The sequence below is a fragment of the Lactuca saligna genome, chromosome 5 (genome assembly GCF_052625555.1).
Source record: "Lactuca saligna cultivar CGN05327 chromosome 5, ASM5262555v1, whole genome shotgun sequence".
Classification (NCBI taxonomy): Eukaryota; Viridiplantae; Streptophyta; class Magnoliopsida; order Asterales; family Asteraceae; genus Lactuca; species Lactuca saligna.
The window spans coordinates 211,733,207-211,805,295 of record NC_136421.1 but is presented as its reverse complement, the minus strand read 5'-3'; the positions used below and the strand labels follow the sequence as shown (position 1 = coordinate 211,805,295).

At 36.4% G+C, this 72,089-nt stretch overlaps 3 protein-coding genes across 3 annotated transcripts in view; all 3 read left to right on the top strand.

Annotated features, from left to right (window-relative positions):
- LOC144998832 (uncharacterized) overlaps window positions 1–1,050 on the top strand; it is a 6,761-nt gene extending 5,711 nt beyond the window's left edge. Inside the window, exons 19-22 of the mRNA XM_078958567.1 lie at window positions 14–200; window positions 269–511; window positions 600–691; window positions 779–1,050. Coding sequence (XP_078814693.1) covers window positions 14–200; window positions 269–511; window positions 600–691; window positions 779–926 — 670 coding nt within the window. The 3' untranslated portion in view covers window positions 927–1,050. The remainder of the gene's footprint in view (window positions 1–13; window positions 201–268; window positions 512–599; window positions 692–778) is intronic.
- A 35,568-nt stretch (window positions 1,051–36,618) lies between these two features.
- Window positions 36,619–41,193, top strand: GGT4 (gamma-glutamyl transpeptidase 4). The gene is made up of 7 exons (XM_078958566.1): window positions 36,619–36,842; window positions 37,161–37,489; window positions 38,930–39,448; window positions 39,655–39,890; window positions 40,087–40,351; window positions 40,423–40,560; window positions 40,669–41,193. Exons 1-7 carry the CDS (start codon window positions 36,713–36,715, stop codon window positions 40,933–40,935), a joined length of 1,884 nt encoding a protein of 627 aa, XP_078814692.1. The 5' UTR covers window positions 36,619–36,712; the 3' UTR covers window positions 40,936–41,193.
- A 10,548-nt stretch (window positions 41,194–51,741) lies between these two features.
- LOC144998829 (mitochondrial-processing peptidase subunit alpha-like) lies at window positions 51,742–56,056 on the top strand. The gene is made up of 13 exons (XM_078958565.1): window positions 51,742–51,961; window positions 52,936–53,175; window positions 53,253–53,549; window positions 53,643–53,810; window positions 53,997–54,164; window positions 54,282–54,362; window positions 54,538–54,604; window positions 54,706–54,803; window positions 54,890–54,962; window positions 55,051–55,121; window positions 55,211–55,260; window positions 55,335–55,447; window positions 55,730–56,056. The coding sequence occupies exons 1-13, from the start codon at window positions 51,923–51,925 to the stop codon at window positions 55,774–55,776; spliced, it is 1,512 nt and encodes a 503-aa protein (XP_078814691.1). The 5' UTR covers window positions 51,742–51,922; the 3' UTR covers window positions 55,777–56,056.
- Window positions 56,057–72,089: the final 16,033 nt, after the last annotated feature.

Here is a 72,089-nt window from a genome sequence, read left to right as displayed (position 1 = left end):
ACATGATGTGCAGCTATTTCGTGAATCATCGTGGTAAGGTTGAAGAACGCGTCCATTTCCAAGAGTCTGAACCCTTGATGACACATAGAAGAGCATCTGGATGGATTCTAGATGATATTAGCTTAAGAACACTTAGAGAGAACATGATGTGGTATCCTCTATCGTTTATCATATGCAACACCAAACCAGTTGGTCATCAGGTAAAACCAAACCAGATGGAGAGTATTACTTACTTTTGTAATATTATAATTATTTGTATTTTTTGCAGGATCTTGTGGGGTTGGTGATATCTATTCTTCTGTTAGGAGATTTTATACTTGTGTTACTGATGTTGCTTCAGCTTTACTCAAATTCCATGGTGGATTTATTTTTGGTGTTATCTCTTCCCCCTCTCGGAATTCTCCTCCCATTTCCAGCTGGAATTAGCGCGTTATTTAGTCATACTCCTAAGCGTTCATCAGGGCTTGCACGTTTTTATGCACTCTGGAACATCACATCCTTGGTCAATGTTGTAAGTCAAAGTCATTCCCTTCACAACACTTAAAAAAAAAATAAAAAATAAATTACATGAGCCTTTGTAACTATAGTTTCTGAAACAGGTTGTTGCTTTCATATGTGGATATTTTCATTACAAGAATCAACTCCCCCCAAACGACAATCATTTAAATTCTTTGTCCTGGAGCTTAAGCTTGTAAGCTGCTATTTTATTCTTACAATTTTCCATTTTATTTCCCTTAAGAAACCTAAATGTGGTGGTGGTGGTGGTGGTGGTGTGCAGGGATGATGGTGGATGGTGGATGCTTCCATCTGGATTGATGGTGTGTAAAATTGTACAGGCACAACTAATTGATTATCATGTGGCTGATCAAGAAATTCAAGATCGAACATTATACTGTAATGATCCCACTGTTTTTTGGCAGTCGTGAAACAAAACATATATCCACATTCCTTTTTTTAATTTATTTATTTTTGTGTGTGTGTGTGTGTGTGTAGTTTTATACGAAAGAAAGTACAAAAAAAATATATATAAAATTTTGATGTTACCCAAAATCATGAATACACGTACGTATATGCAAAACAGATGTAGCTTTAGAGTATGGGATTGGATGTCGGGTTTTGAATGTTTTTTTTTTTTGGATTGGAATCTTGAATTGTTAGATTGGTAGGGTTTTGGTTCATAATCTATGTTATATGTTAATGTTTTTGTCCTTAAGACATAAAAAATGGAATTCAAGAAGCTGTGTTATATGGTATATATACTATATAGTCAAGTTCAAAAGAAAGCTTAAAATTGTGATCCACAAAGAAAACCTGTAAAGGGTTTATTGACTGAGGAGGTGCCCTTTGTTGATGATGAGTCACCATAGAAGTATGTCGACGTGCTGTCCTCTCATCGATCCATTTGGAAGGAGGTTACCTGAAAGTTAAGGAATGGATTGTAAGAAACTCATTTACAGCCATTGGATCAGATTCGTTCTACGGTTGTAATTTGTGGGTGGTTAGAAAAGTGGTTGGATGGTTCAAATGAGAATTTCTATTTTTGTAAGAATATGGGAATCAATACGAGGCGTGATGGCAGTTTCGTAAATATTTAGAACTCAATTGTCATTTCTTATAATGTCTTAATTGTGCCAAATATTTTTTGAGTTATTCACTAACATGACTATGTATTGGGTCACCACCACATTCAAAAGTTCATTTGTGTTGCATTATATTTGTTAATCTCACCACGAAAAAATTAGCGAGTATCATCTTTTTGCCGTTGTGGATTATCTGATGACAATATGGTTGCGTTGCAGATACGTAATCAATAATTATTCGATTTTTAGTATATTTAACCATCATAACTATCTTAAGACCATTCTGGCAAGCAGGGGGTTAGCCATCTAAGCTATTTAGTTATTGTAGTTTTATAAGCATACATTAACATTTTCCTAACTGAAAGTGAAGTAGTGCTAAGAGAACACTCATCAATACGAATGATGAAAACACTCACAAACATAATGCAACACGTGTCACCATGGTGGTGCTTGATATTATTCATGTGGGTGTAGCTGTGTCTCCACGAGTATGTAGCTGTATTTTTTGTGAGTGTTTCAATATCTGGATACATTTTTTAAACTCTCACCAGGTCATATTGACCATCAAGAGCGATATGCAATTTATGGACAAAATAAGAGAGAGGTTGTCTCCTTCTTTAACTCGTATGACCCTAATTAAAACTTCATGTTTTGGATCGTGCTTAGATCTCCGAAATACAAATGCGGACATGCAGCTCATCCATGCAATGCTCCTTTAAGTGATCCATTGTGATTATGGAGATGGTGTGTTATGGTTTCTTGCTGGAGGATACGATGCGCAATTTAGACTTAGACTTGAGGAGTTTTTCCTTATGTTTGGTATATAGTTTGGGAGTGCTACATGAGTAGATGTGGATGTTATCAACGAGTTTAAGACATAGTGCTTCCCAATGCCGACGCCTTCTAATACCTTGTTTATTACTTATTTACTTGGGTTGTTTTAAAGCCTACGTAATATGAAATAATATAGGAAAAATGACTTGTAAGACCAACAAAGTTTCGAAACTATTCAAAAAACCCCAAATCGTGTTTTGTTTGTTCAAAAAAACCCAACGAACTTAACATTTTATCTAAAAAACCCAACAAACTTACACTTTTATTCAATTTTCATTAGAGGCAACCAAATTCATTAGGTATACAACTAGTTGGCAAATAACATGTCATTATATTTAATGACATGAAATAAGCATATAAAAATTGTCCGTTATATATCGATTTTGAGCTTGGAGAAGAGAAAACGAATGACGTCTATGTTCTATCTCTTGTAATGGCTACCACTTCTTCTTCCTCTCAATCATTGATGTCCAACTCAAGATTTACAAAGAAGATATCTAATGATGCAAAACCTTGTGGGTGTGGACGCCCTTCTTGGATTTCGATATCTAGAACGGAGGATCATCCAGAGAAAAAGTTCAGGGCTTGTTTGAATAGATGGATAAGTGTAATTGAAAACTTTATCATGTCCATCTTAGTAAGTTATTGTTTTTGAAGGAACCAAACAAATAGATAAAAGATGGTCATGATAAAGCTTTCGATTCCACTTACCTATCTTTTCGAACAAGCCATGGACTTTTTCTCTAAATGATCCTCTATTCTAGATGTCTAAATCCGAGAAGGGCGTCCACATCCACAAGGGTTTACATCATCATATATCTTCATTGTAGATAATGAGTTGGACATCAACGATTAAGAGGAAGAAGAAGAAGTAAAGAATTACAAGAGATAGAACACGGATGGCACTCATTTTCTCTTTTCCAAACCCTAAATCTATATATCAAGGGCAATTCTAATATGTTTATTCTATGTCATTAAATATAATGCCATATCATCAGCCAACTCATTTTATACCTAATGAATATGGTTGCCTAAAATGGGAATTAAACAAAAGCTTAAGTTTGTTGGGTTTTTTAGACAAAAGGTTAAGTTCGTTGGATTTTTTTGAATAGATAAAACATGATTGAGGTTTTTAAACGGTTTTGAAACTTAGTTGGTCTTACACGTCATTTCCCGATATTTAATTCAACGTCCTAAGCCATGTCATTCGTTGACTTTCATTAGCCGGTTGACCCTAATGAGAATCGAACAAAAATGTAAGTTATTTGGGATTTTTAGATAAAATGTTAAGTTGGTTGGGTTTCTTGAACAAACAAAACAAAATTGGGGTTTTTTAACCGTTTGGAAAACATATGTATGTCTTATTTTCATATTGGAATGTTGATTTATGGAACATAGTAATTTGCTCGTTGCAAAAGATTTAGATGCATGGAACTAGTATATTTTTATAAAACTTTTATTTTGTTTTACATTGTTTTGTTTATTATAATGAAATCTTAATTGTTAAGGTACCATTGGGGATTAGTTATTTGGAAATTTATGTAAAGTAATATACATTAGGATAGTTAGTAGGATTGAGGATACAAAGATAAACAAACATGGTTGGTGGAAGTATTCAAAATTGTTGGACCAAAGGAACTTTCTTTTTCTAGTTTTGGTGAAGTGAGCGGGGTGTGGTCGGGCGGTAGAAGCCGTAGGCAGAAACTCGGTTGTTGCCCCAATTGGAACAGGAGCCGTATCCGTAATAGGATCAGGTATGTATCGGTTTCGATGAGCACAGGTAAAGAGAGGGGTGGCAGCAACAGTCGGTTCCATAAGGATCTTTAATTAGCTAACATAATAAATAAGCAACTAGATTGAATCCAAAATCTTCAAATCAACACATAGGTTCAAGGATTATCTACTCTAAAAAAATCAAGGGTTTTTATACCATGAATACATCACAATAGGGAAAATACCGGCTATAGACATTTTTTTGGGGGGTGTGGGCGGGGGGGGGGGGGGGGTGGGTATTTCAAAATTTAGTCACAAAACAGGTCATTTCGGCTATAGACATGCATTCCGTGGAGAACCCTCTACGGGCTCCGCGGAACGACGAAATCTCCGTGGAGTGGGGGTATTTTCTTAATTTCCCCCTCCCCTCTTCGACAAAACGGGTCTCCCCCCCCCCCCCACACACCCACCCACCCACACACACATTATTCCTATTCCACTTCCATTTTTCGTTCATGTCTACACATTGGTAGAGTTAATCGATTTTCCGTCTACAACGAGTTCAAACTTAGCGACAACAACTTGAACCAGGAATTTTCGGCACTGATGGAGCGTAATTTCCCCAATATTTTCGTCGATGGATATGGCTCTCGGGTATTTTTCACGTTTCCCTCTTTGGATTAATGTCATATTGTTTATATTTAAGATTCAATGCAATTGATAACCTGCAATATGTACATATTTAGATTTAGGATTAACTGGTTTTGAAGTAGTGAAGATCCATTCCACAGAGGGGTAGGTCACTCCGCAGAGGGACCTCCGCGGATTGACGTATTCTCTCTGCGGAATGAATCAAAAAGGGTAAAATGTCTCTCCGAGAAGGTATAGGTCACTCCGCAGAGGGGTCTCTGCGGAATGACCTCTAACCTCCGCTGAATGACCTAAAATTCATTTTTTTTTTTTCCATTTTTCCAATCCTTTTATATCGATTATTAATTAAATAAAAAGTATGTTGCTATTTATTTCATAAACCGAATTAGAAAAGTAATTTTAAAACATTTGTTTTTTATTTTAAATTACTAGCGTTTTATATTAAATTAAATGTATATGTTTTGTAGCATGATGATCTCAATCAAAAAACAGATTTAACTTTAAAAGGTGTGGTCGGTACGATCATTAAAGACTATTTTCCACGCCTAACACAATCGCAACGAGTATTATTTGAAGCTTTACCGTTTGGAAGATTCTTAGGAATGATGTCCCCGATGATGTTGCATGAAGTAAGGTCTCAACAAGTGTTTGAAATTGGGAGGTTTCTTTTTGAGATACAAAGGATGCAGTTGGATTTTGGTGAAACCACTACTAGAAAATCATCCTTTTACGACTCGCAATGCATGTTGTAAAACGCTCAGACGACGCACAAATGCGTGTCAAGGAAGGCCCTATCATAACGAGAGACGACATGCAAGAAGAGAACCATGTATCTTGACATCATGAATTCGGCAACCTCTCTGTATCTTGACATCATGAATTCACCTGTATTTCTGTTTCATGGAAAAAGTTTATTCAAGCAAGTAGCAACTAGGGTTTATTAACTTAATCCATCTTTTTCAATGAACATCAAACAAACCAACCTTAAAAGTTCACAACTGCAAGAAGAGAACCATGTATCCTATGTACAGAAGCATTCTTCCCTAATCCATCTTGTGTAGCCTCAAACATACGATAATACCTGTTAACATCAATATATATAGATCATAAAATACTTACATAGTCACATAGCATTATAGGATTTGAAAAGATTTGAAGTCTTTTTGAATACACTAAGCTACTAACCACTGCACACGCCAACTTGTCTCTCTTTTTTCAATAACACGAAGGCAAGCACGCAATGCCTCAACTGCCCTTTGCCTAACAACTAATGTTGGATCCCTCAATGCTACCCGAATACAAACCCGATGATGGCTACTGCCCATAGGACTACCACATAAACATTGAAAACTGTAGAAGCATTAAGTAATGATTACAAAATACAAACCCGCAAGCAATGCTTTATGAGAAGAGCATGAGCATCTAAACCCTAAAAGAAGTAGAAAGGGTAGAACGAAAATCGAGCAAGAGCATAGGGGTACCTGAAGAGAAGAATGAAATCTTGTTCGAGCAAATGATGTTGGATGGTTTCCGGATTGCAATTATGATGTAGTTTTTAACAGAAAACAATCATGCTTTCCAATTCCATATAGGAGTGTAGTGCTTCGGCCTTTGAGCGTAACATTCGTGTTTGGGCCCATGTTTCCAGAAATAATAGTATCCGCTTTTGGGCTTCTGTAATCTTTCATCAATATGTAAAGATGCTTAGAACAAATGAGAATCAATAATGAATGAGAATCAAGATTTGCATTCCTATTAAGACTTGAGAGTATAATACTAAATTAGGGCTTTTCTGACAATTTCAACATCGAGGGGGAGATATCGCGGTTGCAGTGGGTAGAAGTAAGTAAGCCTTGATTGATGTCCTCCTTTTCTCTTGAATGCCTTTTGTATCCGATAGAGATTCCTTCATAACTTCCACTTATCGATGATGCTGATTATCCAGACTAGCCTTGGAAAACAACATCAACGGAGGTGAAGGGAACTCACAAAGAAACCCCTGTGAAAGAGAAAGAAAGATTCGATTTGAAGCAACCAAAAAATGAAATTGAAAGGTAGACGCACTACACTCCTTTTTTTTGTTCGTGTCACCACACATCAACATAGAGAAATCGAGAACCCCTGCAGGTTTGATCTGTTCAAAAGACGGGATCAGAGATTTAGTGATATTGTGATTTTGTTATGGGAGAAAAGAGGTTTGGTGATGATATTAGGTTTTTTTTAGGTATTAGAGTGAGAGAGATATACAGAGAGAGAGAGAGAGAGAGAGAGAGATAGAAAAGAACGATGTAAATAAGGTAGAGGATAACGATGGCGACCTTTCAAACTTTTGGGATTTTCGTTTCCCCCCAGCTGCAAAAGAAAAGAATGCGCCTTTCATTAAAAAAATATAAAACGACATTTCTAGACGACGCCCATTTTTAAATAAGTGACCTCCGTGTTTTTAATTTTTTTGTTGGACGTTAATTTTAGGGCACACACAAAAGCATGTCCTCTATCCTTCAAATTTTAGAAGAGATGACATTATTTTTAGGGCACACGTTTTTGCGTATCGTAAATCATTGCGTGTCATTGTTTGCGCGTCATTAAAGGGCTGTTTTCTAGTAGTGAACTGAATATATTTTTATTAGTGGTTTAAAAGTTGGTCCTTATGTGGATTTACTCCATGAGGAAAGAGGCTGATCAAATTCAAATCTTCGTGATCGGTTGTTCCCAAACATTACAAATGCATGTTTGCGACTCAAAGATTTAGAAGACTACATTATGTCTCCAAATTATTTGGCACTTCAGGATGAAGATGTTGTAATGCTTATCCAACTTGTTTTTATGTTGAAAGGTCTCCACGGACGGGACGTTAAAACATGCATTCCTGCAGCAATACAAGCTTGCTAATAATACAGATGACTGGAACAAGTATTACATTTAAAAATTGTGTATAAATACAATGATAATTATAATAAATAAATTGAAAATTGCAGGTTTGCATGGGGTACATATTTCTGGACCTATACTTCGCGGTTGATGCGTGGAATGTTTGAGAAAACAGAAAAATTTAGAATATTCAAGCAGGATAATCCCAAATCCAAGAAAGTACACAAGTATACCGTTGCCAGTTTTATGTTTCTGTTTAAGGTTAGTTTCAAATGCATTTAAATAGTTATCATACTTTCGTTTTTTATACGATAATAGCATTGTACTTCTGCTTGTAATAAATAATATCGTTGTATTTTCATTTTTATACTATAATAGCATTATACTTACTTTTTTTTTCCACAGATATGAATTTTGAAGACGTTCCCAGAGACAACCCAATATTATATACGCATGCTGACATAATTGCCATGAATGAGGTCGTGGAGAAGAAAACACCGTTATCTTGGGTTCAATGTTATCGAATAATCAATATGTCTATGGTATGACTTTTATATTATAATTATATATAATTACAAATTCCGATGTTTTTTTCATGTTAAACTAACAATTTGATTTTTGCAGCCTAACAACCATCCTATTGTTGTTGTGACAAACGAGATGGAACTCATGTTGCCGTTTTATATTCTCTATGTCAATTGGACTCTTAACCTTGAAGAGTCTCCCAAACGGCAACATAGTCCACTTATTGTTTCCTCGACTCCTTGAAGAAAGAAGTACAAGTCGGAAACATCTTCGAATGAAACTGCCACAAATGCTTCTACCTCACAACAACTTGAAGTAGAAAGAACTTATATGTCAAGCGACACATCAACAAGGTCAGTAAAGAAGAAGAATACGAGCACAAAGGAATTGGTGAAGCGTCTAATAGGTGCTGTGGTCGAATTAACTTCTAAAGTAGACCGTGTATTACAAAAAAAAGATGAACCAGATATAGGGTTTGGAGAGGAGGAGGGCATGGTAAATGAAGAGGAGGAAGAAAAATATTACCATGGTATAGATTGAATTATGATGATGCGTCTACTCATGGTTTGGAGGGTGAAGTTGGGCGTACACCTATGCATGTTGAGATGTCACCGGACGTGGGTGAACATCACAAAAAAACAGTGACTCCTATTGTTAGGCTGCAACGAAAGAGGGGTGTTGCATGGTATCAACGAACGCCGTTCACAGTGCTACAAAACTCATATTTTAAATTTGGTGTATTTATAAAATATTACATTATTGTGTAACATCCCGAGATTTGGCAGGTATTCTCAAACCCTCTTCTATCATTACCTTGTCATTTATAGTCCTTGGGGTTGGAAGTGAAGAGCCAAGATAAGTTTAAGGGCCAAGTTTGCAAACTTGGGCCAAGAGGGAGTACGGTGCGCGTACATAAGAGTACACTAAGTGTCTAAGGCCCGCCTTAGTACGCTGGGCGTACTAATGTCAGGGTGAAACCCTAATATTTAGGGTTTGAGGCCTATATAAGCAACATTATAAGCATCAAAACCTCCATTACCTCAGCCTCCACAGATTACATTCGCCCCCACCAAACCCTAGCTTTTCCTTTGTGTGTTTAAGCTTATTTGGTGTGTTCTTGAGTGCTTTAAGAGGAAGGTATTGCATCAAAGAGTTGGAGAAGAAGATCAAGCTTGTAGATCGGAAATTATCTTGTGCTCAAGAAGCTCCAAAAGGTATAAAGTGCCAAACTTTATGTATATATGCATGATCCCACCATTTTACTTTAATAGAAGCATTTCTTGTCCCAAAAGCCATAAGGTGGTGCATGATGTGATTTGGATGAAAAAGGTTGTCCTTCTAGACTCTTGAAGGGACCTTGAGTGATAAAAATGAGGTCCCATTAGCTATATGTGTCCCATGCATGGGATAATAAGGTCTTAATTGATTAAGACCAAGCATTAAGAACTTTATGGACGTCCAAAGTGATAAAGTTCATGACTTTATGGATCCTAGGCATGTTAGGTCTTTGGATATGAAGTTTGGGCTTAAGTGCTTAAGCCATTAAGCACTTAATAAGGTTTTGGCAAATTGTTGAGTACGCCAACGTAAATCCAGTACACCCAACATACTGGGTCAACCACCCTGATGGTGGTCAACATCTGGACAAGTACGCCCCACGTACCAGAGGAGTACGCCCCGCGTACGTCCTCTGTTGGGCCTTAGTCAAATGGGCTTCGGATTTTGGGTTGGTTATGGAGTAAATGGAATTGGGCATTTCCTGGACTTTGTAAATAAGATATTTTGGGCCCAGTAGTGATAGTGGATCATAGGGTTAGTCCCAATTAGGAAGTTGGGCCCAATTTAGTAAATTGGGCCGATAATGGGCTTTATATATGGACTTTCAAGTCAAGGACTAATATTTGGGCCTTGACGCAATAAAAAGAATGGACTTAATGAATGGTGTGGACATTTAGTCAAGAAGGTTATTTTGGGTATTAACTTGATATTTATTGTGTAATAGTTTGGGATTCTCGGCGAGACAACAGTAAGAGATTTACAGTACTTCAACACTACTTGCGAGGTGAGTGATCCTCACTATATCAATAGGGTCTAAGGCACTAAGGCCGGCCCTTTATGGATTGTATCCAGTTATGGCATGATATGTTTATTGTTTTGCATCCTGGTAGTTAGGATGAGGTTATGTTTATGCTTAGTGACCTGGTTAGGCTGGTGTCCTGGTTATAGGATGGTATTATGTGATATGCTAGTATGATCTGTTAAATTGGTATCTTGATAGATTGGATGGTATTATGTGTTATGTGGTATGATCTGCTTGATCAGTTCGTTGTCTATAGATTGTTATGTGATTATCTGTTATATGTGCACATGTTTGTTTGGCGGTTAAGGCTTATCTGATTTGTGCGAAAGCCAATAGACCTGGGCATTCCAACCTGTTGGTTATGGGCCGTGAGTATTCCATCCATAGGATGATTGGGCTCATAGTATGTGGGCATTCCAACCTGTTGGTTGTGGGCCTGGGGGTATTCCATCCCGAGGATAATTGGACCCATAGTATGTTGGCATTCCAACCGATTGATTGTGGACCTGGGTTATTCCAACTCAATGGTTGACTGGACCCATAATATGTTGTTTATGATTGTATGTGTATTGTCATGGGTATGGGTATTTTGGGGCAACTCACTAAGATTTCGAGCTTACAGTTTCGATTTGTTGTTTCAGTTACATCAGGGGATCGCGACAAGGCGAAGGCGTGATCGTACAACTCCTCATGTTTTATTTATGTTTCTGGGAAAACTATGATATTAGACTATTTTGAAGACAAATTTATAATAACTACTGGTTATAAATGTTTTGAAAAAGTTTTAATTTGGCTTGAACTTTATAGGAAAAAAAAGTAGTGGAGTGTCCTGAAAAAGCAAATGAAGACATTGTGAATGAAGAAAGTAATGATCTCTCATATCATCTACTGTTAGACAGTCTTTATGCTGCTAGTACATTGGGTTTTTGGAAAGAATGGAATATGATCTCTTCCAACTTCAACACTTCACACAGGCTGCATATACTCCCATTGGATGTCGAGTTTTGGTCAATGTTAGTTGCAGTTGCTGACTCTGGGTGGTTAATTTCTTCGGTAACATTCGTTAAATTTTAACTATTTTTTTAGACGATAATTTATATAAACAATAGTTACATTTTTATCTTAAAATGTACAACATATAGTGATATGGAGTGCCATGCTCATGGAAAGACGGTTGACAAACGCAAGGTGGACGATATACCCTCAAGAACTCAATTTGTAACCCGAAAAACTATTTTTTTAGGAATATAGCAAATGGTGTTGGAGGCTAACCTAAATGGAAGGATGTGATATGGTTAGTTAAGTTTAATACTTATTTATTTATATATGTATAATATTACCAAATTTACGACTATTTATTTTTTTTGTTTACAGGTTCTATTCCCCATAAACGTTGTTGGTGTCCATTGATTTTTGGCAGTGCCACATTTAAATACCTGGAAAGTACATATTTATGATTCAGCACGATCTATGAATTTCTTCTCAAAATAATTTATTGGTGGAGAATTCATAAGTTTTGGGGATAGTATTATCTCAGAGTTAGATGTGATTGACTACTGGAATGATTTCCCTGATGGACATAAAGCCAACGTAATTGTGGTGTTTTTTGAAACTATAGACGCGCCACACCAGGAATATATTGAAGATAGAGGGGATTGTGGAGTATTCGTATGCATGTTTATGTAAATGATTGTTTCGGGGGTATCGGTGAAGATTGATAAGCCACGTAGATGTGCGAGATTTCTCTACCGAAATAGGATGACAAATATTATTTGGGATACTAGATAACTTGATTTTAGGAACTTTTTATATATTAATATGAAATACCTATTTTTAGTAGTTCTGTTTAATACAAATATGTGTTTTATTTTTGTTATTATATTTGTTTCATGGACTGCCAAGTCACTTCCATGGACTGCCAAGTCACTTCCATAGACTGCCATTTCACTATAAAATGACTCAAAAATCTATATCATTTCATCTAATGTATACCACTTCATCTACTTTGTATATTTTACAATGGGTTCAAAACCATGGACCACCGAGGAGTATTTGCTTGTAACTCGTGCATATATTAATTTCTACGAGAATAACAGTTTGGATGATACAATGTTTTGGCTCCTTTTAACCAATACCTTCAACACTTACGCTGAAACCACCTCAGAAAACTATCGCATCACACTTGATATAACAACAAAATGGTATGAATTGAAAATAGAAGTTGTGTTATTCAACGATCTTTATAAGAAGATTGAAGACACACATGTGAATGATACTGAGGAAGACATATTGGAGGCGGCTAAAGAAGAATACAAATCCATTAGCAACAGAGAGTTCGACAATGAAGCCCTTTGGAATCTTTTGAAAGATCTCCCATATTTTTAAATTGTACTATGTTTGTATTGCTTTATTTATATGTACTATGGTTTTTTTTTTTTTTTTTTTTTTTTTTTTTTGAAACATAATGGACCAACAAATATTACGATACATTCAAACAAGAAAAAAAATTACAAATAACATAAAAACATTACAAAAAAAAAACAAAAAAAAAATATTACGAATAAGATGTAAGACTGACAAACATTACACAAAACAGTACAAATAAAAGAGTTGTCTACATGAAAAAGGTTTATTTTTTAACGATATTCCAAACGTTCGTATACTCGAACTCATTTCCATCAAACTTGCACAGGTAATATCCGTTCATGTCTTCAAAAAGTTCTCCATCGTCTGCATGAGAGTGTCACAACTTCTCATAATTGTAGCATCGATTGAACCATGTGACTTTATTATTTAAATCCATCCATTTACTAACAATATTGGGTTTTAGCCGTTCTTATCCTTGTCCCACCTCACGGTTGAACAAAGCTATTAGGCGGGACCATTCATCACCAACAAGGCAATGAGGGGGGGGGGCATTGCTAGTAGACCCTCGTAAACGATAATCCAGTATCGTGTTAGGACCAACTGTTGGATTAGGTGTCTAAGCTCATAACTATTATTGGTATGTACTTGACCCGATTATGAGCATGGTCCTTTTGGGTTGCCTTGACTCATGCAAATTGATATGATGACAAGAGGAGAGAGAGTAGAGTTTATTATAAGAATAACAAATTAGTACTCAAAATGGTTTTATTAATATATTACAGGATTAATATATTATTTGAAAATCATATTATTTAATTGGTATTGATCAGAAACTAATATGGAATTAATTTGGTGATCAAAAGAGACTAATTAAATAAAAGGGACTGATATTGCAATTAACTGTTAGTTGCTAGTTAGGCTATTGATTCCTAATAGAAGAGATTGGACGAAATATGTGGGAAGCCCATAAGGATTTCGTCCAAGGGGCCTTCTAGAGGGGCTCAATGGATTGCTTAAGGCCTAAGCAAGGAAATTAGGGTTTACTCCTTAAAACCATAATAGCCTCAACTATAAATGAACCCCTTGGCATGAGAATTCGGCTCCTATGCTTCTTGGAGTTTCCATAGCCAAATTCTTCTTCTCTCATAAGTCATCTTGTTGCATTGGGTGTTTGTGACTCCATTAGAGGTGCAACACTTGGGGTACTAGGCTTTCAGAATTCAAGATCAAGAAGGATTAAACTTGTTATTGCTACATAACAAGAGAGGTAAAGTTTCTAACCCTAATCATATGTCAATTTAGATATATGTATGCTAGTCATAGGGTTATTACTTTGGTATTCATAGTTCTATGTTCAAATTAGAAAAACCTAGATCCAAAGCAATTAGGGTTGCATGTACACCATAGGAATAATGTTATGCTTAAAACCCAATACCAAAACCTATGTTATTGTCCATGGACGTGTAGCATTTGTTGGAGCTATTGCATTCGACGGATTTGCTGCATTCGAAGAACTTGGTACATTGGACACGATTTTGTGAATAACTGATGTGAATTTCATATAATACAAGCTTTATTATATAAAAATATCGGTCAGGCATACTGAGAATATAGGTTATGCGGACTGAAAAATCAGTTATGTGGATTGTCAAGTCAGTTATGCGGACTGAAAAGTCGGTTACACGGACTGTCAAGTCAGTTGTGCGGACTGACAAATCAGTTACGCGGACTGCCAAGTCAGTTATTGTAGAAACAATAAACAATAAACAAGATCGTTTGATTCTATAAACAATAATGAGAAATAAAAGACAAGAACGGAGATCAAGTTAGTGTCGAATGCTTAGATAAACAAAGCTCTAGATGGGTTCAACATGAACTTCTCTGTAAGAGTTAGGTAGGGCGATACAATCGTTAACCCTAGAAGGATACATGCATGCACATTAAATAGTCTAACCCTAGTAAGCATAAACACGGATGGATAGGCCCAAACTGTTAAAATAAGACTATTCTAATACAATACACTTTGACACAACACTTCTTATAACCCAAAAATCTCCCTTTTGTGTCAAATAAAGAAAAGAGATTCTTCATTGTTTTTTTCTTCTGAACCTTGAACAGCTTGGTCATCAAACTCAGAAGGGTATTTCTGATCACATGTTTGTTTGATTGTTATATATGTATCGGTTTGATTGTTATATTTGTAAGCTAGCATATGATATTTATGTTCATAAGTTTGTTTGATTGGGGGTCAGGTTGAGGTGGTCCTGCTTTGTGTTGTAGGCCAACATACCCAGAGAGCGGTCCAGATAGGCTGTAGGCTATGCGAGGCGATACAATCATGTCGAAGGCTTGGGAGCGGTCTAGATAGGCTGTAGACCCTACGAGGCGGTCCAGTCAGACTGAAGGCGTGACCGTACACTTCCTCGATTGACGATTATGATTTCTAGGAACTCTGATGTATAAACAATTTTGAAAACAAATTGTAATAATTGAATGGTTTCAAATCATTTAAAAAGTTTTAAATTGGCTGGAATTTTATGGGTGCTACACACAACCAGACGCGCTTTATTCTGAATTACATTTCCTTCTTTATCTAACTTGTTGCGAAACACCCACTTCATTCCGACGAAAAAAGCATCCTTCGGAATGGGAACTAGTCTCCAGACTTTATTACGCTCAAATTCATTGAGTTCTTCCTGCATGGATTGAACCCAATCAGCATGATCAGGAGCAGTCTTCACGGTTTTAGGCTCAATCTTGGAGATGAACGAATTAAACATGCAAAATTCTACTTTTGAAAATAATGTTGTTAGTTTCTCTTTTTGTTGTTCCCTTGTCAGAACTCCAGAGGATAAATCTCTAATCACTTGAGTTCTTGGGTGATCTTTAGTCCATTTTGCCAAGGGAGCGTAGTTCAGATCATAGGTTGGATCCAATTCAACATTTACGTCTTCAAATTCCGATTGCACACTAGAGTCATTATTTTCATTCTCATTATTTTCAACATGAACTTCTCTTTGAGAACTAGGTAGGGCGATACCATCGTTAACCCTAGAAGGATACATGCATGCACATTAAATACTCTAAACCTAGCAAGCATAAACAAGGATGGACATGCCCAATCCATAAAAATAAGACTATTCTAATACAATACAGTTTGACACAACACTTCTTATAACCCAACAATCTCCCCCTTTGTTTCAAATAAAGAAAGGATATTCTTCATTATTGTTTCTTCAGAACCTTGAATAACTTTGTTATCAAACTCAGAAGGGTATTTTTGATCACAATATAGCACTTGATCATGTCATGAAAGCATTTCAGATCCCCATCATTGTTTGCTTTGCATGCTACAGTTAATCCCATGATGTTGTTCAGTGCAACAGTGGAGTATAAATGTTTGTCAAACAGAAGGAAAAAACTTTTCTGAACTTTTCACCCTCTTTTCTTTGATACATAACGCTTCAATCTTCTTTCCTAATCTTACCCAAATTCCTCTTTTGAAAGTTTTTCGGTTCTTCTTCATGTTTAACAACTGGCCTTTTCTTTAACATAGAAGCTATTTGCACATCCATTTTTGCAACTTCATGAATGTAGCAAATCAACATTCTTTTCAGATGAACAACTATTGGCTCATACTTCTTTTCATCCTTCGTCATATTCAGAAATAAGGAAATCCAATCATTCAGATTCATACATGGTATTTCAGCAAGTGTGAAGTCATCTTCATTGAGACTTGTTCCTTGGAATCCCCAGGAAGTTTGCATGGGACTCTATAGTTGGAATTGGATTCCCCCCTATAATGGAACGTCACCATTGGAAGTTGATGAGGAACTCTCCCCCTGGAATGGAGAATCGGAAGATCCTGGTGTAGATGGAAATTCATAAGCACTCAGAATTGGTGGCTCGGTTTCAATCTTGCCAGTTGCTTCATCAATAATCTTTTTAAATTTATCTATTTGATTGTCTTTAGCCTTTGATTCTAAGGAGATGGATTTATAAGGTTCATCAAATAAATTTATAAATTCCTCATATAGATTAGAAAGAGGAATTGTCATTGGATTCTTTGAAGGAAATATTTCTTCAGATTGACAATCGGTTTTTTGATACTTCTTTAGATAACTATCATCAAAGGTGACATAATAGGTTTCATCAATTGTTCTTGATTTCTTGTTTAGAACCCCATATTCCTTAGAAGTTAATGAATATCCTAAAAAATTTTCTCACCAACTTTCGCATCAAATTTGCTTCTATGCTCTTTGGAATTGAATATGAAACACCTGGAGCCAAACACATGAAATAATTATACGTTAGGTTTCCTTTTGTTTAGAATCTCATAAGGTGTGATTAATAAATGTTTATTGATCAGAGAGTGGTTCTGAGTGAAACAAGCAGTTCCAATGACATCAACCCAGAAGTAAAGTGGAAGATTCGCAAATGAAAGCATCGTCCTTGCAGCTTCACATAGAGACCGGTTTCGTCGTTCAACGATACCATTATGCCGTGGAGTCTAAGGAGTAGAGAAGTTGTGAGATATCCCTTTTTCAGTTAAGAATTATTCAAACGATTGGTTTTTGAATTTTGAACCATTATCGCTGCAAACTTTCCGAATGGGCTTTCGCAATTGAAGCTCTATCTACTTGATGAAATCTTTCAGCCTAGGAGTAGCATCTGATTTCTATCTAAGAAAGAAAACCTAGGTAAATCTTGAAAAGTCATTAATGATAACCAGAATATATTTGTTACCACCAATGCTTTCGATGGCAGATGGACCAAAAAGATCTATATGTAATAGTTCTAGGGGGTCAACTATTTTGGTGTTGAGCATGGTTGAGTGACTCTTCCTACTTTGCTTTCCTAGCTCACATGCCGCACACAGATGTTCCTTCTCAAACTTTAGAAGAGGGAGTCCTCGTACAAGATCTCCAAGTACAAGTTTGTTGATGTCCTTGAGATACAAATGCGAGAGCCCTCGGTGCCATAACCAACTATCATCCGAAGACGCTTTTGTAAGAAAGAAAATGGAAGGCTTCCCTTTGACCGGTTTTAAGTTCAAAGGATACATATCTCCCTTTCTTTTGGATTTCAGAAGCACTAATTTTGATTTATTCTCTATTATCTCTGAACCCTCATCACCGAATGACACTTTCAGCCCGATACCTACAACCAATTGCAAAACACTGATTAGGTTATGTTGTAGGCCTTCTACATACACTACCTTTCGAATGGATAATTTTCCATTCATAATCATGGTGTAGCCTTTAACTTCTCTTGTGGCGTTGTTTCCAGACTTTACTATGCCACCTTCCTTCAATGTTCAAAATTCCCTCAGTTATTCTCTTATTCTTGCAATGTGACGCGGACAACCACTATCGATGTATCATTCAGAGTCGTAGTGTTTGTCATGCATTACCTATAAAATTCAGAGAGATTTAGGAACCCAAACCATCTTGGGTCATCGTGAGCCCTTTTTAAGAACAAGAAAAATTTTATTCGTATAAAACTAAAAAGATCTTTTTACCAAAACACTACTTTCCCCTTTAAAGATTTTAAAAACCTTCATTTTATTCTCGCCAAGATTAATTTCAACTGCATTTGCTTTTTGTTGAATATATTCCTTGTGTTTCTTAGCCATCTTTTTCACAAATGCCTTTTTTTTATTTTTTAATTTAGTTACGTATTCCTCGAGAGAAATCTCTGGTTTCGAAACCACTTTACTTTTGCTCTTAACATCTTTTGATGTGTTGACAGTTTTTGAAAAAATTGTTTTTGGAGAAAAAAAATGAAATTTGGCTTTTCAATAGGTTTTGAAACTTGAGGTTTTAAAACTCATGGTTTTGAAAAAGATTTTTTTTTTTTGGTTTCTGAACTAGAGAAGATTTCGTATTTTGAATTGAAGATCTTTCTGAATTAACATAATTTTGATTGGAATTCTTGTTTTTCCAAAAACACTTTCTTTCTTTTAAGTTTTTCCTATATCTAGCATTCATGTGCCTTTTCTTAGAAACGATTTCTTCAGTAGACAAATGAACGTTAAACCTAGGTTTCTCTTTTCAGATTTGCGTAAGGTTGGTTCAGAGGAAGTTTCACTTGGGACATATTTAGTACCACTAGGACCAGCTTGACCATAACGAAGATTAACACGATTTAGTGGTTCCGAAATGTATTTTTTTTTCTTTTGTTTTCCATGAGGTCATGTGTAACATCCATAAAATTCATGAAAATTTAAAACTTTTTCAAGCTTTCAAAAACCATTATTTATTACAAAATGTTTTCAAAATAGTATCATATCAGAGTATCCAAGAAAGTCAAAATCATAAAATCTAAGGAGGTGCACGATCAAGCCCTCGCCTTCCCGCGATCAACCAAAGTACCTGAAACAAAATCCAAAACTATCAGCCCGAAACTTAGTGAATTTCCCCAAAATATCAACACCATACAAATCATAACCATATCATAGCAAGTAAACATCATGCATATAGAGTCTATAGTAAGAATGGATTGCCCCTGCCAGGATTGCAGCCTAACTAGATCACTCTCAGAACCTTCAGTATGTCTGGACCGTTCTCCGGGCCTTCGACCTAACTGATTTGCCCTAATGGGTTTGCAGACTATTCAGTCCGCCATGGGTCTGTTGGCCTTCAACACAAAGCAGGTCCTGCCTCAACCCCCCCCCCCCCCCCCCCGCCCGTATGCAATCAACACATAAATATCATAAGCTAGCTAGCATGTACAAACAGTCAGACCGATCTAATAGATCACTAATCATAGCATCATCTTATATACCAGGATACCGATCTAACAGGTCACTAACATATGATTGTATATACCAGGATATCGACCTAATAGGTCAATAAGCATATCATCATGAAATAACAAGGATATCAATCCAATAAGGGCTGGCATTGGTACCTATAACCCTGTTAGTATAGTGAGGACCACTCACCTCACAATGTCGGCCAGAACCGAATTATCAAACTCCTGAAATACAACTCCAAACACCAACACCTACAACCACTAATGATCCACTTCCATCAATACCCAAATTACCAAAATATCCTTAGAAGTCAAACCGGTCAACCACTAAGCAGGTCCATAACCACCACCATGAGGTGGTGGTTGCCGCCTCCTGCCGCCGTGTTGGGTGGCGGTGTGCTTCGTTTGTGTTTTGACTCGTTTGAGGATGTTTGGACAAAATGGGCCCAATGAAGCCCTAATTAACCTAAAATCCCAACCATTGGATTAATATGCTAGTATTTTGGTTGGAAAACCCTAATGCCTTGAAACCCTAATTTTGGGATTGATCGGGACCGCACAAGAATTAATTATCAAACCTAAAATAATAATTAATAATCATTGGAAAATTAACCTAAGGAAATATTGGACTTAATAGATTAAGTCCTTAATGGGTTAAGTAAGAAACACTTAACTCTAATCGTCATTTCATGTGGAAACACTAATTTCACTTGGGTCTTGAGTTGGGCCTTTTTATTAGGCTTTGGAGATTGGACTATTAATGGGTTTCCAAGAATAAATAAATAGACTAAATAACTGTATGGGTTTTAGGATAAGGCCCATGTGAGAGTCTTGGGCCTAATTTGGAAAATTAGGCCATAGATGGGCCATAATTTCGCCTTTATGATTATGAGATATCGGACCATTGGAATGCCAAGTATTTAGACCAGAATACATGGTTGGGACGTAAGGTAAGGCCCATGAGAAGGGTTGGGCCCAATTTGGAAAATTAGGCCATATGTTGGGCTTTAGCCACTGCTTGACTATTGGACCTTTGGAATGTGAGTTGGACCATGGGCTTGGAACCCAATTATTAATTGGGTATTGTTTGATGTTGTTAGTTCGGGAATCTGTCAACCAGCAGCTGGAGTTTCATCCGCAGGACTTCAACAGTGCCAGGTGAGTTGTCCTCACTATATCAACAGGGTCTAAGGCACCAATGCCGACCCTTATCGGATTTTCATCCGGGTTTATTGCATGATATGTTTATTGATTTACATCCTGGTAGTTAGGATGGTTACAATGTTAGAGATCGTTTAGATCAGTATCCTGGTTATAGGATGGTTGCTATGTTGTATGATTGGTTAGATCGATATCCTAGGCATAGATTCGTTACCATGGATAGTGATATGTTAGATCTTCATGCTTAATTGTTTATATGTATGTGTACATGTTTGTTGGTTTGGGGGAAAGGGTTGAGGCAGGTCTTGCTGTGTGAAGTAGGCCAATACACCCTGTGTGGACCGGGTAGACTGCAGGCCTGGGCCGGAAAAATCTACTCTGGCTAAAGGCCCATCGAGCGGTCCGGATAGGCTGAAGGCCCCGAGGAGGGCGGTCCAGACATGCTGAGGCTCGAAAAGCGGTCCAAATAGACTAGGGACCGGAATTCGGTCCAATCAGACTGATGGCTCATTATGCATGCTATTCTGTGTTTGTTTATATGATATGATTATGGTTATATGAGGTTGGTATTTTGGGGGTAACTCACTAAGCCTTCTAGCTTACATCTATCGATTATTGTTTCAGGTACTTCTGAGGATTGAAGGAAGGCAAAGCCGTGATCGTGCACCTCCTCATATATTCATGATTTGATTATGGGGATACTCTGATGCTTAAACTATTTTGAAAACAAATTGTAATAACTTAATGGTTTTAAATGTTTTAAAAAGTTTTAATTGGCTTGAATTTTATGGGTGTTACACCATGCATGTAATAGAATATCTTAATGCATTAAGATGTTGAGATTTTATGTTTTAAGCACTTAATGGACATGCAAAGTCATAAATTTGGAAACTTTATGACTCTTGAGGGTATTTTAGCTTTGGATTTGACTTTGGACGTGAAGATTTGGAGTATTAAGCTCTTAATGGGGACTGGTATGAATAGGGCGTGTATGCTGAGCATACCAAGTGGTACGCTATGCGTATGCGGTCAATGTCCCGTAAACTAGTCAAACACCAAGTACGTCGTACATACAGAAGAGTACACCCATCGTACTCAGTTGGGTCGACTCGGTCGGGTTGGCTCGACTAGGTTGACTCGGCTAGGTGTTGACTTGACTTTTGACCATTGACCAGGTTTGACCAAGGGTATTTTGGGGAAAATATTGTTAATGGATAATGTTTTGACATTTAGGATTTAGTTTGAGCCGGTATTTAGGAGCAGAGTATTGATAAGTTATTAGTCAGATTGTGAGGTGAGTTTTCCTCAAGTACTTACGGGTCGAAGGCACCAAGGCCGACCCATTTGATTGATATCATGTTATACATTGATTTATGATATGCTGAGGATGGGATAGTGATATGCTGAGGATGGGATAGATATGTATGATTATGTGATAGTTGCTGATATGCATAGACTAGTAGATCTGTAGGACTACCTGTGATTTCTGGCTGCATGATTATCTGTTTGTTGATTATGTTTGTTATCTATTATATGTCGACATATTGTGTTGGGTTGAGACTTTAGTATTATGTGTGTGAGTCAATAGACCGGGGGTATTCCAGTCCGATGACTGAGTGGATCCACGGGTATTCCAGTCCGATGATTGAATGGTCCCGTTGTATATTGGTATTCCAATCCGATGACTGAGTGGACTTGTTGTATATTGGCATTCTAGTCCAATGACTGATTGGGTCAGGGGGTAATCCAACCCGATGGTTGTGGACTCGTGGGTATTCCAGTCTGATGACTGATTGGACCCAACATGCTTGTTTGTTTATGATACGTGTTTTGTGTGGTGGTACTTTGGGGGAAACTCACTAAGAGTTGGCTTATATTTTTTGGTTATGGTTTCAGGTACTTCCGAGGATCATCGGAAGGCGAATGCGTGACCATACACCTCCTGATTTTTATGTTGTTGGTCATGGGAGACTCTGTTTTGAACAATTTTTTTGAAAATCATGGTTTTGTAAACACTTTTATTAGTAAATGGGTTGATTTGAACATTTGAAATTGGTTGTGATTTTTGAGAGGTTACAATTTGATTTCTGATTCAATTACACATAGTCTATAATCTGATTTCAACATTTAATTTATGATAAATGATAATCTATAATCTATTAATCTGATTCAAGTTCAACATTTAGAAAACTAGAAAACTATAATCTGACAACATTCCGATTTCTAATAATCTATAATACGATTCATTGATTCACATTTAGAATTTTAGATTTCTAATTTAACTCATACACGTATAATAGTATTCAACATGCATTTTCTGATAATTGATAACAAATTAACAATGAACAATCTTGTAACTTTCTAAAACCATAGTATTTTTTTTTCAATTTTTAAAGGAAATAAAAACCATTTTCATAAAAGTCAAACATCATCAAAATAACTGTTTTTCCAACATGAAACCAAAATTAGAGTATTATAACATAACATCTGTAACATCCCAAAAATTATGGACAAAAAGTTTCATTTTTAATTAAGTGATTTGCAAAAACGTTAGTAACAAAATATCATTCAACCATATCATTTAATAAAACATGTCTCGTGTTTGTAAACCATAAGTAAATCATAATAATATCAGAGTACAAATCCCAGAATGTCTCATAGTGCGGAAAAACAAGAGTGTGTGTGTGATATGCCGCTACCGCGCCAATTTCTTCCCCTTGGCTGAAGAGGTACCTGAAACAACAACTAAAAACCGTAAGCACGAAGCTTAGTGAGTTCCCCCAACGTACCGCATACCAAATAACCACATAACATACAAATATTGTCAGACATATCTGGGTGCCCGACCTACCCCTTCGGCCCTCTCGACCGGATACTGACTAGCATATCTGGGTGCTGGTCTCGCCTTCGGACCTCTCGACCGGATACTGACTAGCATATCTGGGTGCTGGTCTCCCCTTCGGTCCTTTCGACCGGATACTGACTAGCATATCTGGGTACTGGTCTCCCCTTCGGTCCTTTCGATCATATACTGACTAGCATATCTGGGTGCTGGTCTCCCTTTTGGTCCTTTCGGTCCTCTCGACCGGATACTGACAAGCATATCTGGGTGCTGGTCTCCCCTTCGGTCCTTTCGACCGGATACTGACTAGCATATCTGGGTGTTGGTCTCCCCTTCAGTCCTTTCGATCGGATACTGACTAGCATATCTGGGTGCTGGTCTCCCCTTCGGTCCTTTCGACCTGATACTGGGGACTATTTCACCCCTACCACTACCACATAACACGTATCCCATAATCTATTTAGCATGGCTGGACATGACTGCCCCTTCGGCCCTATCGACCGGTAACCTAGGGACTATCTCCCCTACTACCGCTAGCACATAGCATCATATCGTACAAACACATAAACATAACACAGGTAGTGACAGTCCTAGATGAATATCACAGAGACAATCATCTAATCATACAATTCCTACTAGTGGGCCGACATTGTGGCTGTAGACCCACTACCGCTAGAAGGTAAGTCACCTCGAAGTAGCTGCTGAAAGTCTGCTTGCTGAGCGCCTGACTGCTAAACCGGAACTCCCCGGCTACAATTTCCATAAACACTAAGTCAGATACTGATAACTAATCTTAGGGTAAAATGACTATTTTCTTCCCCAGTCAAAGTCACCCTCCTGGTCAAAGTCAACTTCCTGGTTGACCGGACTCGCCAACTCGCCGAGTCCCTTCCATCTGTTTTAGTTTTATACCCGTTCTACTCGTTGAGCTTAGAGAAGACTCGACGCATTCTTCTTCGATACACACATACTAAGTCCAAGTTCATCCGACTCGCCGAGTTGAAGAACAACTCGTCGAGTCTAAGGCAATCTTCATCGGACTCGCCGAGTTGCTCATCCAACTCGCCGAGTTGCTCATCCAACTCGCCGAGTCCACGACTATCTTCATAGGACTCGCTGAGTCCATCGTTCTAATCGTCGAGTTCATTCAGTCATTTTTCCATACAGACCTGATTTGAGCCATGCAACGGCTCCAAACCACAGATCTAGGCTTCTAGGGCATGCTTATCACGTAAAGTTGCAAACTTTACGTGCATGCATAGCTTTAGGAGCTTCAAATGTCCAAACCAAGCTCTTAATGGGGTTTTAAGCTCAAGAGGGATCTTAATCACAAATATGACTGAAACTTAACACTTCTAGAAGGTAATGAGAGTCCAGATCTGAAGTATAACCAAACCATAAGGTTTCTTTACAAGGATTTGGGGTTTTAGGGCTTAAAGGCAACAATTTAGGGACAAATAAGATCTAATAGATCAATAATCAAGATGGAAACTTTATTACCAGAATGGATGGCCACAAACGAATGTGTTCTGGATCTAAGTCCCCTTCCTTGACCTCTTCAACCTCTCCCTTTTTCCACTTGCTCCAAAGTGCACCAAAAGTCCCTTCACAAGGCAACAATCACTCAAACTTATCAATGCAGGCTAGGGTTTCAATAAAGAATGCTCTGAGGGTGATGGAGGCTGAGATGGGGCTATAAGGATGTTTAAATAGGGTGCAAACCCTAAGGATTAGGGTCTCCTCCTGATTGGCCTACTCGCCGAGTCCAGGTGTGGACTCGCCGAGTAGATCACTTAAAGCCCGCATCCACTCGACATCTACTCGGCGAGTCAGGGCTACAACTCGCCGAGTAGCTCTTCCCAAAGAAAGAACATTTAATCAAAATAAATACGTACCAGGAACGGGGCGTTACAACATCTCTAAAATCATGAAGACCACTGGGGTAGTGTGTACAGTCACACATTTGCCTTCCCACGATCATTTGAAGTACCAAAAATAGTTAATCCACAACTATAAACTAAAGCTTAGTGAGTTCCCTAAAGTATCACATACAACACATCATAGCTATACATATAAAACAACTATGAGTTACCAACAACCCTATGGGTTATCAACAACCCTAAGTTATTAACAACTCACATCCAATAAATTGGATTATCGAAAAACCATGAGCTATCAACAACTCACATATAACAGTGTGGGATCAACAACCCTGAGCTATTAGCAGCTCTCAAACAATACATGATATAAGTAACACAATGAGAAAACTCACCCCACACACACAACAAAAAACCCCTACAACTCATAAAATATGAAGGAACGTACAACAACAACCTAAACATATAATACAAGGTTAAATATTAGCCTATAATACAAGGTTAAATATTAGCCTATGACCTAGACCCTAAAGTTTGACCTAAAGTCAAACTTGGTTAAAAAGTTAACGGTCAAAGTCAACCCTCCAACCATCATGTTGTGGCCAACCATTGGCAAAGCTACTGTTCGAGTGGGAAACTCAATCCTTCATAAAGTTCTTAATCCGGTAAGACCAAATCTCAAACCCTGTAGAAGGCCTTAGCACACAAAAATGAGTCATAAAAATCATAACTTTATGGACTTACACACCCCATGCATGCTCTACACCATTTTAAGTAAAAAATGAGGTAAAATTTGACCTTGATTCTTTGAATGGCCCCAACTCACACTTTAATTCTAGATCTATAAGACAGAACACTCCAGGGACACTCAAGATTAATAAAGTTGCAAGATTTATCTGGAGTTCTTCCATCAAATCGAACCTTATAATGCTATATCTTTGAAGTTTAAAACATCAATAAAGGAACTTGAACACTTACAAAGGTCCAAAAGATGCACAAGATGCTAGATCTCCACAAGAAACTGAAGGGTTTTGAGCATTCTAACACTCCTAAGGTGTACATGCAACCCTAGAAACCTTGGATCTATGTTTTACTAAGATACATGCAAATTTGATTTTCCAAGGTTCTTAAACTAACTAGCTTGGCATGGGGAACTTTGAAACATAATAGCTAGTAGAAGAACATACCTTTTTGTTGCTTGGATTCCCTGAGATCCCTGTGAGCCTAACACCTTAAGTGTGATGCCTCAAATGTCTCACACAACACCACAACACTTGGAATAACCTTGAGCGAAGTTCACTAACACCTCAAAATCGGCTATCCCTCTTGTTCTATTCTTAGTGGCCGATTTTGCTAGCTATGACATTTCTTATATAGTGTGCCACATGTAGGGTTACTCCATGTAAACCCTAATGTGCATGGCTTTTCATATTCCATGATCCATGGGTTTAAAACCCCCATGGACTATCCATGGAGCACCTTATGGGTTTTAGCCCAATTCAATAAATCATGGATCATTAGCCCACTATAAAAGAATGGATGATTTACACAATCAACCTTATATATTTAATTAGTCTCTTTTTGATCACTTAATTAATTCCAAGTTAATTATTTTATTAATACTAATTAAATAATATTATAAATATATTAGAACTTATAATATATTAATAATCCTTAAGTGTCCTTTCTCTCATTTAGTCTATCCAAGTGTTGCAATGCCATGCAACCCAAATGGACCATGCCAATTGGGTCAAGTACATTCCAGAAATAGTTATGACTTAGACACCTAATCCAACAGAAACACTCTTAAACTTCAAAAAGGTGATGATCTTCCTTTAAAAATAGCAACAACACACACAAAAAGGCTTAGAACATTAACAGGAGGCTATAGTGTAACATCCCAACAATTAGTTATTTCCAAAATTAACTCTTAAGTATGAAGGTTTATGATATTATCCCTTGTGTATGAGAAATCTTGCAAATGGCCTGTAATGGCATTTTCGTAAAGTCGAGGAAATACTTAGTACGTTGGGCGTATGTTGTGTATGCTGGGCATACATGCGTGTGCATTAGTACATTGGGCATACACTGCGTATGCTGGGCGTACGTGAAGGATCCTTAAACCCTGGTTTTTAGGGTTTAGTCCATATATAAGCATCATTAACTCCTCATTTCTCATTTCCTCTTCAGTCTCCACTTACCATTTCATCCATCTAGAACCCTAATCCATCTTGAAAGTTTTCTTGAGATTTTGTGGGTACTTTCGGTGACTAAGAAGGAAGGAGAAGAAGGGAGGGCCACCTTCGAAGAGTGAAGCACCTTAGATCCAAAACCTCATCACCATTTGGCATCATTTTAAGGTAAAAAGCTTTAAACTTGATGATGATTTGTTTAAGATCTTGTTAGACTTGAAGTTGTGAACGTTTTGGTCCCATTAGCTTAGCATGTTGAGTATGGGTTACTCTAAGTCTTTTGAGCCATCCTTTTAGACATTTTAGAGTGTTATTATGCATAAAAATATGATATTGAGTGTTGTATGTAACCCATGCATGTGTTAGATGGTCTTATTAGGTTAAGAACATAGGGTTTTAGACGTTAAGCACTTTATATCTATGTAAAGTCATAAAGTTGGAAACTTTATGACTTAGGACATCATTTTGGGCATGGATTTGAGTTTTGGACGAAGGGGATTAATTGAATAAGATCTTAATGAAGTTTTGGGACTAGGCAACGTACGTTGGGCGTGCTTGGTGGTACGTTGTGCGTACGCGGTCAACGCCCTGCTTTTGGTCAACATCAGAGTATGTTGGGCGTACTCTCGTGGTACATAGGGCGTACTCCGTTGGGAAGGAATGTTGACTTTTGGACCTTAACCGTTGACTGTGACTTTGACCAGGGTTGATTAAGTTTGACTTAATGGTACTTTGGGTATTTTGAGCTATAGTTAAGCCTTGGTCTCTATCTGATGAATAGGTGACCTGTAAAGCCGATATTTAGAGCAGTGTATTGTTCAACTATTTGTTAGAATGTAAGGTGAGTTTCTTCTCATTGTACCGTGGGTCGAAGGCACCAACGTAGGCCCATTAGATTATTTATCTTGGTTAGGATAGTATCATGCTATTTTATGGATGATTACTTGATCAATATGATTATCTGTATCTGCTGGTTCTGTGTTTATGCTTATTTGTTACATATGTCGACATATTGTGTTGGGTTGAGATTGTACTGCGTTGTGCGGTAGCCAACAAACCCGAGAGCATTCCAGATATGAACTGAGGGCCTGATTGGCATGCCAGATTCATACTGAGGGCTCAGGGGTAATCCAGTTTATCTAGCTATGGACCCGATATGTGTGTATGTGTATGTGTGCTGGTACTTTGGGGGAACTCACTAAGGTTTGGCTTATAGTTTTTACTTTATCGTTTCAGGTACTTCAAAGGATCGTAGAAAGGTAAAGACAACTTTATGTTGTATGTTTTTGGGTCTTGGGAAAACTCTGATTTGAAATAATGCTTTTGAAACAATTACTATTTTTTATAAACAATGTTGATTTTGAAAATTCCAAATTTATTGTGATATTGAGTGTTACATACGGTTTTGGGAGGTTCTTTCTAGAAGAAATGGAAGTTGGGGTTAGGGGAAACCCTAGCCCCATCATTCTTTAAATATGGCTCAAGATCCAAGGTCTAAGGTTTGGAGCCCATAATGGTACCATGTCGTGGTCATAATGGACACCATGTCGTGGTGACAGGGTATTACCAAATCGTAGATTGGGCTAATACACCAAGCCAAACTCTTTAATATTAACATACAAAACATAAATTCATACCTAGATTGGGTGTTACAAATCTAACATAATCTGGAAAGTGGAACAAAAAGAAAACACAAAAACTTTTACCTTATGTAGTTGTCCAATGTCCAACGCCGCCGCTGCCTTCTGATTTCTAAATGGTCGACTGAAAAATCAAAAATTATACCGTAGCTGGCTCGTTGCACATTGCTGCCTTCTGTCTTTACGTGGTGGGTTGAACACTCGATTAGCTAGAGTGTACGAGTGGGTCTGGATGTCTGGACTATTGCTTAGCATTTGGCATCCAACATTTGATTACATAATATAGTAAAAAAAAACTGGGCCCAAAAAAATTAGGCTATGTGCAGATGCCCTTCTTGTCCCCCCTAACTAACCATGATTTTTAACATTTATTTATTCTTTTTATTTATTTATTTCACTTACAATTCTAATTGTATAATCACCATGTATTGCTAAACCCTTTTTAAAAAAGTTAATAACACGAAAAACAAGGCCTTACATCCATTTTTTTCTTCTCAGTTTTGAGTGTAGAAAATGTTAGTCAAAACTTTGAGAGTGAATGTACAGTTTTTATTTAGGGAGACTTGAGAGATTAGTCTATGCGATTATAATAATTTATCATGTATCGGATGTTTTCTCTCCGAAATCTCATTGTTTTTCTTTGATTTTAAAATTTTTACGTATTTTATTGTTTGATTTTTTTTTTATATATATTTTTCATTGGGAGGGTTGTTTAGGTCTTTGTGACCATTTTCCCAACTAAGTGACATCATAACTTTAGGTTTGGCGGAGGTCTTAGTTTTATAGGTTTGTAGTATGCTAGGTGGTTGCAGTTTTGTCTAATCTTCCATATTATAAACAAAATTTTGTTGTCATATTAGAGGATATCTAGTATTTTGAAGGTTTATAGTATGCTTTTAGTTGTAGTTTGATCTGATCTTTCACGTAAAAAATGAGGATTCAATTAACTCTTTTATGTATAGTAGATTTATATACAACCATTTAGCATAGCTCTATTAACATACATTGGGACCTCCAATGCAAGATTTAGAAACCACATGGACTAGCCATATCCATTTTTCAAAAATTGGACAAAAATGCACATTGAAGCAAAACAGAGTGCCCAAATCTGTAATTTATTCTATTGGTTATCTCTCTAAAAAGAAATAAGTGACAATTGACAAAATAAAGATTATATAATGGACCCCATGAATATAAGTATGCCTACCTTTTCCTAAAGTTGAAATTTCAACTTCTACTCTAATACGCTACTCAACATAAAATAATTGGTTTGTGGCCGGTTTCGTTTTATTGGATTTTACCATTTTATTTTATAGATTACAGACTAAATTACAGAAATGGTCCTCATGTTTATCCCATTTTTGAATTTCCACTAAAACAAATTTTTTTCTAACTATATTGTCAATATAAGAACCAAAATTGTCAATATTGATATCATAAGATCAGGACCGAGAACCTAAGATCCCGAAAAATAACATGAAAAGGTAATTGTTCATATATAAAACACTTTTTCATATATCATGGTTAAATAGCTTAAAAAAGTAAGTGATAAATATTCAACTTTCGAAGCTCAATTAAAAACCGTAATTTCTCAAGCTCTCAAGGAAAAAGGCTTGAACACTAAAATAAGAACAAATAGGGAAAAAGGTCACCTTTATTTTTGAGCTTGAATTGTTAAAGGAATAAATTAATATAATAACAAATCTCAAATTATAGGGTAAAACGTCCAAGGAGAAAAACAATTTTAAGATTGTTGATCATTTACGGCTCATAAATAGTAAAAAAAATAAAACTATTCTCGATTGACCATTGAGTAAGGCGACCACGTCAACCCATAAATGGGTAAATATAATTACAATTGGATTAAAAGTTGGCAAATTTCATTGATTGGTAGGATCGGATCGGATGAAAACCGTTCCAAATGTTTTCCCTTCCGGATGTTTGCCAAAACTTGAAGGTATTTTCTGCAACGGTAAACCCCCTGATCACATGATGAACAATAAAAAGAGACATAACAATAACCATACCACTGAAACACAATGAACCACTAGCTATATGCAACTAGGGGTGAGCATTTGGACCGGTGACCCGGACCGGACCGTTTTTTTGGACCTCCGGGCCGGTTCTCGGTTCTAAGTTTTGTATCCGGTCTGGTCCGGTTTTTATCGGGTCCGGGACCGGTTGGACATGGTAAAAAAAAAAAAAAAAAAAAAACTATCGGCCTTATTATACCATAGCAAAAGCGACGTTCCCTTTCCCATAACACGTAATACGGTAATAGCCGATAATTTCCAAACCAAAAAAAAACTGATTCGATGTCGATCATCTCAAATCCCAAATCGGCCCTTGTCTTTTTAGAAATCTGAATCGCATCGCAAGCAGCAAGCAATAGTCGTCTAGTCGATGCCAAGCAGCCAAGTAGGGGTTACGAAATCTGAAATCTGAAATCTGTATCCTCAATTCGCAAGTAGCCAAGTAGCAATTCGCCAATTCGTTTCTCTCAAGTCTCAACTCTCAAGTGTCGTTTCTCTCAAGTCTCGATTCACTCAAGTCTCGATTCACAATTAATGGAATCAAAAACCGGGATCGCTAATTGGATTGCACTTGATGATGATGAAATTCAAGTAAGGGTTACGATTTATGGTTCTTTTTTTGTTAAATTTTGTTGAAATAACAAACAATATTGTTATATTTAGTTGAATACTTGTCAAAACAAAATTATTGTTATTATATGTAAACTAAGCTTATGTTTTTTGGTTGAATTTTGTTAATATTTGTTGAAAATTATAAAGAATGTTGCTACATTTTGTTGATTAATTGTGAAAAAGTTTGTGTTTTGATTGCATGTAAACTAGGGTTATGAATTTTTGTTAATTTTTATTGAATGTCATAAAGTATGTTGTTATATTTAGGTTATTTGTTGGTAAAAAAAAACTTATTGTGATTGTATGTAAAGTAAGGGTATGTTTTTTGGTTGAATTTTGTCAATATTTGTTGAAAGTTATAAAGTATGTTGCTATATTTTGTTGATTAATTGTGAAAAAGTTTGTGTTTTGATTGCATGTAAACTAGGGTTATGATTTTTTTGTTGATTTTTGTTAAATTTTATTGAATGTCATAAAGTATGTTGTTATATTTAGGTTATTTGTTGGTAAAAAAAACTTATTGTGATTGTATGTAAAGTAAGGGTATGTTTTTTGGTTGAATTTTGTTAATATTTGTTGAAAGTTATAAAGTATATCGTTATATTTTGTTGATTAATTGTGAAAACATTTTTGTTTTGATTGCATGTAAACTAGGGTTATGAATTTTTGTTGATTTTTGTTAATTTTTATTGAATGTCATAAAGTATGTTGTTATATTTAGGTTATTTGTTGGTAAAAAAAACTTATTGTGATTGTATGTAAAGTAAGGGTATGTTTTTTGGTTGAATTTTGTTAATATTTGTTGAAAGTTATAAAGTATGTTGCTATATTTTGTTGATTAATTGTGAAAAGTTTGTGTTTTGATTGCATGTAAACTAGGGTTATGATTTTTTTGTTGATTTTTGTTAAATTTTATTGAATGTCATAAAGTATGTTGTTATATTTAGGTTATTTGTTGGTAAAAAAAAACTTATTGTGATTGTATGTAAAGTAAGGGTATGTTTTTTGGTTGAATTTTGTTAATATTTGTTGAAAGTTATAAAGTATGTTGCTATATTTTGTTGATTAATTGTGAAAAGTTTGTGTTTTGATTGCATGTAAACTAGGGTTATGATTTTTTTGTTGATTTTTGTTAAATTTTATTGAATGTCATAAAGTATGTTGTTATATTTAGGTTATTTGTTGGTAAAAAAAACTTATTGTGATTGTATGTAAAGTAAGGGTATGTTTTTTGGTTGAATTTTGTTAATATTTGTTGAAAGTTATAAAGTATGTCGTTATATTTTGTTGATTAATTATGAAAACATTTTTGTTTTGATTGCATGTAAACTAGGGTTATGATTTTTTGTTGATTTTTGTTAAATTTTATTGAATGTCATAAAGTATGTTGTTATATTTAGGTTATTTGTTGGTAAAAAAAAATTATTGTGATTGTATGTAAAGTAAGGGTATGTTTTTTGGTTGAATTTTGTTAATATTTGTTGAAAGTTATAAAGTATGTTGCTATATTTTGTTGATTAATTGTGAAAACATTTTTGTTGCGACTATATGTAATGTAGGATACGAATGTTGATGAAGAGGAATTTATTGAGGATACACCACAAATCAATTTAGTTGATGATTCGGCAAAAGATGATCAATCAAATGTTAACAAACGAAAAAGAACAAATAGCAAAACGAAAACAAGTCACAAAAAAAAAACAAACAAGTGGCAAAGAAACATCCTCTTGTTGGGACTCATTTGATAAAGTTATGATAAAAGAAGATGATGGTATGGAAAGAAGATATGGAAAATGTCAATGGTGTGAAAGGCTACTAAAGGCGGATGTGGAAAGGAATGGGACTTCTAGTTTACTCAAACACGTAGATCGGTGTCAAAAAAACCCGAATAAGCTACAAGATCCAACTCAAACCAAATTGAATCTAAAAAAGGAGTCAAATGGAGATACTAGTGTTAAAACATGGAAACACGATGATGCAAGGATCAAAAAAGCATTACTTAACCTTTTTGTGGTAGGCGAATTACCTTTCAAGTTCGTTGAAAACGAGGCTTTTGTGGAATACACCAATGCACTTAATGCTAAGGTTATGTTGCCATCTAGACATACAATATCCCGAAATGTTTCCAAATTTTACATAGAAGAAAGAACCAAAATGCTTCAATTTTTAAGTAACCCAAAGACCGCTATACATTTGACAACGGACACTTGGACGTCTTCTTGTCAAAGGACTACTTACATGGTGGTCACGACTCACTTCATAGATGAGAATTGGATGATGCACAAGAGAATTATAAACTTTAGGGAGATAGATAGCCATAAGGGAGAGGATATGGGCCGAGAATTACTCGATTGTATTCGTGGATGGGGAATGAAAAATGTCATGACCATTACCTTGGACAACGCCGCTACAAACGACAAGGCAATGGACTTTTTGGTCAAAAAGTTGCCCAATCTTTACGAGGGTGGAAAGCATTTCCAAGTTAGGTGTATGACTCACATTTTAAACCTTATCGTAAATGATGGACTAAAATACCAAAACTATCATGTTGAGTGTATCCAAAAGGCGGTACGGTACATTAGATTGTCACCACAAAGAATAAACAAGTTCAAGAAGGCGATGAAAGATTGTGGCTTACAAACGAAGAAGTTTCTATGTGGTGACACTCCTACCCGATGGAACTCGACTTTCAAGTTATTGAAGTCCGCATATGAGTTACGAGAGGCATTTACGGAATTTGGCATAAGAGGTAATATTTATTTTTAAGTTATATATCATCTGTTCAGCAAAATTATTAAGATTTTGTTTAGACTATAATTTTGTTTGTTTATGTATCTTTGACAAATAAATCATATGAAAGGGATCTCGGTAGAGTACCGGAAAATTATGACTTTGAAGTTGTAACCGAAATGGTGAAATTCTTTGAAAAATTCAAAACAAAAACAGAGCTTGTTTCGGCTACATCAAAACCTTTGGTAAATCTTTTTATCAGGGAAGTCTTAGATGTGGACATACATCTAAGAAAGTGGTCAACCAAACCAATGTTTCTCGATATGGTAAAAGATATGAGGACGAAATACGAAAAGTATTGGGGTGCATACAACAAGATGAATGATTTTATGTACTTTGCAGTTTTACTTGATCCTACCACCAAATCACCTTTTTTGTTACATGCTTTTAAAAAAATGATCGGGTACATGGAACCATCATTGACCCCCGCGAGCATAGACATAAAAGCACGTCAAATGGTCCGAGAGGTTGAGAATAGGATGGAAAATTTATTTATGACCTACTTGGAACGATTTGACAGCGGTGGATCATCTCAACAAGAAGCGAGTCAAATAGCCATTGATGTTGATGATGATAATGATTTTTTCGGTGATTTTCTTTGTACGGGAGGTAGCAACTCGGATCCAACGGATAACGAGTTACGAACTTATTTGAAAGAGAATATAGTTAATTATAAAAAAGATTTCTCAATTCTCGGGTGGTGGAGAGTAAACGCAATTAGGTTCCCAACAATTGCTCGGATGGCGAAAGGTGATTACTTTTTTTTATACTTTCATAATTTATTTATAAATTAATGTTATTACAATTTAATTCTTTGTTGTTAGATATATTGGCGATACAAATCTCAAGTGTAGTGTCCGAGTCCGCGTTTAGCACATGTGGTAGAGTTGTAAGTGAGTATCGGACTAGTTTATCGACGTTGATAGTTGAAGTTTTGTTATGCACCCAAGATTGGGTGAGAAAGTCTACAAATCCGATAATTGACAACGTTGATGACATCTTGAACGATGATGATATAGCTTTGGGTAAAAAAAAATTACAAGCTTTGTTCTTTTTTTATACAATATTACTTTTTATTAAATACTAACAACATTTTCATTTGTGTTTATGTAGAGATTGCACAAGCTTTAAATATATTACATATTGATGACAATGATAAGGGGAAGAAGCCAATGGAAGATTAGATTACGAGTTTATGAAGTTTGTTGTTTTGATTGCTTTTAAAGTTTAAACTTTAAACTATGTTTTTTGTTGCTATGGTATTATTTTTGTATGCTTGTGTTTAAATTGTTAACTTTTGTTGGTGAACTTGAAATATATGTTAGTTGTTTTTATTTGGAAAATTAAGTTTGCAAGTTATAATATTTTACATCAATGTAGATTACTTATACTTTATGCAACTAAAGTGGTACCGGTCCAAACGTGTTCAAAAACCGAAAAACCCGGACCCGGACCCGGACACGGACATGGACACGGACACGATGCATCCGATCCGGTCCATGGTCCACGATTTTCTCCCTAACCGGTCCGGTCCAAGAGCCGATCCGATCCGGTCCGGTCCAAATGCTCACCCCTATATGCAACTATAGAAATCAATTACAAAGACAATTCTTGTCTCTATAACAAAGGACCACATGTTATTCTAAATTAGAAGTTTATTAACATATGGTATTTGAGTTCACAGTAGGTAGGTAAAGATAAATATTTAATAAACAATTTCTTTTAATGAATTAATAATTAATAAATAAATCAAAAATTAAATAAATAAGGGCAAAACGTTTTTTTTTATGTCAAGAGCAGATGAAATGTACCAAAAAACGGTCCGAATTAATTTTCTAAAATAAGGACGGAATATATATTTTGACACCTACACTAACAAAATACTATTCGTGTAATTTACTCTAAATATTATCAATGTCAATTATAGACTCGTTAGGTTAAAAAAAAACAAAAAACAACAGCTTAATTATTTGAAGGAAACTCGTTTAAGGAAAGTCAATCCTAAAAGGTCGTTTTTGGGTAACTTAGTAGATAAGTAGAAGAGTACATATAAAATTCCCAAGGTTTATGGAGCTCCAATTTCCCAAAACATATTTTATATCTAAATTGCTTTTCTATAAAATAAATAAGGCAGGCACCACTCGTCAGTCCTGGCCCATAGTCTTGCCGTCTTGTGTGCGAGTCAGAGATGATTGCCGAACAGAGCACGAAAGCTCCATTTTTGTCTCAAGAAGAAGAAGAATATTACAATAATAACAGAAAAAAATGGAGAACGCCTCTTCGGTATATCATTATCATGTCAATCATCGCTGTAATATGTAAGTCATTCCTTTTCCTTGATTTCAAACCTTCATCTTGTTGCAACTCGAATCGTCATATGTTTCGATTCTGTTTCGTTTATTTCTATGAGATCGCCTTAATCGTGAGTATATTGTTACGAATGGTAGCTTTAGTTGTAAATTCAACACATTTGAGTGAAACTTTTCCGTGATTATTAAAGTCAATACAGAAGATTATGTGATCAAATGATTCGATAAATGATAACGGAATTGGTTAGATAACGTTTTACGAAGTTTGAACATATCCAATAGCTGAAGCATCCATGGATTTGCCCCAATTTGTTTGCTGTATTTCAGTTATCATCCTTACATTAGGAGGCAGCTCTAGCTCAAGTTCTAGCTTGTTAGATGGCGGGAAAAGGAGGATACAAAACAGCGATACAGTTGAGTCAATGGGAGCAGTGGTTGCCGCCGACGATGCTCGGTGCTCTGAGATCGGAGCATCCGTCCTTCGAGCCGGCGGCCATGCGGTTGATGCATCGGTGGCTGTTGCTCTGTGTGTTGGTGTTGTGAATCCGATGGCTAGTGGTATCGGAGGTGGTGGCTTCATGGTTGTCCGATCGGCGGAGACATCACAAACGCTGGCATTTGATTTCAGGGAAACTGCCCCTTTGGCTGCTTCAGAGGTTCGTATATTCCTACATATGCATTGCTGGTTGTACTTTGTGCATAAATAATAATCTAAATTACCATAAGTGTATATGCACGATGTACACTCACAAAGTAGTGTGTCCAAAATCCAAATAAAGAATATATTTGTGTTAACCATAAACTAGTAATCACGTGTTTTGCTGGATTTAATATTATTATTGTGCAATTCTAAAAAACAAAGTATCACATGGATATAAGATAGAAAACGTGTTGGGTGTGTAGCTTCATTGCGATTCTAGAAAAAGCATATACAATAATTGTGAAATAGGTGTCCTATATAGATATATGTTCAAAATATATTATTATGACTTTTAAACTAACTAATAATCTATTTTGTAGTGCTTGATATACGAGTTTTGTTTTGTCACGTCATTAGAAGTTGCAACTCATTACTGAAAGAAATTCTTTTAACTTTCCGTTATTTCAAATGAAATGATATCTAATTTTAGAAATTCCAAAATTTTCTTTGAAAACATGTATTTAAACATTTTAGAAAACTATGTCAAAAAAGAAATCTAACTGCTAGGACTATAAATGAATTAAACAAACACGGATATTCATGTTTGTTCGTTTAAGTTAACCAAACAAATATACAAACACGAACAAATAAATGAATGAATTTTCTTGTTTATGTTCGTTCGTTTAAAAAATTACATTATTCATTTTCGTTCGTTTATATTCGTGAACATGCTAAACAAATATAAACAAGCGTATGTAAATAAATACAACTGAACATAAACCGAAAATATAATATAATAATGTAATCAAACATAACTGAACATATATAAATATAAAATAAACATAAATAAATGAACATAAACAAACGTTTACGAACATAATTGAACGAACGAGACTATTGTTCATGTTTAACGAATAAAAATTTGTATTCATGTTCATTCCTTTATTAAATAAACGAATATAAACAAACTTTACGCCGAACGTTTCATAAATAGTTCGGAATGTTCAGTTCGTTTACAACCCTACCAACAACATCGTACAACCTTAACACAAAAAAAGATGATTTCTTTGAAATTCATTTTTTTAAAATATGATGTCATAAAACATATTATTATTATTTTTATTATAAAATTATTCATTTTTTAGTTTACCTTTTTATAAAATTTAACAATTATAATATTTAATTAAACATTAAAAAAAAAATTCTAACGGTACTTTATGTTATGAAAACTTGCTAGAATAAAAGTAACATAAGTGGTCGTATTTATCTTTTCCTTTCAATCCTTATTTTCTTGCAAAATTGCTCTTATGTAATTCTACCCTTCTTTGTTTCCCACGATATATCATTTTCTCAAATATTATTCATCTACTTAAAAGAAAGAAAAATATTTCCTTCAATAAAATATCTTGTCTTTTCGATTCCTTTTAGAAAAACTAATATAGTTGTTATAACACAGAACATGTACGAGAAAGATCTAAACTCCAAATATTTCGGAGCATTATCAATGGGTGTTCCCGGAGAGATAGCCGGTCTTTATACAGCTTGGTCAAAATACGGCCGTTTACCATGGAAGACATTATTTAATCCGGCCATCAAACTCGCAAAAGATGGATTCTTGGTTGCACCTTATCTTGCCAATAGCATTTCAAGCTTTGCTTCTACAATAAAGAAAGACCCCGGCTTGCAACAAGTATATGCACCAAAAGGGAAGGTTCTAGAAGCCGGAGACATTTGCTATAACCCTAAGCTTGGTTTGACTTTAGAAATCATAGCAAATGAAGGACCGGAAGCGTTTTATGGTGGTGTGATAGGGGAGAAGTTGGTTAAGGATGTTCAAGATGTCGGTGGGATTTTGACAATGGAAGATTTGAGGAATTATCAAGTTGAGGTTACAGATGCGCTTGAAGCAGATACTATGGGTTACACTGTTTTAGGGATGCCAGCCCCATCTAGTGGTACGTTGGGGATAACTTTGGTAGGTTGCTTAGTGTTTTCTAAAACACATTATTGATTTAATCACTACATTTTTTTTAAAATCTAGTAACTGAGAAAATTAATTTTTTTAAACGTTCACAAAAATATAATGGATTAATCGCTACAAAAAAAAGACTCTGTAAGTATGTAAATTGATAAATGTTAAAAGTACAGACATTTTCTATAACAACATTGATGAAAATACAGGTTTTAAATATCTTACAAAGCTATGAGAACTCAAATGCTGCGAAAGGGTCGTTGGGTTTACATCGTCTTATTGAATCATTGAAGCACATGTTTGCTATTCGTATGGATTTGGGTGACCCAAATTTTGTCGATATAAGTAAAACTGTAGCCAAAATGCTTTCACCCGCATTCGCGAAAAGCATTCAAAAACGTATTTTCGACAACACCACTTTTCCACCCACATATTACATGCCCAAGTAAGCTCCCTCTTATTTTTATTTAACCTTAAAAGTTAGTACGTTAAATGCAAAAAATAACAAACCACTTTCATTGATTTGTTTCTTACTTTACTACAACATTTCACTTTCATTTCTTCCTAAAATTCTACCACTACCAAAAAAAAAAAAAAACGAAATACAAAACAATCTCATATAATCAGACAACTTTTTCAAGGTGGAGTCAACTACTAGACCATGGAACAAGTCATTTTTGCATAGTGGATGCTGATAGAAACGCAATATCAATGACAACAACTGTGAATTACCCATTTGGAGGTGGGGTTCTCTCTAGTTCCACGGGGATTGTGTTAAACAATGAAATGGGCGACTTTTCAGTTCCTACTGAAATATCGCCAGACTCCCTTCCTCCTTCACCTTTTAATTTTATAGAACCAAATAAACGTCCGTTATCCTCAATGACTCCAATTATCATCCTCAAGGTAAAGTTCACTCACTTCAAGGAAGGGCAATAACGTAATTTGTCATTATCTTAAAAACATTGGTTTTACAGGATGATCAATTAGTCGGGGTGATTGGGGGGAGTGGTGGAATGGAAATAATTCCAGCGGTTGCTCAAGTTTTCATAAACGGTTTTATCTTAGGCATGGACCCGTCCACTGCGGTTCAATCGCCACGTGTCTACCACAAGGTCTTACCCAATTTTCTCTCACGTGTCTTTTAATCATAGTTACACACTATTGTAATTTGTATGTATAATATAAGATTAAAAAGTTAATTTGTTTTGTACGTAATGCAGTTGATACCGAATGTGGTAAAGTATGAGAACTTGACAGTGATTGATGGAGATCATATCGAGCTATCGGATGATCGAAGGAGATTTTTGGAGGAAAGGGGCCATGTGTTGGAGCCAAAAGCTAGTGGAGCTATATGTCAGCTTATCGTTCAAACTTTGACAAAAGTTAAGGATAATAGGAAAGTGAAGTATGAACATCGTAATGTTTTGAGAGGGATGCTTACTGCCGTAAGTGATCCTAGAAAAAATGGACGGCCCGCAGCTTTATAACGATGGCAGCGGTGGTTGTGGTTGTGGTTGTATGCATTTTTGGGTTTATCACTTTATCTCCTTGATAAGGCTTGGGTTGATGGGTCCCACATAGATAATTTTAGAAAATAAGTCTTACATCTGTGCATTTTGAATCTTTATTGGTGTATGATGTGTATACCTATACATTTAAAAACGGTTTAACAGTTAAGGTCTAAACTTTAAATAATTTTGAGCTTGGTTTGAAAAAAATAATCAAAATTGACCGAGGTTCAAATAGTTTGAAAATATTAAATATATATCATTATAGATACAACAAGTTTGATTTGAAAAATAACTCAAGTATTTATCAGAACTATATTTACTTAAGCAAATTTGATTAAAGGTTGACTGGAAAATGTTAACAAATGCATTTTGAAAACTTTGTTCGATCGTCATATGTTTCAGGATATTTTGTGTGGAAGCTTGGTAAGGTTTGATTTTCTTCGGCTTTAACAACTAAATACAAGCACTACTTGCGGTCCTAAAACAACTACATATGGATAAGAGAAATATCACAATAAGTTAACAAGACATGATAACGTGTACATAGTTTTTGGACCTACAACAAGGTGAGCGGTTCCCACCACCCTTCGGCATGGCTGAGATGGTTCCGAGCCACTGCACTTAGGGCTGTTCACTATTTGGATAAAACTGAATTCTCCAATTGGATAATTTGGATTGAACTATTTGGTTTAGATTTTTGGATTTTTGGATCGGTTTCCAGTAAAACCGAATTATTATTTTGGATTTCGGATTGATTACGGTTTATAAAATTAAAACCGAATAATCCAAAAAACCGAATAAGAGTTTATTATTTTTTTGTTTATATATATTTGTTTCAAATATACATCTTTTAGTTATTTATTAATCTACTAAATTGTATTTTTAAACAGATTAGAAAGTATTATCCAATAAAATACTTCAATACTTTTCAATAGCTTTTTATCTCGAAAATATTGAATTATAAAAAACTTTTTAATGGTTGTTCATAATTTTAATTCTCACCAAACAATTTATTTTAAAATTGATTAATATTACGTTATATATATTTTTAAATATCATGCTTCTTGAAAACCGAATTGTAAAAAAAACCGATCCAACCGAATTGTAATTTGATTGGCTCAGATTGGATTTGAATTTAGTTTGGACTATTCGGATTCACGTTTCGAAAACCGAAATTAATTTGGATTCACGTGATTGGATCGGATCAAACCGATCCATCCAGACGAACACCCCTAACCGCACTTATCTTCAGCATGCCGAGCTCGAAATCAAATTTTGGCAACGACTTGAAGATGATAGAGTATATCCAATTCAAAAATACATCCATTTTTTAATTCAAAATTTTAAATTTTAATCCACTTTTCAACCAAAATAAATATAAAAAACTATCTTCACTTCTTAATTCTCTTAAACCTGCATTGACAAAAGTGGGTCGTCTTTTTGGAACAAACTAACTTAATGTATTCTCAACGAAATGAATCGAAGTCACTACCAAAGCAAAGATCAAATCTACATAAAATGTAAAATTGAAAAACACGAACAAAGTGGTAACAAAGTTTGAAGTTCTGTTTAATAAAGTGACATGTGATTGACCAAACGATGAAAATGATCAAATGGTTTTAAACATTGCTCTTGAAATTTTCCGCCATGAAAACAAGAAAGTTTTCTAATACGTAGACTATTGTCAAGGGTTGTGCAAAATGGCATCAATATGTAGAACATAACGGTGTTATTTTTATGTTTCATGTTTCATATTTTTTAATTTCAAGTGTCTTATCACTATCAATTTAATGAAAATTTTAGTTTTATATAAATTTTATTAACCTTATTCGTCCCTATTATTAGAATCCTAATAAATGAAGACATTGGTTGTTACATAACTCAAAATAGTATACATTATACAAATTCGTAATTAAGCTAAATGTGAAAAGTAACTCGTATAGAAATATAATTCCTTGTTCTCGAGTTCCTTTTTTTTATTTTTTATTTATTTATTTATTTTTTTGTAAATTCAATAAAAGAAAGGAAGGAGAAGAAAAATATTTATTATTCCGTGTTCCTGAGTTCGAAGGAAATAAAAGGAAAATTTTAAGATTTTGTGTTGCCGAGTTAGGAGGAAAAGAAAATAAAACTTAAAATTTTCATTCCCCTCAATTTCTTCTCAAATCCGTCCAATTTGGGAGGAAAATTTGGAAGGAAAATATGGCTCAAAAATTCTTTCTCTTCCCTCACTTTCCTTCCATTAATGAAACTTGTGAACATGATTTTCCTTCAACACCCTCACTTTCCCTTCGTATCCTTCTATTTCCCTCATTAATTAGAACTCGAAAACAAGGGGTCAAGAAAAGACATGTCTACTAATTGAATTCAAGTTGATGTTTCCTCTAGGGCCTTTAGGATAAGGGAGTTATGTCTCCCGGTTAAATTCAAGATGATGTTTCCATTTTAAGACCTTTAGGATAAATGATAAGGTTGTTAGTTTGTCTTGCAAACTTAGTAGATATTTCGGGGAAGGTATAACATATCTAAATTTATGAGTCATAAATGACAAACTTTAGCAAACATAATACTATTATAAATGAACTTCAAGAGTAAGTTGAAGTTAGTTTACCTTGAAAAATACAATAATCCATGGACAATGTATTTTATACCATTCTCTTTCGTTTGGATTGCATCATGTTATATTACCTTTCAACATCTCTCTCTCTCTCTCTCTCTCTCTCTCTCTCTCTCTCTCTCTTAAAAACTATTGATCGTATCTAACTGTATGTAATTACCATATATGATCTCCATAGCTACCTACACAATAACAGAAATCATTATAATAAAACATAAGAGATGTAAAATAAAAAAATATTTATTTATGAAAATAATAAATGTTCCATGTATCTAAATCATTTAGTACCAAAATGTCCATGATTTGACGAAAGAATTACCTTGATACGCCATAAAACCACGCTCTAGCTAGTGTTGTAAAACTCGTCGAGTTGGCAGATTACTCGGTCGAGTACTTCCTGTTCGCCCCCTTACGAAAGCGAGAAATTTTGTAAAACTCGGCCAATTCGGTGATTAATATGTATAATATATTTAATGATTTATTATTTAACACACATATGATTATTACTATATATATATATATATATATATATATATATATATATTATAATATATATATATATATATATATATATTTTTCAGTTTTTATATATATATATATATATATATATATATATATATATATATATATATATATGATTATTACTATATATATATATATATATATATATATATATATATATATATATATTATTCACGAAGTGAGACAATTGTGTTTTTTTTTTTTTAAATTTATTTATTTATTTTTCAGTTTTTATGTATTCACACGTATCTAATTTTGTTATATATTTCAATCAACTTATGATTTTGACATATATATATATATATATATATATATATATATATATATATATTCTCTAAAAATATTTATACATGAATTACTGAATCCGAGTACTTGCTACTCGGCAGTCGGCCGAACATGTACCAAGTAGCTAGTTTTACAAACTTGCTCTAGCATGCAAAAAAGACATACAAACCACTTGGGTTGTGGTGATTTGGAAAAATATGTGGAAGATATGATGAATAACCTATTGACTCATGTTTAAGTCTTGATACTATTCAACCCCTATGACTATGAAGGTTCATGTAACACCCATAATCAGAAAGACCAAGAAAGGAAAGAAAACCCTAAGTTAAAGGGCCAACTCGTCGAGTCCAAGGAGGAACTCGACGAGTCCGAGCGGGATTAGGGTCGAGGAGTAAGTGACCGACTCGGCGAGTCGGAGAATGAACTCGACGAGTCCGGTCTGAAGAGGGAAACCCTAAACTCGGGACTTTGGGTACTATTTAAGCATCTTATTCTCTCCATTAAGGTTCCATGTCCGACTCGGCGAGTCGGAGAATGGACTCGGCGAGTCCGTTCTAAAGAGGGAAACCCTAAACTCGGGACTTTGGGTACTATTTAAGCATCTTATTCTCTCCATTAGGGTTCCATGTAGCCTCTCTCATCAAGAAACCGAAACCCTAAGCCCCATTATTGCTCATTCAATTTTCTTGCCATTTTTGGGTGATTTGAAGGAAGAAGGAAGGAAGGAACCATTGGGGATTCAAGGGTTTGCAGTAGATCCAGAGTTTGAGGGCCTTCCAGAGCAATTCAAGGTAAGGAGTTATTACCTTCCCTCTTTTGCCATGTTTTGAACCATTTCGAGTTAGAGCCCAGATCTGAAGTTGCTACTTTAGATCTAAGTGTATTCTGGCCTAGAGAGTCATAAAGTATCAGTCTTGGGGGTGTAGGTAAAGCATGGTTGTCTTAAAACCTAGCCCTAGAGTGTTTTGAGCCTAGATCTCCTTAGTTATACGTAAAGTTTGCAACTTTACGTGGGGAATGGACTTTAGAAGTATGGATTTATGATTTGGAGCCCCTGCATGGTTTGAAAAGTCACTGAATGGATTAAGGACTGAATAGACTCGATGAGTCCTTTGAGTGGACTCGACGAGTAGTATGAAGATAAGGAGGAACTCGACGAGTTGGATGAACAACTCGGCGAGTCTGTTGAAGTTTGCCTTGGACTCATCGAGTTTGTTCTGGAACTCGGCGAGTCAGGTTGCGAAACCCCGAACCCTTCGAGTTAAGACTCGAATCAGTGAGTCGAGTGGAGACTCAGTGAGTTGGACAGGACAGGACTCGGAAATCGGTGAACTCGGCGAGTCATGGTTGACTCGGTGAGTCGAGTCGCGAATGGAAGGACTCTGAGCATATGAACTTGGCGAGTCAGTAGGTAGACTCGACGAGTAGGGTTGACCTGCAAGGTTGACTTTGACCAGGACTTTGACTTTGACCATAGTTGACTTAGTTGACCTTCGGGGACAGTTAGACTAAGTGTTGCATTGGTATTGGTAGCTCGGGGAGCTAGTGGAGCAGGAGTTCAGAGAGTTGTCAGGCAGCAGCTAGAGGGGTTATCAACAAGTTCATCAAGTGCATGTGAGTTTTCCCTTTGTGTGAATGGGTCTAAGGCCACAATGCCAACCCATGTAGTTATGAGTAGAAGACCCGGGGGTTAGCCCTAGGCACAATATGCTAGTATGATATTCAGGACGAGGTCCAATGATAATGGGTGGGTGCCCAAGGAATGGTATATATGATAGTTTATACTTGTTGTCTGTGTGATACTTGTATGTGCCTGGTAGGGAGGTGAGTGTGGGCGAGGTCCCGTATCTCACCAATAGCAGAGTGTGGATGGTGTTCCACATCTCATTAGCAGTAGAACAGGGGTGAGGCCCAAGTTAGGGAAAGAGTGAGTGTGGGCTAGGCATATATCTCACTATCAGTAGAAGCGTGGACGGGGTTCCATGACTCATCAGTAATAGGACAAGGGCGAGGCCCAGGATAGGCGAGGCCTTAGGATAGGATCCATTAGTATATGTTTAGCTTATGTGTTGTGATATGTTTATGTGCTATTATATGTTAGTGGGAGAGGCCCAGCGACAGGCGAGGCCTAAGTGAAACAGATATGTATGAGAGCGGGGCTCGAAGCTAGGCGAGGCCTAGAGTAGCGGGTCCGTTATAGCGGGAGAGGCCCTAGGTAAGGGGCGAGGCCCAGAATAGCGAGCGTGGCCCAGTATGTGCAGTATGTGGTAGGTTGGGGAACTCACTAAGCTTCGTGCTTACGGTTTTCAGTTTTGGTTTCAGGTACTTCTGGTAGTGGAGGGAATAGCTCGGGGTGATCGCATGGCACACATCATAGATTAGACAGCCTGGGAATGTTTTACTATGATAATGAAAATATGTTTTGAAAGTAATACTCTAATTATGTTATGGATTGATAATTATGTTTTAAGTAATGTTTTATAAAAGAAATTTTTAGTCTTGAATTTTGGGACGTTACAGTTCACCTGTAATGACTCCATGTCAAGAGACATAGTCTTATATTCGTAGAGGATAATTAGTCGGTGTGCGAAAATGAGCATGAAAACCATCGTTAGGGAAATTCCCTTTAAAAAAAAAGACATACACATATAGAATCCTCGTCATAAATGTTGCACAACCTTGATCTAGTAAACAATTCAAGTAAATCATTAACATATAAGAGATCAATAAGATTTTTATTGGGGTGCAACATAGTAAATATCATTTTCATCCACTTATATAACACTACCAAACCATAAACCGTAGATATGATGAAGCCCCTCACATCAAATCCACATAACAAAACAAAATAAGATGAAATGCTAAACCTACTTTCCAAAGTGTATGACTAACACTTAAGACCACTGTAAAAATAAAGGTTTATTGACTACTTGCATCACATTCATATTTATGAATGTGATGCAAAAAAAAACGATCTTCACTTATTTTTTACTACTTGCATCACATTCATGTTTATGAACCGATGGTCCATAAACGCAAACAAAAAAAAGGAGAATTTCAAATATGCAATTTCTTAATGTAACATTCGGATTCCCAGGTATATTATTTTATTAATTTATTTTGGAGTTTGTAGAGGGACTCGGCGAGTTGGTTCTTAGACTCGCTGAGTAGGGTCGCGGATTCTCATCCGGGTTCATGACCGGACTCGGCGATTCCATGTTGTTTAATGAAACCCTAATTTACCGGGTTTGACACCTATTTAAAGGCCCTTAGGGCCGTCATTTACGGCTACCAAACCCCAGAGAGAGAGAGAGAGAGAGAGAGAGAGACCCTAAGAGATCTAGAGCGTTTGTGAGGAAGGAGAGGCCACTTTTGATCATTTTGTTGGTGTGATTGCAAAGAGGAGGTAACCAAGGCAAGAGGAGGCTGAAGGAAGAGCGGATCTGGTGATTTCAGAGTTTAGAGACTTCATCTTGAGGTATTTATTCAGACCTTCTTCATTTTGGTGTTGATTCTTAGAGTTAGGGTTTTCTAACCCCCCTTTAGAGAATGGATATGTGGAGAAATTGGTCCCTTCTCGAGTTCATGCTTTGGATCTGGACTCAAAGAGGTCCAGAGACCTTAACCCTTGGAGCTTTATGGGTTATTTTGGGAACCATGACCTTAGGAGTTGATTTTTGGGGCTAAATCATCAAGTAGGATCATCTAGATGTTATATGGGCGTCAAGGTCTGAACTTTACGTGATTATCATGCTTGGGAAGGTCAGATCTATGGGTTTAAGGAACAGATCTGACCTTAGGAGGTCAATGGAGTGTTTGCATGGCATGAACTCGCCGAGTTCAAAGATCAGACTCGGCGAGTAGGGTTAGTGTTTCCCGTAAATCACTCAGTGAGTAGACTCACCGAGTTGGGGGAATAACTCAGTGAGTCAGAGAGGGATTAGAGGACTGGAGTTCAAGATAGAACTCGCCGAGTTGATCTTGAGACTCGGTGAGTTGAGTCGGGGTAGCCCCATGATTCATGTCAGGTGTGACTCGTCGAGCAAGGGGAGGGACTCGACATGCCAAGCAAGATTAGGAGTTAGTGGACACGTGTGGACTCGCCGAGTTGCCCAAGTGCACTCGACAAGTCGGGTCAAAGTTTGACCGTTGACTTTGGTTGACTTTTAGGGTTTGGTTAACAATGAGGGCCTTTGAGCCAAAGGAGGGGTAAAATGGTCTTTTACCCTTCTGAGGGTACCTAGAGAGGGTTGAGTCTAGTTCTGAGAGTTATATTTATGAGAGTATTACTTTATGTGATTAGGTGGAGGCTAGATCATATTTCTACCGAGTCAGAGATTTACTGAGACATCTGAGGTGAGTCTTCTCACTATACTTTACCTTGAGTGGTAATTAGAGTTATATGACAGAGTTATTGTATGCTATTATGTGATGTGTTGAACTGCATTATTTCTATGTGGTTTATGTCATGTGTATATCAGAGTATATTAGAGTTAGAACCGGAAGGTTCACAGAGTTAGGACCAGAGGGTCCACAGAGTTAGGGCCCACGGGCCTACAGAGTTATAGCCTCGAGTGGCTAGTATGTGTTATGTATAATATTTTGGGGAACTCACTAATCTTTATGCTTACAGTGTTATGTGTTATGTATTTCAGGTACCAGTGATGATCGCAGGAAGGCGCCAGCATGATTCGTACACACGCATGGGTTTTTATGTATTTTGATCTTGGGAAATATTTTGTGAAACAAAGTTATGATACAATGAGATTTTATTGATGAATGTGTTTGGAAAAATGTGTTTAATAAATGTGAAAAATTTGTTTTAAAGTTTACGGTGTTACACTTAAACATTAGAATATCATATATACCCAACTTAATTGCTAAATATCATATTTATCATTAATAAAATTTCTAAATTTCATATTTATCATTCATAAAATCTCAAAGTATCATATATGTCATTTTTAAACATCAAAATATCATATATGCACTTCTTAAATATCAAAATATCATATATGCACTTTTTAAACATCAAAATATCAATGATAATATCTCAAATATCCTCCATCTACAACATAATAATAATCAACAACAAAAACTAAACAGTAAAAATATACATTTCATATAAATGGTTGAAGATGAATCTTTTTGTATATCAAAAGTCCGACATTCCAACAATTTAGAAGCTCACATTCCATTATCATAGATATAAGGATAACATGGTTAAATTTCTTAATTATTGTAATAATTCTAATATATAAAAAAATGATTATAAAATATTAAAAACATTATAAAAAAATATTTGGTCAAATTTGATATATTGAAGGTTTATGAAGGATAAATATGATATTAAAAAATTAAGTTGGACAAATATGATATTTTGAAGTTTTGAAAAGTGAGGACATATGAGACATTTTTCTTACCTTTGTTGTTTGTGACGTTTCTCTGCAGACCTCATTATTATTTTTGTTAAAACCCTAAAAAATGTTACCCCAAGATATACTCTTCAAATAAATAATCATTCAAATAAATCGTAATTATAAAGAATAACTCTTCTTTAAATGGGTGTTACCCCATCCTTACAACTATTCACAAAAGTTTTGTTTTCTTCTATTACGTTCACTCCCATTACGACATTACCAAATGCTAGACGTGACCAAAAAAACTGGTTCACAAACCGAACCGATCAGTAAACCGGAAACCGGTTTACCTCCGAACCGGTTCAGCCTTGAACCGAACCCCTGATGAACCGAACCACCGGATCGGACCAATTCGCTATTTTGACTGTTAGAGCCGGTTTAATAAGAACCGGTTTTTTGATCCGGTTTTGCATATGGCCGTTTTTTTTTGTCTTATTCTAACGGCTATATAGCCGTTTATGGCTGTTAGACACCCGATTTTTGGTCCCTTTTGGCCATATTCCCCAATATTTGATAGTATAAATAACTATTAGATGTTTTGGGTTAACCAAACCTCAAAAAACCTCTCTTACTTCAAAAAACGCTCTTAATTCAAGCAATGGATTCGGCTTCCATTGGTATTCGAGATTCATCAAACAATCCTACCGTTGTTAGCATCAAAGAAACAAATAGAAATCCGACTATTTGGTGCAACTATGATTTGTGTGTAATGTCGAACGGTACAAAAAGAGCGCGATGCAAGAAATATGGTGCTTTTTTTAATGAAGAAGGGAATTCGACATTGAAAACTCATATGACCAAAAGATGCCCCGCGGTAAAATTTGGGCCGGGACATAATCAAACAACAATGACGAATGATGCAACATTGTGGAGTTATGATTCGAGTAAAGTTCAGAATAGGATGACGAAGTTCGTGATTCAAGAATGTTTGCATTTTGACCACTTCGACAACAAACGATTGACTTCACTCATCCAAGATACTCTCCAACCACGATATTGCCATGTGAGTCGTACTTCTATTAGACGTGATGGCGAAGTTCGGTGCCACTCACCCTAGAAGAGATCGAGTATGAGAGATGATTACGCAACGACATGGCTGATGACGAATAAAAAAACAAAAACAAATTTTTATTGCATGTTTTGTGTTTTTATGTTTGAAGATGTATTAGTTTGACAATTTGGATGTTTTGTGTTTTTATGTTTGAAGTTGTATTATGTATTTCCAATATAAAAAAAACAAAAAAAAAATGAAAAAAAGGTTGAAAATTGCTCCAAAAAATGTGTTGATTCAAGTTGAACAATTTTTTACATACATTATGTTTTTCTACATATACACAAACATAAAATTTAAAACAAAAAAAAAAGTTAATACATGAAAACATATGTATATTATTAAACAAGAAAAAAAAATTTATGGCAAAATGGTCCATATGGACGTGCAGTACGTGTGTGTATATATGTAAGGCTTGTAAGCCTTCCCAATCCCCCAATTCCCCAATCCATCACTGTGAAGACAATTTTTCTTTTTTGGTTTATAACACTCTAGTGCAATATAATCTAAACAAAAAAAACCCATTCCTATTTTACACTTATTAGCCAAAAAAAAAAAAAATAGAAAAGCTTATTTGTGTCGAACCGGTTTTGAACCGGTTTTTGCTGAACCAGTTTTATTAAACCGAACCGGTTTACATATGTTCGGATATTTTTAGGGCTGAACCATTTTGAAACCGAACTTGTTTGGGGTGAACCGGTTTTAACTACGTTGACCGGAACCGAACCGGTTTTCTAAACAAATCCGGTTAAAAAAAAAAAAAAAACGGTTTTTGCATGCCTACCAAATGCTACTTCAAGTACTTGAACCCATTACTTTGAATGGGCTAAGTTGTGAAATTAAAAGCCGAGGGGAGGCCCAGATCTCACACGTGCCGCGAGAATAATTCTCGCACGTGGTAACACACCATTCAGCTCTTCGTTGCTCGCCACTCGAACCCCCCGAACTTCGTCGCACAAATCATCTTCCGATTTGCTCCGGCACCTAATTTATATAGAGAGAAGCAGTGGAGATAGAATCACATAACCCACGTTGTTTCTTTGGCTCCGCATTACTCATCGATTGGTCATGTATCGTTTCGCAGCTTCGAGAATTAGAACCCTAAAGGTAAGTGATGTTTCATCAATCATTTGAATGAATAGAGAACAATTTGATTTTGAAGCAATTATATATCCGACTGATTCGAAGTTTCGATTTTTCATGCTTTGCTTTGTCGAATCATGTTTTTGGCTGCATCTTAGGGTTCTTAGATCTGATCGTAATATATTTTCCACTCTTGCAGTTTAATGATCTGTGTGTATCCGTAGTAAACTTACCATAAGAACTAGAAACAACGATTATAAAACGAGAAATGACTCAGTAAGATAAAAATGAGAAATGATCATATGGTTTTCTATTTGCTTTGGGTGAATCAATAATCAATATTTCAGTGAAATGTATGAACAGAACAGATTACATTCGTATAATCAGTACATACACAACAAGGTTCGTGGAGGTAAATAACGTTTTGCTGCACATGCACAAATACCTTACATAGTTACATGATATGGTATTGTGCATGGTGGTGGATGTGGATTATATCATCAGTTACTCTATTCTGTTAGCTACATGCAGTTAATCCGAGGAAGACAATTATAGAGAAAGATAATTTAAACACTATTGTATCCCATTATGATCTAAAGACACCTCACCACAACCTTTTATTATGCTAGTATAAAACCTAATAGATCACAACCCCAAACATTCAAATTCTTCTTGGCAACTATGAGAAACTGTCAAACAAAAATAATGGAAATGCAAGAGGGATCCCTATTCAAAGAACTTATTTGCTTCACCTGTAATGGACAAAAAATCTAACCTTAAAATAAAAAAGATCTCAAGTATTTCCATGTAAATTTATTAATGTGAGGAACTTCTTGATTTCTTTTCGCTGTTTTTCTGCGTAATATAATAAAGTAATAAACCACCCCTTTCCTCCATAAGCATTTTAAAACCTACTTTCCTAGTGTTTACATCATGTATAAATTTCTAGAAAAAAAACAAAAACGATAACTGTTTAATGACATTGTGATATGCTATAGAGCCATGCAGGCAATAGGACACTAGCCAGGTTTTCAAGCTCAAGTGCTGTTGCAGCCAAGTCATCATCAGGGGGTCTTTTTAGCATATTTACAGGTGGAAGTGGTTCATCATCTCCTCCTTTGGACTTTCCCCTCAAGGGCATTGAACTCCCTTCTTCTTTACCTGATCATGTTGAACAGGGAAACACAAAGATAACTACTCTCTCAAATGGAATCAAAATCGCCTCAGAAACTTCAACAGTATGTCAATTGTCAGCACAATTATAATATAACCTTTATGATTGATCTTAATTCTTTTCATTTTTATTTTTGTATAGAACCCTGCTGCCTCTATTGGCTTGTATGTTAACAGTGGCTCAATCTATGAAACACCAGCTTCATATGGAGCTACACATGTTCTTGAACGTATGGCTTTCAAAAGCACACTTAATCGGAGCCACCTGCGCGTTGTGCGTGAAGTGGAGGCAATTGGTGGCAATGTGACAGCTTCTGCTTCAAGGGAACAAATGGGTTACTCTTATGATGCTTTGAGGAGTTATGTTCCTCAAATGGTGGAGCTTCTTGTTGACTCTGTAAGAAATCAAGCTTTCTTGGATTGGGAGGTCAAAGAACAGGTGCTTCTTTACTTATCTTTTTGAAACTTGTCTTTCGTGTATTTGATAATTAAATACATTATTACATTACATTACCTTTTTTTTTGTTTGCAGATTGAGAAGGTGAAGGCTGAGATTGGTGAATATGGCAACAATCCTGAGGCGTTGTTGTTGGAAGCTATTCATTCAGCTGGATATGCTGGTGGACTTGGGAATCCTCTTCTTGCTTCAGAAGGCTTAATCAATAGAATAAACAGTAAAGTTTTGGAGGATTTTGTAGCTGTGAGTCTCACACCTTATATATATATATATATATATATATATATATATATATATATATATATATATATATATATTTGTTATTTTATGCATTTAACAACTAGAGTATCTTGGATTAGTTATACTCTCATTCTTTTTATTCATTCTTCTGTTCCTGAAAAAAAAAAGTGTTGCTTGAAATTCTTTTAGGCAAACTATACAGCTCCACGAATGGTACTTGCTGCATCAGGAGTTGAACATGAAGAACTGTTGAAATATGCAGAGCCTCTTCTCTCTGATTTGCCAGGTGGCGCTCTGGTTGAGGAGCCGAAATCAGTGTATGTTGGTGGTGATCACCGTGTTATGGCTGATACAGGGGTGGGTGTGTGTGTCTTTTTAGTCAAATTGTGTATCATTTTTATTGACTAAATTACCCTTTGTCATTCTGATGTATTGTCTAAACTCTAAACTACCCTTTGTCAATTGTCAATACAGAGAACTAGTTTTGCTCTTGCATTTGAACTTCCTGGTGGCTGGCTTAAGGAGAAGGAAGCCATGACCTTGTCAGTTCTTCAGGTATCCTTTTTTATTTTTTATTTTATATATATATATATATATATATATATATATATATATATATATATATATATATATATATATTTATCAACCAATTTTCTTATTCCTTTTATTTATTTACCAATAAGTATTGGGAATTAATATTTTATGATTTTATATTTTTATTTACTCACAGATGCTAATGGGAGGAGGTGGATCTTTTTCAGCTGGTGGTCCTGGAAAAGGGATGTACTCTCGTCTCTGTGAGTTGCTTCTTCATATTATTTTTTATTAAAATTAGTTATCATAATTCACGTACTAATTTTAATTTTTAATTTATTTTTCGGATTATTATCGTGAGCAGATCTTAGAGTCTTGAATGAGTACCCTGAGATTCAATCGTTTTCAGCATTCAACTCTATCTATAATCACACTGCCTTATTCGGAATCCAAGCTACCACAGTAAGAAGACATCAATAAACTTTCAGTTATTTTCTGTAAATAATTATTTAATCCTTTTCTTTAAAAAAAAAAAAAAATCCATGCAGAGCTCTGATTTTGTATCGAAAGCTGTTGATATAGCAGTTAAAGAACTCATTGCAGTTGCCACCAATGGAGAAGGTAAGCTATATATAATATGCTATAGTTGAACTTCTTTTTAAGAAATAGCAACCTACTTTCTTTTACTAATTTATATATAATCTTTCAGTCAACCAGGTACAGCTGGAACGTGCAAAACAGTCAACCAAGTCTGCCATTCTTATGAACCTTGAATCAAGAGTATGTAATTTAGGTTTGACTAGTCAACCGATTAGTTTTTACAAATATATTTAATGTGATTTATGATTGATCTTTACACTGAGATGCAGATGGTTGTTTCAGAAGATATAGGAAGACAAGTATTGACATATGGGGAAAGGTATTTGGTATTTTACATCAATAATATCTGTTGTTTTTATCTGCTATTAATAAATAATCTTTACTCTTAACCAGGAAACCTGTTGAGCATTTCCTGAAAGCAGTTGATCAAGTATCAGCCAATGACATCACTTCCATTGCAAAAAAGCTTCTTTCTTCCCCTCTCACCATGGCTTCTCATGGGAATGGTAATTTTATTTTCCACTAAAAATACCAATGTACTTTCAAATTCAATCATTTGTTTTCTTATATCATCTTCTCATCACCACATTTTACTTAGAAAAAGTTACCCAATTATAAAAACATTACAGGTTTGCTGTAATCAGAAAGAAATAAAAATAAGATAAGATGAGATCTATGATAAATAAAAGTACATTGCTATTAAGCCTTTTAAACTACAAATCATGTTTTTTTTTTTTTTTTAAATGATATTTATCTGACTCTCTACATAATTTTCCATGTTTTGGCAGTAATAAATGTACCCACCTATGACTCGATCAGCAGCAAATTCCATTGATATGCCAAAATCGGCTTCTTCACCTTGTGAATCTTTTGAGGTATAAATATGGATGGATTACAACCATATTTACAGATGCCTTTTGTCTTATGAAATAATAAGTTAAGGCAACCATCATTTTTTTTGAAAGCTTGATATGTATTATTACATGTAATTTTTTTGGAGTTTTTGTGTGGGCTATATACCCCTTGTTTCAAATAATGAATGTATCACAGAAGAACTAAAACGGATTGCGATCAACATGACATAACTAGTTGTATTGGGTATTGGACTAAAACAATGGGATAAAAATTGCACTATAAGTCCGCATTTGATTAAAGTAAAAAATAAATCATACCCATGTAGGAGTGTCATATTAGCCCTTTAGTCCTTTGAAGTTGATACACCCACCTAATGTATATGTATTAATATGACAAGAACGTTACAATATGACAAGAACGTTACACTCTTCTGTCATCTTTTTAATGTTGTAATTAAGAATTAAATAATTTTGAAAATAGATAGAAATAGTTTGGTGGTGAAGGAACTTCACTGGCTTGAAATTTATTTTAGCCATGTAGCCAAAAGTTGTTCAAATGCTCTAAAATGTTTTCTAACATTCTAGAATATCATGGAAGATTCTAGAACATGCCAAAAAACCTATAATATTCTAGAATATCATGTAAGGTTATGGAATGTGTTAGGAAAATCTAGAAGAGTCATGCATATACCAAGTAAAGTAGAAAAGTCTAGAACCTTCCAAAAAGAAGGTGAAAGGTTAGGAAACCCTACAAATAGGTGTGAAACTTAGGGATGAGCATATAGACCGGGGAACTGGCCGGAACCAGTATCGGAACCGGAACCGATGGAACCGGGATGATATTCTTATGAATTTTTGGAATCGGGAACCGGTAGGAATCGGAACCGGCAAAGATCGGAACCGTATGTGTTGGGTTTTGTACAAACAATCCTATGTGTGCATGCAACCCTAGAATTGGATCTATATTTTCACTGTTAGATACATAACATTATGAACACATAAAGAAACCCTAATATTCCCTAGTATTTTCGAAATACACATAAAAGGTTAGATCACATACCTCTTGTTATATTGCAATAACAACTCAAATCTTCAAACACTAAGTCTTGAAAGCAAGTACCACAAATGTAGTACCTCTAATGGTTCACAAACACCAAGAGCAAATGGAGAGACAATAGAGAGAGGGAGGAGGTATGAAATTGGCCCTAAGAACCTTTTAAGAAGGCATGGACGAATTCTTATGGCCTTAGGGGTCTTTATATAGGTGTAGAGATTAGAGTTTCAGTCCTTATCCTTATCTAGTTGTTTGCCTACCAAGCAATCATAAGATAAGCCTTGGAAATCGTTATCCTTTATCCTTTGGACGATTTTAAAGATATCTTATCCATTGAATTCGTCCAACCCATATCAAAGATAACCATTACCCTATTTTGTAACTATCACATAATTACAATTTAGCTCCTCTAGTTTAATTAATTACATTTGATCACAAAAATAATTCTTAATTAATTATTGACCAATATTAATTAAACAAATATGAATTCTCCTTTAATATATTATTCTTATAACATATTAATAAATCATAATAACATTTTTCTCTATTATTTCTCCACTCAAGTTGCTTTGGTGGATCATGCACAATCGGATCAAGTACTTACTAAATATGGTTACGAGCTTAGACACTAATCCAACAGTCTCCCACTTGGATAAGTCTAGTAACCACAAATGTAAATACAACTCGATTAGCAATCGTAGCTCTCAAAGACGTTGTCGAACTCTGATATTATCAGTAACCTGTCCTTTAGATAAAGGATCATATATTCCCTCATTCTAGATAGCGTATAGATGTGAGACATGAATCGAAATCATTCTCTCAATCTATGTATTGTTTCCCGATTTCCGATTTACGACGACTAACTAGTTGAACAAATCAAATTAGCCCTAGCCCGACCGAGCATTTACGTTTGTAATCACTATATCATCGAGGGGCCCACATATATCGCTTTTATCCCACTTTGGGTAAAAGGAATGAATAAACTTCGACTCAATGCTTGCATGCACTCACTCACCAAATCACACACAACAATAAGTTTTATAACACCAAGTTACTGGCGCGTTTACATATTATCAATGTGCAACCTATTCACAAGATACAACTCACACATCTTGGTTTCAAGAATATAAGATATTATCATCTCACTAATCGCTCGTGACAAAATTCATGAAACAATCTAGGTGAGCGTGAGTTTAATCCAATGCTCAAAATCATATTCATAAGCACTCATGAACATTGCAACAAACCTTTGCTATGTCCAATACACTTTAGACAATCTAAAAACCAATTCATGATAGTATTCTTTCATACCTACTTCCAACGTATGACCGAATGTGAACCGTTTGAATAATTCGGTTATTCTTAATAAACTCAATTATTCTGGAAGTCAAAACATGCAAAGAGAAACACAATGATAATACTTAATCTTATATGACCCCAAACTTGTGAGTATAAATAAAACACCTTTATTTAATCACCATATTGATTACTCATTATCCATTGTTTAACGTTTTAGAAAATCAACTTTATAACTCGAATCATAACCACAATTGTCCCATCTCCAAGCATGCACACTTTGGTTTCCTATGGTCCATACTTTGTGAAATAGATCAATTAAAACTTTTCAAATGAAACTCATTTCACAATCTCCAATCTTTATAATTAGTGTAAGAATACCAAATTCTTGCCACCTTTTAGAATATGTCAAATTCTAATATTCTATGCAATGATTCTCTTGTGAAGTCACGGCACAAAAATCACAAAGACTCGGCCAACGAAATCACAAGGTACTCTATCAAAATTGTTACAGAACAATTCTATAGATGTGATGTCTCTCACTCAAAGTATATTCCTTTGAACATCCTTTTGCATAAAATTTTCTAATCTAGACATAAATTCTTAATTTCCAACTCCCAATTATGGAAACATTTCCATATTTACCATATGACAACTCATTCTTAATAGAATCTTATCTATTCATAATAATGTCGATATGGTCCATTCAATACCATACTTCCAACTACTCACAAGCGACCAATCCTCAACGAACTTTGGATCGTCCTTTGATAGTTGTTTAATTATTTCAGTCAAAACCAGTTCTAGTCCCTTTTCCCTCTTAATGTCCTTGGCATTTGGAAAATTTTAGAACGGTCAAATGTTATAGCATATGCAATTGTTCCTATACCCGAAGCGTATTGGACATGATGCATAATGTCTTACATAAAGATACGATACTCTATCAATCTTCTGCCATAATATTTTATGTGTCACGTTCTTACAATTCGAACTATGAAAAGGGATGCCATAATCATAATCGAAATTTAAGAACTCATTATGTATCCTTTGACTAAATTTATTAAAATTTCTAAATCTAAGCCTTACATTTTTGAAACGAAGTATAATATTATCTCCCTTAATTATAACAAAACAACTTTTCAACTCTTACAACTTTGCAAAGTATAACTCTTGTTTTCTATAATTAATATTGCTAGCTTGCATTACTTACCATAATAATCATGCTCTCACTTACATGATGATTATTTCTTTACCAGCATAACACTTATGCTCCACTAGCTTCGACATGTATTCAGAAATCAGCTAAACTTCTAGAAAACAATTTCTTAAGTTCATATTTCTAATACTAGATGCTTCGATAAGACTCTATCTAAGCTTCTCAAACTCATACACTTTTCCTTGGACAGCTCATATATATATATATATATATATATATATATATATATATATATATATATATATATATATATATATATATATATATATATATATATATATATATATATATAAACGATTCTAGGACTCGTATTAATAAGTCTAAGATGTTCAGACCTATTTGCCATTTCCCACAATTCGAACTATGAAGATGTATGCCGTAATCATAGTTGAATTTGAGAAACCCAAATTACATAATGCTATCTTCAAAATCTCTCTTAGTGAAAGCGTTTCCTCACAATCATTCTCACGAATGAGAAGAAACCTTATGACACTTAGATTTTGTGGTGTATACGTTCCCGTCCATGTGAATTCGTCATAACCATAATCACAAGATAATGTCAGTGACAAATTCAAACTCTTATGGATAGAACTTGTTCTTCTTAATTTCTTGCCATCAGGGGTCCCACCATTACTTCCAAGTTATTGAGCAGCCCACCCCTTCATTTCAATGTACTTTCCATTGAACAAGGTGCCTTGCCCCTATATAATCCATCGAGAACTCGTAGAACTCACAGGCATAATTAACTCAATTAGAATGGTACAGAAACAAGAATAGTGTCAACACGATAGGTTGTAGACCTCAAGTCGTGTGCTAGTGATGAATGATAAGGTCTATTCTTGATTTATTCTTGAAACCTTTCAAGACCATTAAGACTCCCACTGACTCCTTGACATATAAGATTCTCTTGTCAAGAACCATTTCTTGACAAAGAAATATTCAAGACTTAGTGCAACTTTCATCAAGACAAAACACTTCATATGATTGGTCCTAGTTGGTCTTTGTCTTATCCAAGACATCACAACTTACCAATTTCAAATGTGCAAGAATAAGAAAAACCCTTTTCCAAATTCCACATTTGATGAATGTTATAGACCTTCTTAAGACTTGTCACTCAATTCACAATCTTGGAGTATAACTCTAAGACTTGATATTGGAACGAAGTATGATTGACTTCTTGATTTAACGATTTCCACAATTCCCGATTCCTCTTCTTAGACATATAAATTGTACTAAGCTCACTTGGAGGATCAATTGAGATATGGTTCTTAATCATTAAGACCTATCATAAAACATAATAATGGTACTCTCCCTTCTTCTTAGAGCGGAGAAACTTTTATCTTTCTGCCTACTTGACTCTTCTTATTCGTTCTGCTATTGATCGAAACTCTTTTAATCAACCCAAAATTATACTCAATCTTATAAGTATAACCATATTCACTAAACTTTAGTAAATCATGACGAATATCTTTGTTACTCTTGTGGTAGACTTGATCAACGTACGACCTAGTGTACTAAATCTCTTAGTCCTTAAATCGACACTTTGTCATAAATTAGTCTAAATTTCCCAAATGTGAAAGTTTTCATTCATCATGCAATACTTTTTGCACGATTCCAAGTTCCTATCCACTTGAAACTTGGGCGATGAGAAACTCTCCCTATTTGGTAAACTCTTGACACTTCCACAAATAACCTAATTAAGAATCAAATCCATTTTGCTAATAATAGAAGTACACAAACATCAATTTTTCATATACGCCATTGTAAGGATAAACAAATAACCAAAATTTTATTTTATTTATAAAAGCAGCGGAAAACATGTCCTTCAAATGCAAAATTTGAATGAAAAACTATATAATCAAATACTCCTAACAAATCTATCATAACTTCCTAAGCTCAAAAACTGATCTTTGAATCCATGCGATCGTAATCCATTTCTTCGTGATCATACTCATCTTGCTCTTCCATCAAACTTCCTCTTTTTTCTCTAATCCTGCAAAACATGCAAATATAAACTTATCACATTATGTATAAAGAATAGGAATTTAAATGGAGTTAGATAGTGGATTTTAATACCTGAAGTAGAGCCATACTTCTTGACTCTCCCATCTCTTAGACTCTTCAGGTCCTTTGGGCAGCTTCGTATCCATTGCCCCTTCTCTTGGCAACAGAAACAGGTGGGTTCTTCTAGAATGTCCACGGAAGCATGGTTGGTTGAATTACCAGACAAATACGCTCCATTACTTCGTCAAATCATTTCTGATTCAGTAGCAATAAGCATGTAAGTTAAGTCAATGAGGGTCGCGTTAAGATCCATCATATAATACTCTCTTTTGAACTTATCATATGATTTAGGGAGTGACTGAAGAACCCAGTCCACAACTAACTTATTGGGAAAAGACGCACCCAACATAATCAACCTATCAATGTGTGATTTCATCCTTAGGATGTGAGCACACACGAGTTTACCATCTTCATGTTCCATTGCCAATAGGGTTTCGATGATCTTGAACCTTTCAAATCTTCGATCTTGTAGGTTGGGGAGAACAACGGGAGGAGGAGGAGGGAGTGAAATCAAGCTAGTCCACATTGAACCTTCACTTTGGAACAAGCTTTTACTTTCAATAGGAACACCTTTTCCTTGGGATTCGGGAAGACCACGGTTAGAGTCAGACATCTACAAAATGGGAGAAATTTCAAGTTAGTTGATTGAATCCTTAATGAAACACCCAGATGAGACATTAAGGCTAAGGATCCAACAACATTATTTACACATTAGAAGAGGGATGCCGTAATCCAACAAGCAAATAATTTGGAGGTAAGTGAATGACGATTCACTAATTCTTCACCATGAAAAAACATAAAGGCTTAAGTTTTAAATGTATTGAGAATTCCTAGATTTCCTTTGAGATTCATTGAACTTTTCAATGGCATGTTTAAATCTCGATATGCCCCTCTCGTTTGTGACTGGAATGCAGAGGATCACAAAGTCGGTGTGAATAACCATGCAAATGTACATGGTGCCCTCATTGTTACAGTCACATATTCGATGTACCGGTAAACCACGCACGCTCCATCGAACTATGACAAACATTGAGTCACCCTTTGCCACCTTTGCTTAGAACCTAATTAGTGTGCCGGTTAACCACACACGCTCCACTAACGTCTTAGCAAGGGTTCAAAGTGTAATTTCATGGGATTGCATCAATTTCACTTTTGCCTAAAGTAACTAGGATTGGGAATTTGTAAAAGCATTTAGTTACTTTACATAGATTCAATATACTTATTAATGAAGAGAGGATTGCCCTATCCTACCCGTTCGGCTAACGACCCTCCACCAATCAAGGAAGCGGTGGGTAAGAGTGGATACCCATTAAATGGCCATTTTATAGGCCATAGCCTTATACCCCCCTTATAGATCGACTTCGTGAATGAGGCCTACTAACGGTAAGACTAGCATTTTAGTTATACATATATAATATTAGACTTTTAATGTTATACATAGTATAAGGGTGTATTTTATACTTTTAAAATACTAGGTGTTTAAAATTTTACAAATTACACTTTTGATAAAATATAAACTTCATCAATATGGATTTATTAACACTCTTTTAATTATACACTTAATTAATTTAATAAAACCATAAGGGTGTAATTTGAACTTTTTCAAAATTAGGGTTTTAGAATTTGACATTTTTCAAAATTAAACTTTTAATCAATCAATTTAAATTCCAAAACTTGAGGGCAGGTTTCGAAACTTTTCAAAATAATTAGGTTTTAATATCACTTTAAAATTTTCGAATTTAAGACTATTTAAATTAAAATTTTTAAATATTAAAACTCTTGATTTAATAATTATCTTGAATTAAACTATTAATTTAAATTATTAAATCATAATGGATTATCTAAATCATTAAGGATAATTACAAATTAAACAATTAATTTCTCCTAATCCTTTTAATCCCTCTACATTTCGAAAATCATGGGATAGGATAATTCAAAATCTTTAATTACAATATATATAACCATTAAAGGATAATTACAAGATATGAGATAATCAAAATCCCTAAAATTTAGGATCTTATCTTGGGGAGGAGGCTAATTTCGAAAATCATAGGGTTTTGCAAACCCTAGATTTTGAAATCTTGAGGCTTAAGGAAAGGATTTGAAGACCTTTCAAATTTTCGCAAATTAGGGTATAGAAACCCTAATCTCGAAATTTCTAGCCTCCTAGGGTTTATTGGCTATAAGCCCTAATATGTCACATTCATACAATTGTATAATACTAATTGAAAACAAGTTAACCAAAGGCTTTGATACCACTGTTGGGTTTTGTACAAACAATCCTATGTGTGCACGCAACCCTAGAATTGGATCTATATTCTCACTATTAGATACACAACATTATAAACACATAAAGAAACCCTAATATGCCCTAGTATTTCAAAATACACATAAAAGGTTAGATCACATACCTCTTGTTGTTATATTGCAATAACAACTCAAATCTTCAAACCCTAAGGGGCTGTTTGTTTTTTGTGTGAAGATCTGCGCAACCACTTTTGTCTGCGCCGCGCAGACAACGCGCAGACGTATGCCCTCGCAGATTGTTTGTTTTTTGGAAGTGCGCAGATCAGAAAACGTCTGCGCGAGGTCTTCCTGGCGCAGACATGAGCCAGTGTCTTCAAAGGTCTTCAGACCTTATTTTAACCTAAACCAAAAAAAAAAAAAATGGCCATCGTGCAGTTTTTTTTTCTTTCATTTTTTTGTTAAAAATGCATTTTTAATGTTTATAACATGAAATTAAGTTTAAAAATTCAATTTATTTTAACGGCCCACAGACGTTAAAAACAAACAGTCTTCTTATTGCAGACTGCATACATTTGGTCCATCTCTTCTGCCGCAGAGGCTTGCAGATGTGGTCCGCAGACTGCAGACATTTTGATTTCAAAAAAACAAACAACACCTAAGTCTTGAAAGCAAGTGCCACAAGTGTAGTACCTCTAATGGCTCACAAACACGAAGAGAAAATGGAGAGACAATAGAGAGAGGGAGGAGGTATGAAATCGGCCCTAAGAACCTTTTAAGAAGGCATGGACGAATTCTTATGGCCTTAGGGGTCTTTATATAGGTGTAGAGATTAGGGTTTCAGTCCTTATCCTTATCTAGTTGCTTGCCCACCAATCAATCATAAGATAAGCCTTGAAAATCGTTATCCTTTATCCTTTGGACGATTTCAAGGATATCTTAGCCCTTGAATTCGTCCAACCCATATCAAGGATAACCATTACCCTATTTTGTAACTATCACATAATTACAATTCAGCCCCTCTAGTTTAATTAATTACATTTGATCACAAAATTAATTCTTAACTAATTATTGACCAATATTAATTAAACAAATATGATTTCTCCTTTAATATATTATTCTTATAACATATTAATAAATCATAATAACCTCTTTCTCTATTATTTCTCCAGTCAAGTTGATTTGGTGAAGGCAACCCAAAAGGACCATGGACAATCGGGTCAAGTACTTACCAAATATGGTTACGGACTTAGACACTAATCCAATAGTATGTTGTTATTTTTCGAAGACCGGTTTCAACATTTGAAGACACAACAAGAATCGGTAGGAATCGGAACCGGCGGTCCGGTTCGGTTCCTATTTTCCACCGAGTTCGGTTGCCGGGCCGGTTCCGGTTTGGGCTGGTTCCAGCCGGGTCGATATCTTTGCTCATCCCTAGTGAAACTTGTTTGCTTCAAATTATCCAACATCTAAGCATCTAATAAATAATCCAATGAAAGTCAAGCGTAGTTGTATCGTGGGTATTGTGTGACTTTGTAATGTTGGTGTCAAAACCAGCTTGTTTGGTATTATTGAGATACTACCAACACAAATGGTGATGTCCAAGTTGTCATAGGAATAAAGGAACTCAAATGCAACTACAACACATGGGAACCATGTATGATGTATTACACGGACATGACCTATGGGAGGTCATTGGTGGAAAAAAACTATGTCGCCATAGGAAGATGTTAATAGCGCTTTTTGTAAATGGAGAATCAAAGTAGTTAAAACGATGTTTACCTTGAAGACCACAAACAAAGAAGAGATGCCAGAGCATATTCAAGACATGAAGATGCTGAAAAAAGCATGAGACATGTTTGACACTTTTGTTTTTCTCAAATAATGATATGAGACTACCACTTGTGGAGAACAAGTTATTATCAATTTCACAACCTGAGATAACGATTGCTTAGTATTCCACAATGTCAAGTTGATATGTCAAGAGCGTACTAAACTAGATTTGAAGTTTGTCAATTGAGAAGCTCCAATGAAGACAATTATCATTCACGAACTAAGGCCAAAATATAAAAGCTTCGTTATTGTTATACAAGTATGAATCTTTCAACCATCAGTTATAGAGTTTGAGAATTTGCTGGCCAACCAAGAAGTTATGATTAATAAAATAGGAGGTATCACCTTGAAGAGTGAAGAGGAAGAACTCTACACAAATAAGAGTCGGATGAATTTCAGGTCCTTTAGAGTGGAGCTGCATGTCCAACAACTGTTTGTCAAAGAAAAAGTCTATTTAAAGCAATGTAGTAGCTTCCAAAAAGGAAAACGAGGATGTATAGGATGATGAGGTACTATGTGCTATAGAAGAGAATGAGACTAAATAGGAATGATAATGTTTGTAGAGACTAGGTCAATGAAGGATATACCAAGGCATTCTTAGATATAGGCACATCTCATAATTTCCTTTAGGAGGGTGAATCTAGGAAGTTAGACATTTAATTTACAATACATCAATACTGGTTGAAGGTCATCAAATCTTTATCCAAGCCTATCATCGATGTTGCATATGGATGACTATCACATGGTATTATGGATGGATTTCCTAGGTAATGCAAAATTATAGTCAACATTGTACAACAAATAGGAGCTAATGTTGAGAGGAGAGGGGGGGGGGGGGATCACTACTAGCCTAATAGAGCTTAGCCCTTTATAGCTAAAATATGTTAAAAATTCTAAAATTCTCCAGAATATTCTAAAACATCATGAAAGAATATTGTAGAAAACCATTGAAGGCCGTGTAAAGTTATGAAACATTCTAGAAGAATTTGGAAGACTCTGGAATGTCATCTGTAAAATATTCTAGAAGCAAATGGAAGCATGTAATACACATAAAGAGGAGGCAAAAGGTTAAGATGTTGCTTAACATTTAGTATTTAGCAGACATGTAACGCCTCGATTCTCAGGTATTGTTAAAATGAGTTTTTGGATTAGGCCCTACTCAACGAGTTGGTTTACCTACTTGTCGAGTAGCAGTGAGAAGGATCGCGGGTTAAGTGACCTACTCGACGAGTCCATAAAAGGACTCAGCGAGTAGGAGCTGGCAAGTGAAACCCTAATTCCCGGGGTTTGCACCCCTATTTAAAGGGACCTTAGCCTCCCTTGGACCTCCTTATAGTTCCAAAGAACCCTTGAGAGCCTTATTCGTGTGTTTGTGTGTGTGCCTTGTGTGTGTTTGAAGCTTGAAAGAGAGTTCTTAGAGGGAGAAGACTTGGAGGAGAAGGAGATTGAAGCAATTGGAGTGTGGGAATCAACACTCATCTCAGATATCAACTTCAAAAGGTACCCAATCCATCATTCTCCATATAGATCTCCCTTATTGGGTGATTTTTAGGGTTTTCATGGAATATCAAGTTGGTATGATGAGCTATGGACTAGATCTGAAGTTGTAACTTCAGATCTGGACTCTCTTTGGATCCTAGAAGCATAAAGTTGCAACTTTAGTTGTGATTGAGGTCCCCTTTGTGCATAAAGACCCATAAATAGCTTCGATTTTCCATTTTGAGCCTTTAAAGCCATGCATGTAAAGTTTACAACTTTACGTGATAAGCATGCCTTAGAAGCTTGGATCTGTGATTTGGAGCCGCTGCATGGCTCAAAATGAATCTGTATGGAAAGAGGACTGGATGGACTCGACGAGTCGTAGGGTCGACTTGGCGAGTCACATAAAGATGGCAATTGAACTCGACGAGTTGGTTGAACAACTTGGCGAGTCCGATGAAGATTGTCATGAGACTCGACGAGTTGAAGAACAACTCGACGAGTCAGATGAGTTTTAACCAAGGATAATGTTTACGGGTATATCCGTCGAGTCGCAGGGAGGGAACTCGACGGGTGGCCATAAGGTCTGATCGGGATTCGAAGGAACTCGATGAGTCACCTCGATGACTTGGCGAGTTGGATTGTGCTTCAAGGGACTCGGCGAGTAGCTGGGTGTACTCGACGAGTTGAGGTCAACATGGACTGTTGACCTTGACTGAGGACTTTGAGCTTGAGTAGGGGTTGACTATTAGGTTATGGAGTACCTTACAAGGTTAAAGACTTATGCGTATATTGAACCATGGTTATAGGTGGTGGGGTCGGTGTCGAGTGATCCGAGGGTTGGAGTTTACCTTCTGAGTCGACATCTGCGAGGTGTGTTATCCTCACTATATCAATAGGGTCTACAACACCAAGGCCGGCCCTTTAATTGTTATTGTTATGGTATGTTGCATGTGGTCGTGAATTGTTAGTTTGGAATAGAGGTAAACAGTATGTTATGCTTTTATAATCCGTAGGGGTTGGTGTGAGAGTGACCTGCTATGTCGGTACTCTAGTTAAAGAGAATTCTATGATTGTGATCAGTGAGATAAATATGTTTGATGTTTGAATATGTCAGTATATGATTGCTATGCGCACATGGTTATTTGTTTGTTGGTTGGGTTGAGGCGGTTCTGCTTCGTGCTGAAGGCCATCATACCCTAGGAGCGGTCCGGGGAGACTGTAGGCCCACGTGGCAAACCAGTCATGCCGAAGGCTCGGGATAGATCCATACAAACGTTAGGCCCGGTAGGGCGGTCCAGTGAGGCCGATGGCCCAGTATGCATATTGATTGATTGATTATTACCGTTATGGTATTGTCAGTGTGGTGTTGGTATTTTGGGGGTAGCTCACTAAGCCCTCGGGATTACAGTTTTTAGTTTACTGTTTCAGGTACTTCAGGAGATCGTGGAAAGGCAAAGGCGTGACCGTATCGCTCCTCATCCTTATGTTATAATTTTTGGGACACTCTGATGGAAAATGATTTGAAAACATTTTGTAAACAATGCTATGTGGTTTCTAATTATGATTGAAAAAGTTTAAATTTTGTGTGACTTTTATGGATGTTACAAGTTGGTATTAGAGCCTTGGTTTGAGTGAATTGGAGGAACACTCGTGTGAATCCAATCTCAAATCAAGGAGATTTTCAGAAATAAGTTTTAAAATGGTTTTCAAAATAAAGGATAGAGGATGCAGAGGGTACGATCAACCGGAGCCTGTAAGTAAACCCCAAAATGTCATGCAGTTATTTGATATTATGATATGTTAGAACAACATGCTAGTGCTAGGATAGGGATCTTCAGGAATCACATGTCAGATTTTCCTGATTGCATGATGCCTATTAGCCTAGGGTTTCTTGTATTTGGAATTGACATCATAACTGTAGATGTTAGTGTATGCATCACGGTTGTGCATAATAAAGACCTTATAGCCTAAGAATATTGATTCGGCCTTCGGGAAGGATCATATATACGAAAGTCTATTGGGTCCGGCGTTATGTGCAGCTAGCGTGCATTAGCGCTGCAGGGGATGATGGAAGTTTCATGAATGTGAGAGTCGTGTTAAGTGGTGAGTCTAGATGCGAGGTATTTGGTATTCCCCTAGAATGAGGGTTGAGCGCATTTCCTATGTTGATGTTATTGTTAGGGCGTTGTGGTGATACTTGAGACAAATATGGGTAGGTGTGGAAGGTAGTATGGGCCCGTACTACTGAAAGCATAGGACCCATATGCGTAGCAAGGAAGTCACAACCCCTAGGGTTTTTGGGTTTTGGTCTTCCGACATTATGAATTGTATATATATTTCAGTATGGTGGTGATGGGACGTGTTGCTTCGGGATCCGGATAAGGATCAGGATCGGGGTCGGGATACGGAGGGTTGGAGGTGCCGGTAGCACCCGAGCCCGTGGTTCAGATGGGGACAGAGGAGTTGGATGTTAGGATCCGGGAGATCATGCACGACGAGATTGCTGCTGCGTTCTGAGCACAGCTGCCAGAGATGTTTGGGTTGATTAAGACCGTGATGGTTGAGTATTTTGATGAGCGATATGCAGCTCTAGCAGAGACAGTTGCCGCTGCAGCCACTTTGGCTGTAACTGCGGTAGGGGTTGGAGGAGAAGTCGGTAGGGATTTCTTGTACCGGGACTTCAATAATACGAAGCCCCCAACGTTTGATGGTACACAGGATGCAATTCGGGCTAAGAGGTCGTTATCTTACATGGAGGGTTGTTTCTTCACGTGCTCATTCCTGCTGACCAAAAGGTAAGGTGTGCCATGAACCTGCTGAGGCTTGGGGCAAAAGACTGGTGGAGGTTGACGACTGGGTCGTATACTAATGATTAGCGGGCTGCTGTTACTTGGGAGCAGTTCAGAGATATGTTCCGCACCCGCAACGTTCCACGCGTTGAGCGGGAGCGGCTTGCGCATGAGTTTCTGACCTTGAGATAGGATGGGGAGTCTGTGATGGAGATTACCAGTATGTTCATGGAGAGGGCTATGTTTTTCCCGGAGTTCGCTTCAAAGCAGTCTCAGATGACTCGTTATCTGAGCATGCTCAAGACTGATATTTGAGAGTTCGTGTCTACACAACGATGTGATACCCTGATGGACCTGCATGAAGCCGCGAGGCGGCGTGAGTTGGAGATAGAGCTGCAGCTAAAGGAGTAGCGTCAGGCACCAACACAGTCTGGGGTCAGTAGAGCCGCACTTGTGGAAAGTGTGGCAGGGTTCATTCGGGGGTTTGTAAAGCAGGAGGTGGGTGCCACAAATGTGCCAAGGAGGAGCACTATGCCAGGGACTGCCGTCAATCCGCCCCTCCCGCAGATATGAGGATTTGTTACAATTGTCATTAGGTTGGTCATGTGAAGACCAACTGTCCGCAGCTTGCCTCAAAGTCGGCGCAGAGTTTCGCGTCAGCTGCTGCGAGGATTGGAGAAGGGAGGCTAATCAAGGTGGAGCCTCCAAAGGCTTAGGGTCGCGCCTTCCAACTCACGGCCGAGGAGGCCAAGTCAGCACCAGATGTGGTTGCTGGTACGTTTCTATTCTCTGTCTCAGTTATTGTATTGTGCTATGCTTATTGATTGTACCTGTGATTAGGTACGTTTTTAGTAAACTCTTTTCCTGCTTTGGTATTACTTGACTCGGGGGCGAGTCGGTCGTTTGTATCTTAGTCTTTCTCCAGAGGGTTCATTATGTTGATAGATGATCTTGAGTATCCGTTGCAAGTTTCAATCGCCAACGAGCATGGGGTTTCTACTTCTTCGGTATACCGGGGGTGCGAGTTAGAGATTTTTGGGGTGTCCTTCCTGATAGATTTGGTTCCTATCCCCATGGGGGATGTATGTGTGATTATAGGGATGGATTGGCTTAGCCATTTTGGCGCCATGATTGACTGTGAGGCACAGCGGGTGGTGGTTCGAACCCCAAGTGGGGGAGAACTTGTAGTGTATGGTGAGGGCACCAGGATGGGATCAGGGTTTTGTTCAGCAGCCAGGGCTCGACAGTATATTCAGCACGGGTGTGCCGGTTATTTGGTGTATGTGGTAGGTACGCGGGTTAGAGAGCAGCTCTCAGTTTCTGAGGTCCCAGTGGTGAGGGAATTTGCTAATGTGTTTCTGGAGGAGTTACCCGGAGTACCTCCGGAGAGGCAGGTTGAGTTCAGGATCGACTTAGTGCCAGGTGCGGCCCCTATCGCCAAGGCACCGTACCGATTGGCACCGCCTGAGATGCAGGAGCTGATGGGCAAGCAGTTTATTCGTCCGGGTAGTTCACCCTGGGGAGCACCGATCCTTTTCGTCAGGAAGAAGGACGGTTCGCACTAGATGTGCATTGACTATAGGGAGCTAAACAAGTTAACGGTGAAATACCGTTATCCACTCCCGAGGATAGATGATCTTTTTGATCAGCTACATGGTGCGTCTTGGTTTTCCAAGATTGATTTGAGATCAGGATATCACCAGGTCAGGGTGAGAGAGGAGGACATGGAAAAGATTGGATTTCGAACTCGTTATGGTCATTACGAGTTTGTGGTGTTTCGTTTTAGCTCACCATCGCGCCAGCGGTGTTCATGGATCTAATGAACCGAGTCTGCAGACTGATGCTCGATCGCTCGGTCATTGTGTTCATAGATGATATCTTGGTGTATTCCAAGACTCGAGAGTAGCATGATGAGCACCTTAGGGAGCTGCTAGGGGTTCTGAGGCGAGAACGGTTGTATGCCAAGTTCTCGAAATGCAATTTTTGGTTACGAGAGGTCCAGTTCCTCGGACATCGCATTAGCCAGGATGGGATTTTGGTCGATCCGGCCAAGGTGGAGGCGGTAATGCAGTGGGAGACTCCGAAATCTCCCTCAGACATCAGGAGTTTCTTAGGTTTAGCAGGGTATTATCGAAGATTCATTCGTGGTTTCTCCAAGATTGCCGTACCTCTCACTCGTCTAACGAGGAAGGGGGTGGATTTCAGGTGGGGCCCCGAGAAGTAGAGGGCGTTTGAGACCCTCAGTCAGTGTTTATGCGAGGCGCCTTGTGGACACTCCCCGAGGGAGTGGAGGATTTTGTGGTATTTTGTGATGCA

Coding starts and splice junctions, on each gene's coding strand:
- GGT4 (XM_078958566.1), top strand. CDS start 36,713: ATGATTGCCGAACAGAGCACGAAAGCTCCATTTTTGTCTCAAGAAGAA. Junction 36,843..37,160: donor GTCAATCATCGCTGTAATAT/GTAAGTCATTCC, acceptor GCTGTATTTCAG/TTATCATCCTTACATTAGGA. Junction 40,352..40,422: donor CTCCAATTATCATCCTCAAG/GTAAAGTTCACT, acceptor TTGGTTTTACAG/GATGATCAATTAGTCGGGGT.
- LOC144998829 (XM_078958565.1), top strand. CDS start 51,923: ATGTATCGTTTCGCAGCTTCGAGAATTAGAACCCTAAAG. Junction 54,963..55,050: donor AGTTGCCACCAATGGAGAAG/GTAAGCTATATA, acceptor ATAATCTTTCAG/TCAACCAGGTACAGCTGGAA. Junction 55,261..55,334: donor GTATTGACATATGGGGAAAG/GTATTTGGTATT, acceptor ACTCTTAACCAG/GAAACCTGTTGAGCATTTCC.